At 60.2% G+C, this 68,799-nt stretch overlaps 2 protein-coding genes across 4 annotated transcripts; both read right to left on the reverse strand.

Annotated features, from left to right (window-relative positions):
• Positions 1–11,297: 11,297 nt before the first annotated feature.
• On the reverse strand, positions 11,298–13,161 carry RNF223 (ring finger protein 223). Its single transcript, XM_050786523.1, has one exon. It carries the CDS (start codon positions 13,143–13,145, stop codon positions 12,396–12,398), a length of 750 nt encoding a protein of 249 aa, XP_050642480.1. The 5' UTR covers positions 13,146–13,161; the 3' UTR covers positions 11,298–12,395.
• A 6,985-nt stretch (positions 13,162–20,146) lies between these two features.
• C1H1orf159 (chromosome 1 C1orf159 homolog) lies at positions 20,147–51,792 on the reverse strand. 3 transcript variants are annotated; one of them, XM_050786573.1, is made up of 10 exons: positions 51,745–51,792; positions 31,948–32,060; positions 31,420–31,513; positions 30,299–30,374; positions 25,925–26,020; positions 25,563–25,628; positions 23,268–23,402; positions 22,013–22,038; positions 21,885–21,915; positions 20,147–20,541 (listed from the first exon to the last, which is right to left on the reverse strand). In XM_050786573.1, the coding sequence occupies exons 3-10, from the start codon at positions 31,489–31,491 to the stop codon at positions 20,444–20,446; spliced, it is 600 nt and encodes a 199-aa protein (XP_050642530.1). In that variant the 5' UTR covers positions 31,492–31,513; positions 31,948–32,060; positions 51,745–51,792; the 3' UTR covers positions 20,147–20,443. The 3 variants fall into 3 exon arrangements, with proteins under 3 accessions (XP_050642530.1, XP_050642511.1, XP_050642520.1); XM_050786554.1 differs by lacking the exon at positions 20,147–20,541 and adding an exon at positions 20,549–21,653; XM_050786563.1 differs by lacking the exons at positions 20,147–20,541; positions 51,745–51,792 and adding exons at positions 20,549–21,653; positions 45,870–47,022.
• Between the last annotated feature and the right edge of the window lie 17,007 nt (positions 51,793–68,799).

Consider the following 68,799-nt stretch of genomic DNA (forward strand, 5'->3'; position numbering starts at 1 on the left):
TGGCCCACCGTGGAGCCAGGACCCCTTCGGCACAGAGGTGACCCTGGGCCCTCTAGAGAGGGTCCAGGCCTTCCAAACCTCTCCTGCCTGAGCAGCACCACCAGAGGGAGGGATGGGAGCTGGGAACCTGGGCCGCGCCCTCTTCCCCCACGCCTGCTGGGCACCCAGCTCCACCTCCAGGCCCAGGTGTGAGGCCCACGCTCAGCCTGGGATTGCACTGGGCTGGCCGGGAGCGGGGAGTGGGGATGCGGTGATGCTGGGGGCGGTGGTGTGATCTGCTGCAGCCTCGGGGCCCCGCCCCTGGAGATTTCCACGCGACAGACTTGGTGGCGGCTTTCGGGCAGGAGGAGGGGTTGGAAAGTGTGATGGAGGAGTCACATGAGGTCTCTCCGCCGCTCTGTGTCTCCACCCCTGTCCCTGCCTGCACACCCTGGGCGTCGCCCGTCTTGGGGTGGAGGCTGAGGCTGTGGGGCTGGGGAGGGGCAGCAGGTGTGGGATGTGGTTCAGCAGAGTGGGCAGCCCAGGCCGGGGCTGGAAGCTGCCTCCTGGGTTCCCGTCCGTTCCCCTGGCCCCGCAGCATTTCAGTGCTGGCCCGGGGATGCGCTTACCCTTTCCCGGTGGCCTCACCTGCTCTCCTGTGACTGGCCCTGGAGGTCACCACGTGGCACTCCTCCTCCAGGAAGCCTTCCCTGGTAGCCTCCCCCATGGCCACTCAGTGGGAACTGCCCCCAGGTCTGGCTCCCCCATGGAGCCAGTTTCATGGGAAGGAGCTTAGGGTGCCAGGCCCAGCAAGTGCCCAGGACGTGCCTGGCGGGCGATCCCCCCTTCCCCACAGGCCAGGTGTAGATGGAGGTGTTGCTCACTGCTGGGTGGCCCTGCACAGATCATCTGAGCTCCTGAGCCTCCCTGAACCAGTGTGCAGGCCCTGGGGCGCCACGAGGCTGGAAGGGGGCCGACCTCACGGGCTCTTGTCTAGAGGCGAAGACACAGGGAGAGAGTGAACGCAAATGTGGGTGCTGCCTGCCATTATCAGCGCTGAATGCAGAAGCAGGGACAGGGATGGGGCTGCAGGGCCAGCCCGGGAGGGCCCCTCTGGAGGTGTGTGCCGTACCTCATGGGGCAGGCCCAGCAGGCTGGCCAGGCCCGGGTGGACAGAATTTTGCGTTTCCCGAGAGCCGTGGCTTGGCTATGGGGTCAGAGTCAGGCAGAACGGAACCAATAGTCCCGGCAGGCCGAGGCGGTCAGGGGAGAAGTGGTCAGCTCTTGGCACCCTTTTTTTTTTTTTTTTTGAGATGGAGTCTCGCTGTGTTGCCCAGGCTCTAGTGCAGTGGCGTGATCTCGGCTCACTGCAACCTCCGCCCCCGCCCGGGTTCACGCGATTCTCCTGCCTCAGCCTCCAGAGTAGCTGGGATTACAGGTGTGTGCCACCATGCCTGGCTAATTTTTGTATTTTTAGTAGAGACGGAGTTTCACTATGTTGGCCAGACTGGTCTTGAACTCCTGACCTCGTGATCCACCCTGCTGGGATTACAGGCGTGAGCCACTGCGTGTGGCCTCTGGGCACCTTTTGAAGGTAGGACGAGAGGAACTGATGGATCGGAGCCGGTGGGGAGTGCCAAGGGGGGCCGGAGGCAGGGCCGCCACCCTTGCCCGCGTGGGGAAGATGAAGAACGGGGTGTGGGGGGCGGGGACAAGACCAGGAGCTTTGGGTTTTGAAGATGGTGGGAACGAGGTGCTGCTGGCTTTCCAAACGAAGCTGCTGAAACCAGGTGTCTGAGTTTGGAGCTCAGAGCAGAGGTGGCGCTGGACGGGCTGAGGCTCTGCGCAGACAGAAGAGCCAGGGCCTGTGGGCTCCCATCAAGGAGGAGGAGGACAAAGGGCCCTGGCCAGGGCAAGGTGGGAAGCCGGGAAACGCAGCCTCCGCACAGCCATGCGGAGAAGGCGCCGTTGGAAGGAGGTGGCACGGATGGCCTTGGAGGCTGCTGAGGACCGGCTGGGCCCCAAGGTCCATGGGGACCCTGAGAGCCACGTCCTCTGTGGGCTTGGAGGGCGGGACACAGCTCTGGAGACACGGGAGAGGACTGGCTGTGCTGACCAGCACCACAGCGTTCCTGAGTGGCGGCAAAGTTGCTGTTGCTGAATTTTATTATTATTATTTCATTTATTTTTATTTTATTTTTTTTTTTTTTGAGACGGAGTCTCGCTCTGTCGCCCAGACTGGAGTGCAGTGGCGCGATCTCGGCTCACTGCAAGCTCCGCCTCCCGGGTTCACGCCATTCTCCTGCCTCAGCCTCCGGAGTAGCTGGGACTACAGGCGCCCGCCACCACGCCCGGCTAATTTCTTTTTGTATTTTTAGTAGAGACGGGGTTTCACCGTGTTAGCCAGGATGGTCTCGATCTCCTGACCTCGTGATCCGCCCGCCTCGGCCTCCCAAAGTGCTGGGATTACAGGCGTGAGGCACCGCGCCCGGCCTATTTTTATTTTTTGAGACGGAGTTTTGCTGTTGTTGCCCAGGCTGGAGTGCGGTGGCGCGATCTCGGCTCACCGCAACCTCCGCCTCTCAGGTTCACGTGATTCTCCTGCCTCAGCCTCCCGAGTAGCTTGGACTACAGGCGCCATCACGCCCAGCTAATTTTGTGTTTTTCGTAGAGACGGGGTTTTACCATGTTGGCCAGGCTCGTCTCGAACTCCTGACCTCAGGTGATCTGCCCGCCTCGGCCTCCCAAAGTGCTGGGATTTCAGGCGTGAGCCACCGCACCGGCCATGAATTTTAATTCATTCACATTTACAAATCACACAGCCATACGTGCTTCTTCCGGGAGAAGCTATGCTCAGAGGGGAGCAGAGGAACAGGAGATGCAAGGAGTGGAGGCAGGGCCCGAAGGAGGAGGAGGATCTGGGGCCCCAGGAGAGGGACCTGGCCAGGGTGGCTGGAGCCGGGGATGGGGTCCCTCCTATCCCCTTCCCTCCCTCCCTCGCCCCCCTTCCCTCCTTCCCCCCTTCTGCCCCTCTTTCCCTCCCCTTCCCTCCCTCCCTCCCCGCTTCCCTCCATCCCCTCCTTCCCTCCACCCCTCCCTCCCTCCCTCCCTCCCTCAGTCACTCACTCTTTTTTGCTGACATTCTGGCCTCTGGGGCTGCCACCCGAGTACAATGTAGTCCTAGGCTCTGGAGTCCTGTGCCTCGAAAGTAAGGGGCAGTTGTGATCTCGGACATGGGCTCCAGGGCAGCCCTGACCTCGTGGGGGGCTGTGGACGAGGAGGGTCCTGGGAACAGGGTGGCTGTTCACCAGGAAGGGGCAGGGCTGCAGCCTCAGCCTCCCCTCCGGGTGCTGGCAGCACCAGCCTCTGCCTGCGTGGGGCCCCGAGGTTTGCAGAGCCAAAGTCCAGCTCCTCAGTGACACCCCCAAGCTTCCTGACCTGCCCCGCCTGAGACACAGAGCGAGGCTCCCTGGGGCTGCACAGGCATCTGCTGGCCTATCGCCCCCCTCCCTGTGCACCCACCCGTCCCTCTGTCGAGTGTCTCAGCCCCAGTGTTACGGCCCCGTCCCTCTGTCGAGTGTCTCAGCCCCAGTGTTACGGCCCCGTCCCTCTGTCGAGTGTCTCAGCCCCAGTGTTACGGCCCCGTCCCTCTGTCGAGTGTCTCAGTCCCAGTGTTACGGCCCCGTCCCTCTGTCGAGTGTCTCAGCCCCAGTGTTACGGCCCCGTCCCTCTGTCGAGTGTCTCAGCCCCAGTGTTACGGCCCCGTCCCTCTGTCGAGTGTCTCAGTCCCAGTGTTACGGCCCCGTCCCTCTGTCGAGTGTCTCAGTCCCAGTGTTACGGCCCCGTCCCTCTGTCGAGTGTCTCAGTCCCAGTGTTACGGACCTGGGACGCTGCAGTGCGGGGAACAGCTTCTGTCCTCCGGGAGATGAGAACCTGTCGTCAGGCAGCTGGGTTGCTGAAACAGTGACCATAAGCTGGGCAGGCAGGCAGCTCCTTCCCTCAGCTCTGGAGGCTGGAAGTCCGAGATCCTGGCCGTGGAGGTTGCAGGGTGGAGTGGATGGAGCTGCTGAGAGCCTCGGGGGCATGTGGAGAAGGAGGGAGCCCCACTGGCCCCAGGCCCTGCCACTTGGGGGAGAATTCCAGCCCGTCCGTGTCCCTGGGACCCCACAGCCCCTGGCCAGTGACCATTCCTGGCTTTGAGCACAGTGGCCTCAAGCCACCATCGTGGGTGTTACCATGGAAACAGTGAGGGAGGTTTGTGTGGGGCCAGACTCCTCCTCTGGGCACTGACCTGCTCTCCCCACTCCGGGTGGCTCCACCCCGAGGTCCGCGGGGTGGAGGCGGAGCAGCTGTTCCTCTCCAGGGGTCAGTGTGGGAACTTCCTTGCCAGGCCCAGCGAGAGCAGCCCCGGGGGCTTCATGGTGTCCGTCAGGGCATGGACAGGCTCTGGTTGAAGGCCTTGTGGGGTCTGGACGTCCTCAGCTGGGGGCCTGGGGCAATTCACGCCTGGGTCCTCCTGGAGGGCCGGTGGGCAGCTTCCTGGACACAAGGCCTTGGTGCAGGGGGCCGACGCGCTGGGAAGGTTGTGAGAGTTGGACGTGGTGCTGGGCGGCCTCTGGGCGGGAAGGAACTATTTAGAGAGGCCTTTGGGGAGGCCTCATTGAGTCAGGGGCTCCGCAGGACCCTTTCCTGCCCTGTGAGGGGTCTGGGGACAGGCAGGGCTTCCGGGGCTGTGACTGTGTTGCCAGAGCCTGGGGGTGCAGCTCCGGTGCCTGCTGGGCTGCCAGGACCCCACGTCAGAGTGGTGAGCCCTGGCCCAGCATCCATGTGTCTGTCAGCACGCATGTGTGTGTTCGTGTGTTCATGTGTTTGTGTGTGTTCATATGTGTGCGTATGTTCGGGTGCACACACGTGCGTGTGCATGTGTGCATGTTCGTGTGTCGTGTGTTCATGTGTGTGGTCGTGTGTTCATGTGTGTTTGGGTACGCATGTGTTTATGTGTGCTCATGTGTTCATGTGTGTGCGTGTGTCGTGTGTTCATGTGTTCGTGTGTGTTTATGCATGTGTTTGTGTGTGTTCGTGTGTGAGTGTGCATGTGTGTGAGTGCACGTGCCTGCATCCTGAGGGATGGCGTCTGCTAGGCACTGGTTCAGGGCATGGCTGCAGCAAACAGAGGGTGCAGGGTCCCGCACCTGCCTCCCCCAGGCCTCCTTCCTTCAGGTCTCAGGCACTGGAGTCCAGGGTGACTCAGGGGAGCCAGTGCCTGCCCTGGCCCCATCCCTGCCCTCCTGGCTGTTGCCCTGGGCTGAGCCAGTTCCTCCAGCCTCGGTTTCCCCACTGCAGGGTCCTGCATCTACAGGGAAGGAGGCTGGTCTGGGGAGGCCGCCCGGCCCCTCCTTGCTGAGGACCAGGCTGCCACCTGGTGGCCGCCCACCCCTGCAGCGCCCGCCTGCCTCCTGCAGGCTCCTGGGTGGGCAAGGGCCAGAAAGGTGGGCAGAGCAGCTCTGGGGCCTGGGTGGGGGCGCTGCCTGGACCCCAAGGTCTGCGTATGTCTCACTGAGCCTTCTGCCCCATCTGTGTGGGTCTCTCCCCCTCACCTGGCCAGGCCGTGGCCTCCAGCCTCACCTGAGCTCCCCTTTGCCTGGGCCAGGTAGTACCACGGGAGCTTGTCTGGCAAGGAGGCTGAGAAACTGCTGCTGCAGAAGGGGCGTCCGGGCAGCTTCCTGGTGCACGAGAGCCAGAGCAGTCCTGGGGACTTGCCGCTGTCAGTGCTGACGCAGGAGTGGGACAAGGCGCAGGGCGTGGGCTGCCAGCCACGGGTCACCCACATCTTGATTTGCTTCCAGGTGGGAGGCGGCGGTGGGCTGGGGCGGCCTCTGGGAAGGGCAGGCAGCCTTGGCCAGGCCCCTCACCGCCGCCCCCACAGCCAGATGAGAAGTACGACGTGGGAGACAGGGAGCACTTGGATACCCTCGGAGACCCAGTGGAGCCCGACGATGGAGAAGGCGGGGGCTGTGGTGCACCTCAAGCAGGTAGGCCCCTGCACAGGCACCAGAGCCGAGGGCACAGCCTCACCCAGGAAGGCAGCTGGGGGTCCACTGGGGTCAGGGACGACCCCCTACCAGGGGAGCCCCCAGGCGCCTGAATGGCCACGGGAAGGAGAACCTGCAAACCCCTCTGTGTGTTCTCCTGGCACGTGGCGACCTCCGTGACCCGATGAGGGTGCAGGAGCAGGCCAGGGTGGCCACGTGCAGGGGCACAGGGCCCAGGGCAGGGTGACCAGACGCAGGGGTGCGGGGCTGGGCCAGGGTGGCCAGGTGCAGGGGCCCGGGGCAGGGTGACCAGATGCAGGGGTGTGGGGCTGGGCCAGGGTGGCCAGATTCTTGGGGGGGGGGGCCTGGAGCAGCTGCCCTCGGTGGGGGGGGTGTGGTGGGGTCTGCAGGGCCCCGGGGGACTGTGGTGGGGGCCGCAGGGCCCTGGGGGGCTGTGGTGGAGTCTGTAGGACTCTCAGTGGTTGTGGTGGGGTCTGCAGGGCCCCGGGGGGCTGTGGTGGAGTCTGCGGGGCCCTGAAGTGTTGTGGGGTCTGCGGGGCCCTGGGTCCCCCTGAACTTAGACGCAGGCCTCTCCCTGCCAGCCCCTCAAGGCCACAAGGATCAGTGCTCAGAGCCTGGAGCGCTGTGTGCAGGAGCTTAGCAGGGCCACCGATGCCAGCGGGAAGGCCAGGCAGGGCTTCTGGGTGGAGTTTGAGGTGTGTCCTGACCTCTGCGACCCTCAGACTCTGTCCCCTGGGGCTGGGAGCACAGGGTCCGGGACTGTAGGGTCCAGCCCTGCGGGGCTTAGAGGGCGTTCTCCCCGTGTGCGGAGACGAGAGATTGTAATAAAGACACAAGACAGCGATAAAGAGAAAGCAGCTGGGCCCAGGGAACCACTGCCATCAAGACACGGAGACCGGTAGTGGCCCCGAACGGCTGGGGGCGCTGATATTTAATGGATACAAGACAAGGGGGCAGGGTAAGGAGGGTGAATCTTCTAAGTGATTGACAAGGTGAAGCAAGTCACGTGATCACGGGACAGTGGGCCCTTCCCTTTTAGGTATCAGAAGCAGAGCGAAGGCAGCATACCTCAGCGTTTTCTTCTCTGCACTTACAAGAAAGATCAAAGACTTTAAGACTTTCACTATTTCTTCTACCGCTATCTACTACGCACTTCAAAGAGGAACCAGGAGTACGGGAGGAGCATGAAAGTGGACGAGGAGTGTGACCACTGAAGCACAGCACCACAGGGAGGGGTTTTGGCCTCCGGATGACTGCGGGCAGCCCTGGATGATATCCAGCCTCCCACAAGAAGCTGGTGGAGCAGAGCGTTCCCTGACTCCTCCAAGCAAAGGAGACTCCCTTTCGCGGTCTGCTAAGTAACGGGTGCCTTCCCAGACACTGGCGTTATCGCTTGACCAAGGAGCCCTCAAGCGGCCCTTACGTGGGCGTGACAGAGGGCTCACCTCTTGTCTTCTTCGTCACTTCTCACAATGTCCCTTCAGCACCTGACCCTACACCCACCCGTTATTCCTGGGTTATATTAGTAATGCAACAAGGAGTAATATTAAAAGCTAATGATTAATAATGTTTATAATAATGATTGATAATTGCCCGTGATCATCTCTATATCTAATTTGTATCATGACTATTCTTACTCTATTTTCTTTATTATACTGAAACAGTTTGTGCCTTCAGTCTGTTGCCTCAGCACCTAGGTTCTCTTCTGCCCACACAGGACAAGGTGGGGTTGGCCATCTAGGGCTCTGGGAAGGAGCCTGGGCTGTGAACTGAAGGCTCCATCACCTCCAGATGCTGCAGCAGCAGGAATGCTGGTTCCTGTACCCTGGAAAGGAGGGGCAGAGGGTAGAGAACAAGCCCAAGAATCACTGTGAGGGCAGAGGCCAGGGCGTCACCCGTCGGGCCTGGGGAAGGTCGGGGGCAGGCCAAGCATCTGCCACCACGGACCTGAGGCTTCCCCTCCCACACCCTGGACCCTCCATCTCTGCTCACCACGGGGTCTGCAGGCAAAGAGGCAGGGTTGGGCCCACGAGCTCTGCCCTGGAGAACTGAGCGGCACCTCCCTTCCCAGTTGACACCACCTGAGTCATCTTGCTCGACAAGGATGACAGTGGGCCTGGAGCCGACTACCTCAGGGTGGGTGTGCGCAGGAGGTGGGGCCTGGGCCCATTGCTCCTGGGGGGCCCAGGAAGAACCAGGGTCCCCAAGGGGTCCTCAGAGAGGCTGGACGGGCATAGGTCCTCAGCCCCTTGCTGGCCTGGAGTGAGGAGTGTGTTTGAGCCACCAGAGCTCCTTTGCTTAGTATTTGCATAATATTTGCATAGCATTTGCATGGACTTGTTTGTCCTCTGGAAACAGCAGCAGTTGGCCTCATCCCCTTTCAGACTGACCCTGAGGAGGAGCCAGGCCATGGCGGGTGTACATCGCCACACAGGGCTGTCTGCAGGCCGTGGTGCACCAGGAGAACACGCGTGGCATTGTCACCACCAGCAGGGAGGTGGAGCGAGGCCGGGTAGGGGCGCGGTGCCAGCACTCCCAGTGCCCATCCCACCCTGTGCATCTTCAGCTGCCCAAGGCCCTTCCCGACCAGGCCAAGGAGCCTGTGGGACGCTGTGGGAGTGGGGAGGCTCCCACAGAGCCCCATGGCTGCGTGTACACGCCTGCATCTCTGCAGGGCGCAGGGGCAGGGTGTTGGGGGCCTGCCGGCAAGGCTGATGTGAACCACTCCCCCCAGAACAAGTGTTTCCGGGACTGGCCCAGAGTTTGGCTGGGTGCATGTGGGCATCCTGGGTGAGGGCCAGGCCCAGGGCTACTGCGTGCAGGAGCTGCAGGTGTGGCGGCCGGGCCAGGTGAGCCTGGCAGCAGGGGAGCGTGCCTACCATGGACCTGCACTGGGAGACCCCCACACCTGCCTGCATCCAACCCCACCGCCTTTGGGGACTTCCACACCCCTCAACCCAGGAGGTGCAGTTCAAGCCTGGGCAGGGGTCACTGAGGTGGCCACATTCTCAGCCCGAGGCTGGTGGCCACTCCCCCCACACACCTCTCAAAACTGCAGCTTTGGTCTCCGTTGCATACCAGCGGCGCCCATTTCTGTCCCAGGCAGATTCCCTCCTGCTCCCCCCAGCCCCCGCCAGTGTGTGTGAGGGGATCCCCCAGGCCGCCATGGAGCCCTCGCATTTGGTTTTTCCTTATAGAATCACTGTCTTCACAGCCTGCTTCCCCTGCCCCAGCTTCCTCTTGCCTTCCCCAGGCACCTGAGCCACCTGGGGCCATCTCGGCGCCCCTCCCCGTTTCCTCCCTCCTCCTGCTCGCCGTGGCCCCCGCAGTCCCTCCACCTGGGCACTCCCGGCAAACCCAGCTGTGCCTCAGCCTCGTCCTCCCCCCGCCCCTCCCCCCGGGGGGTCGCACTCAACGCCTGCTCCGCCCGGAGGAGCCACCGCACAGGGCGCGGCACTTCCAGTACTTCGGCTGGCCGGACTACGGCGTCCTCGGCTTCCGGGACGAGGTAAACCGGCCCAGAGCAGCGAGCGGGGGGCCGGGCCCGTGGGGGTGCCCTTCAGGTGCGGCGGGGCGGGGCCACGCGGGACGATGCGGGCGGAGCCATCGGGTGGCGCGGGGCGCCCCCGCCCCCCACTCCCATCGAAGGCCGCCTGGTTTGTCCTCAGCGCGGGCATCGGACGCACCGGCACCATCATCGTGATTGACATCCTGGCAGACGTCATCCGCAGGCAGGTGAGCTCCTCCTCCCTGGGTGCCTCCACCCTGCCCGGCAAGCCCCGCCCCTCATCCGTAGCCCCTCCCTAAGCGCGCGTGTTCCCGGGGCTGGACCGCGAGATCGACGTCCCTATCCAGCTGGTTCGGCGGCAGCGCTCGGGGATGGTGCAGAGGGAGGCTCAGGACAAGCTCGTGCACCTGGCGCTGCAGCGACACATCCAGGGCGGGCGACTGCGCCTGCGCGAGCAGGCGGGGGCGGGGCCTTGCGGGGCGGGGCCTCGCGGGCGTCGCCATGGTGACCGGCGGCCCCTCCCCACAGCTCGAGCCGCCCCAGGAGCGCGAGAACCAAAAAGTGGGCACCGCCCCCCGCGAATCGGGTTGCAGCCCCCGGCCCGCGTCTCCCCGGGCGCCCGCAGTGTGAGTGGAGAGCCGGGGCCGGGCCGGGGTCCTCCGGGAGGGACTGGGACGTGCGGGGCGCCGGGCTGAGCCGCTGCTCCGCGCGCAGGACCCCGCAGCCCTGGACGCGAACCTGCAGAGCCACGGGTGTTTGAGGAGCCCGCGTGGGGCCGGAGCCGCGGGCCGGCACTGTATCCGGGACGGAGCCACAAGCTGTCCCCAGCTCAGGGAGGCCCAGGGGCGGCAGAGGGAGCGGCAGGCAGCGAAGCCCACCCGTGACCACGTGTGAACCCGTGTGCGCCACCAGCTCAGCCACTCAGTGCGGGTCTGAGCGGCCAGGACACCAGGCTGCCCTCACCGCAGCTCCCGTCTGCCGGCCCTGCCTGCTCCCGTGGTCTGGGATGTGGCCCCATCAGTCACAAGGTGGATGTTTGTGGAGTGAGGTGGGTGTGACATATTCATGTGGCCACCCGTGCAGCGTCACGCGCCTGGCCCTGCCGATGACAAGGGTGTGGGCCTGCGTGGGCATGACCGTGTGTGTGACACAGAGTGATGTCGCTGTGACCCGTGGCTGCACTCCCCACATCTCCGGCTTTGCGGCCTTCCTGTGAAGTGCTGTGTTCTCCCTTCTGTGTCTTTGTTGGGACCTGGGGCAAGGGTGGGTGTGGTGCCCACAGCCGGAGTCAGCTTCTGTGGGGCCTTCCTGAGCCCTCCCCATCCTGGATCAGAAGCCCAGCTGGTTGGAGCAGGAAGTACCTGGGCTCTGGGGTCAGGGATGAGAAGGCCGAGGAGGCCTGCGTGAGCTGGAACTGGCCTGGGCCCTCCTGGCCGTGCCTGCCTGGTGGTGCAGGATTCCTGGGGCTGATGACAGACGGGGTAGGGCTGGGGTTGGCAGGCCTCCTGCCGAGGCCTCACAAAGCTGCACTCTGCCTCTTCCCCAGCCAGGCTGGCCCGGGAGTTGCCGGAGGGTCTGTGGATCTGCAGACTGCCGGCTGTTACCTTTGCTTCTCGGTTCCCACAGGGGTCATGGGTTCTGTGGCTCTCCAGTCAGGGACGCTGGCAGGGCCATGGGCATGAAATCCTGGAGGTGTGGCCTAGTATGGCCACAGTGGGGGATGGGGGAAGAGAAAGGCCCCCTTTGTCAGCCACTGGGCTCTGAGCCAAGCTGACGCCCTCCCCCTGGTCAGGCCCCAAGCGTCCCCGGGGAGCCTCACACCGGTGAGTCTCCAGTCAACTCCAGAAACTCCCAGCCTGTCCGTAGCCAGAGGGGCTGGGAGTTGGACCCCCTGAAACCTTGGGCCCACCTGTCCCAGTGTCTGCCGGGAGTCTAATCCTGTCAGGGTATCATCTGGGTTGAGGCTGCAGCAGGCGCACCCAAGGTGAGGCCCTCTTACCAAAGATGGATACAAATAATTTATTTTAAAATGTACAAGGGCAGCTGGAGGTTTCTGCGGTTACCTTGCACTGGGGGGCTGCCCTGCCTCCACTCTCTCCCCACAGTCAGAGGGCAAGACTGGCATCCCCACCCAACGGTGGGGCCAGCCCTGAGGGGGACATGTCGGCATGAGTCGAAGCATGGCAAGGCCCCTTCCTTCTTGGCAAGGGGCTTCCCTGGCAGGCAAGTCACACTGTGTGTGGGTGGCAGGAGCGCTGACCAGCTTCTCTCCTGGGCGCTTCCTGTAGGAGCCTGGTTTTTTATTTTTGTTTTTGTTTTTTTCAATTTGAGATAGGGTCCGCTGTTTCACCCAGGCTGGATGCAGTGGTGCAATCTTGGCTCACTACAACCTCCACCTCCTGGGTTCAAGCAATTTTCCTGCCTTAGCCTCCTGAGTAGCTAAGAGACGCCTGCCACAACGCCCAGCTAATTTTTGTATTTTTAGTAGAGACAGGGTTTCACCATGTTGGCCAGGCTGGTGTTGAACTCCCGACCTCAAGTGATCCTCCCGCCTCAGCCTCCCAAAGTGCTGAGATGACAGGCATGAGCCACCGCGCCCGGTGAACCTGTGGTTCCCGGAGGCTTTGGGGACCCTCTTGTCCACCCCGTCAGGACCCAGCCTGGAGAGTGAGGGGTGGACAAGCTAAATGGAGCCTGGTCTTGGTGGGGCCCAGAAGGAGTCTTCGGAGACGCCAGGCTCCTTTTGCATCCTCGGGGATCGACTTCCAGTGGCTGCTGCGCCCTTGAGCCCCCCAGTGGGGGACCCACCCGTGGAGCTGGGTGAGGGCGGCTGACCTGTGCAAAGGCTGGTGGCCCTAGTTGTCAGTCAGAGGCCCGCGGGGGGAGGCGGCTGTGGTGGTGGCTGGGGGCCGGGGGGGCAGCGGCAGGCAGCGCAGGTTCCCAGTCTTGATCGCGCACTGCACCGGCCAGAGTGCCACGCAGAAGAGCACCAGCAGCAGGGCAGAGACCAGTGCCATGCGCCTCCAGTCCCTGCAGCGCATCCAGCAGCGGGCCAGGCGGCCCCGGCGGGGGGCAGGGTCCTGGGCGGGTGCGGGCGGCTCGGCAGGCTTGCTCAAACCCACGTCCACACATACAAAGCTGGGCTTGTGGCCAGGTGTGGTGGGCAGTGGTTGGCAGCACAGCTTGGTGCCCTCCAGCCACACGGGCTCCTCGCGCCGCAAATGCGCTGGCATCCGGGCCTGCAACTGGCGGCTGGTGCGCAGTGCGGGAGCTCCGGCAGGCGGCACGGTCGTGGGCTGCCTGCAGAAGGGGCAAGGTACAGCCTCACCGCCGGGGCGGCCCACAGGCTGAGCAGCCGCCAGCCGGGCCAGGCACTCCAGGCAGAAGACGTGGGTGCAGGAGAGCTCCTTGGGCGTCTTGAAGATGTTGTCATAGCCTGAGAAGCAGATGGAGCACTCCAGGGGGGAGGCCACCTTCTCCGAGCCAGGGGTGCCAGGGGACCTGGGGCTGCCAGCCGAGCTGGGGGACCTGGGCATCGAGGCTGTGGAGCTGCTCCGGCGATGGGGGGGCATGGCCGTGTGCCACACCTGCTGGCCGGACGACATGTCTCGGAGCTGTGGGACAGGGACCGTGCTGAGCAACCACAGGCCGCCCCTTTCTGGTGGTCTTTTACCTCCCCCTCCCCTCTCTTGCCCGGAGATCCCAGGGAAGGGCTCTGTTCCCCATGCGCCACTCCAGAAAGTTCCTCCGGTGCCCCGGAGGTCATTCTGCCCCAAGTGCAATCCTGCCCTCTCCGCCCCATCACACGGCTGCACCGGGTGAGCCTCCCACAAGACCCCAGGCCGGCTCCAGGAATGCAGGCCGTGTGCACGGGGGTCTCGCCGACTGCTCGGCAGACACCTCCTGTCGGCCCTGCCTCACCTGGCTGGCCGACAATATTCTGCCTGGGCAGAAATAATGGTGAGGATGACGATAGCCACAGTGGTCACTGTTTATGTCAGGGCTCTGCAAGGCTGGGCCCACGTCAGGGGACTCACAGTGTGGAAAAGGCTGCCCAGAGCATGGGTGACTCAGCCAGGGCCACCCCAAGGGAGCCAGCAGGCCCTGGACCCTGGAGGATATGGCTCTCAGGCAGGCCAGGGGCTCCAAGTCAAGTGAAGTGAGTTTGAATTCGGATCCCAGGATGGGTGCCTGGCTTGGGCGGTGCAGGCCCGATTTGCAGGCAGCTATGTGAGGGTGGCATGTGGGGGTCTCTGGGTCTGGGGACCGGGCTGAGCCGCGGGGGGCTTCGGGACGACAGGGACGGGGATCAGTGCCCAAGGAAGGTGAGTGTCAGGCACAACCTGGGGCCTGCAGGGCCAGCTTGTCTGGCTGCTGAGGGTCTGATGTGCACGGCTGAGGACTGGGACTTGGATAAGCCCAGCCATTCCCTCTGGGCCCACTGCCTGATGGTCAGGTGATGGTCAAGGCACCCTCAGCCGCCCACTGAGTGGGTGTTTCTTTTCCCTGACCCACTCCCACTTCATGGCAGGGGCCCTGGGGGACGGACACTGGGGGACGCTGCTCTGCCCCTGGGCGTGGCTCAGGTGGGCATCTCAGCTGACCTGGGACCCTGCTCCACCTCCCGCCCCTCCCCTGCACCCAGGATCCCCTGCAGGGGTCCCAGCTGGAGGGAAGTGGGCAAGGGTGAGAGTGAGCCTCAAGGGCCTGGCTGTGCGTCTCCTTGGGGCCCAGGAGGATGCCCCAGAAGTGACTCCTGGCACTGCCCTGGCCCGCCCATGACTTGCCAGTGAGTCCCAGACAGGCTGGCAGGATGACACAGGCCACTGTGACCGCCTGAGTCACGCACCATCACGGTGAGGCCGTGAGTGCCCCAGGCACTGGGACCTGGGGACTGTGCTCTGTGGCCTGTGCACCCCACAGAACCGGTTCCTTGGCACCAGGCCCCACCCCTCCACGATGGTGCCCCACCCTGAGCCTGTGCAGGTGAGGGGTGAACACAGGCTGAGCTGGCCTTACCTGGTGGTCGGGGGTCAGCGGGTCCTGGGCATGGTCCTCCTCACTGGCCACGGCTGGGCTCCAAGGCCCTGGGCTGCCCTGCCCTGGCAGAGTTTGCTTCCTTGTCTCCGGGCCCAGCCCGGCCTGTGCTTCACCTGGCAGGTATCCCTCCCGGGGCCAATCACCAGTAGCTGTCCCGGTGGCACTGGTCTGGCAGGTGTGGCTTCTGCTCCGTCCAAGACAGGTGGGGACACGGAATGTGTGCGCCCTCGCCCGCGCAGAGCTCTGGTCTGAGGCAGGTGTGAGTTGCCGGGTGTGGGCTCCCAAGCAGGTCTATTTATACCCTGTGGGTCGTGCTGGCCCAGGGTGTGGCCGCAAGCCTCAGGGATTGGCTGGCTTCATCCTCTCCTTGGCAGGCCAGGCAGCTGGAGGGCAGGGAGTGGGGTGAGGGTCGGAGCCAGGTGGGGGTCAGCACATTCGCTGCTGTCTGGGCGGGTCTGGGTTGGGGTGTGTGCTTGGACCAAGCCCTGTCTCCCTATAGCCCCAGGAGGCTGGAGCAACCGCTGGAAGCTGCTCCGCCAGGTTCCAGGTCCCTGTGGCCCCCGAGCTCCTGGGTGGGCTCCCAGCAGAGCCCTCCCCTGAGCCCCCCACAACCTATGCCCAGCCTGCCCCTGCCCTTTGCTCCTGGCTGCCTCACCTCACAGCCCATTCCTGCCACTTCCCTGCCCATACCCACCCATGTGCTCACCTGCCTCATCCACACACAAACGTAGCTGTTCTCACACATGGGCTGTGTGTCCACACGCTGTCACACACATGCCCCTCGTGGCCACACAACTCATCCCGTGTCCACATGCTCACACATGTGCCGTGTCCACATGATCTCACGCTGTGTCCAATCACACATGCCATGTCCACACGCTCTCACACGTGCTGTGTCCACACACTCCCGCACGTGCCATGTCCACACGTTCTCACACACATGCCATGTCGACGCTCACATATGCCATGTCCACACGCTCCCACACGTGCCGTGTCCACATGCTCTCATGCGTTTACACGCTCTCACAGTTGCCGTGTCCACACTCTCTCACACACATGCCATGTACAGACACACATGCCATGTCCACATGCTCTCACACGTGCCATGTCCAGACCCTCACACATGCTGTGTCCACATGCTCTCACACACACGTCCACATGCTATCACACGTGCCATGTCCACACGCTCTCACATACGTGCCATGTCCACTCACCACGCCATATCCACATGCTGTCACACACGTGCCGTGTCCACACGCTCACACTTGTGCCATGTCCAGATGCTCACATGCTGTGTCCACACGTTCTCACACATGTGCTGTCCACATTCACACGCCATGTTCAGATGCTCACACATGCTGTGTCCACACATGCTGTGTCCACACATTCACACACATGCTGTGTCCACACGCTCTCGCACATGCCATGTTCACATGCTCTCACACGTGCCATGTCCACACGCTCTCACATGCCATGTCCAGATGCTCACACATGCCATGTCCACACATTCACACACATGCTGTGTTCACACGCTCTCACACACGTGCCGTGTCCACATGCCCCAGCAGACTACATAACTGGTCTGTGCAAAGACCAGGGCTGGAGCTGATGAGAGCCGGGGGGCTGGGATGGAGGGTGTGAGAGGCCCAGAGGAGCAGCCAGTGGCATGGGCTGCCCCCACCCCCCTGCACACTCTGCTGCTTGCCCGAGGGCCTGGTATAGAGCTGCACCCCCAGGCTGTCCAGCTGCTGGCTCCCCACCTCACTGAGGCGTCTCTCCCCCAGCCCAGTGGACCTCATGCAAGGGCAGGTCTGACCTGGGTGCCACAGCCCCATCCCCGCCGTGAGGCCTGGTCTGGACCTGAGCTGGGACCGCACACACCAGCCTGGGGGGTGTCACACTGGGTGGGGCTGGGAGTGAGGGGCCCACCCTAGTGGGAGAGCTGGCCAGGCCACCCCACAGGCTGCCCTCAGGCAACTCCCCCGCAGGTGCCCGCTGACCCCTCAGTGAGGACCCAGAGGCTCCCCTAGTGCTGCCGTAAGCATCCTGGAGCCCAAGGGATGCTGGGAAGTGGGAATCAAGTCTGCAGAGGCCGGGCAATGCCCCGTGGAGGAGGAGGATGATGGGGCTTGGGCTCAGGAAGGGCAGGACCCCTGCCAGTTCCATGAGGACTCTCAGTGGGGGGCTGGAGGGCTCAGCAGGGGGTCGGAGCTCAGACAGGGAGGGGTGAATGCTCGGAGAGTGGGGCGAGGGCTGGGGGTTCAGAGAGGGAGGGGTGGATGCTCAGAGTTGGGGAGGGATGGGAGCTCTGTGAGGGGTCCAGGGTGGCAGAGGCTATGGGGACTCCGTGTGGGGAGCCACTGCGAGGCCCAGCCCGGAAAGCGCTCACTGGAGGCTCCTGCTTCCTGAGGGCCGTGACTCGGGTCACATGCCGCCTCCAGGAAGCGCCCAGGCCCCTGCAGCTCTGGGAACGTCCTCCCGACAGCTCCTGGGAATATCTGGGCACTGAGGTCACTCTGGGCTCCCGGCTGACACTCGTGCTGGCGGCGAAGGTGAGGGAAGGCCGGAGGAATGTGTGGTCTCGGGGCCAGGCCAGGCCTCCCCGTGTAGGAGAGGAGCCAGCAGCTCCACCTCTCCCAGCTCAGACCAGGCCGGGGTCGGGGTGCTGGGCTCTCGGGGGGCTCGGGATGGCAGCGGAGCAGCTTGGCTGGCCGTGTCCAGGGCATGGGGTGGGCCCGCCTGGTCCCCTCCATCGCAGCCAGTGGGCAGGCAGCTGGGTGAGCCTGTGGGCGTGTGTGTGATCACACGTGCGCATGCTTGAGGCCTGCATGCTGGCGTGAGCGCCCGACCCCTCACCTCCTTCACTTTCGGTCTCCTCACGCCCTCTCAGGTACTCCTTCCCCTCCAGGCCCCTGGATTACAGGTCAGACCCGGCACTGCCAGGCCTTGGGACTCGGTGTGGCCGGCGGGAGGGGCCTTCCGGGCCTGGGCTGCTCTGGGGCCCCCCCAGCCTCGCCCCACCCCGCCCCATGCTGGGCCATTGGCTCAAATGCAGCAGCTCTGTTGGTTCTGGGGCTGGACTTCTTTCCTAGGGGCCCAGATGTGCAGAGGGGAGGCTGGTGTTGGGGAGTAGGGCTCTGGGACGTGCTGGGCCAACCCTAGGCCCAGCCAGTAAGTCCCTCCCATACCTAGTGAGGAGGGTGCGTCCCTCGCTGCCACAGGTCCTGGCTGACCGCGTGCTGCCCACCAGGGGCCAATCACAAGTGCGCAGGTGGGGGACGCGGGGAGCCAGCTGAGGGGGATATACGGAGGTGGCAGGAGGACCCTGGGGTTTTGGTTTGGGCCACTGGGTGGGAGAGAGGAAGGGGACCCAGAATTGAGAGATGGGACCTGGGGGGCTACTCAGAGGGTGGGCTGGGACGGTGCCTGTGTCTGGCCCGGCCTCCAGAGCCTACCTGGCTGAACCTGCTGTCCGTGCCCGTTTCTGATTTTATCCTCCAAACCAGACGCCCAGCCTGGTGCAAATGCAGGAGTGGAGTTTCCAGCGGGGCGTGGACTCCTTCCCTCCACCCCGCTCCTCTCAGTCTGGCTCCTTCCCTCTACCCCGCTCTCGGTCCTCGGTCCGGCTCCTTCCCTCCACCCCACTCCTCTCGGTCCCGCTCCTTCCCTCCACCCCGCTCTCGGTCCGGCTCCTTCCCCATCCACCTTCCACTCCCACCTCCATCGGTCCCGCTCCTTCCCTCCACCCCTCCCCTAGGTCCCGCTCTCCCTCACCTCGGTCCCGGCTCCTTCCCTCCATCTGGCTCCTTCCCTCCATCCCCACCTCCATCCCTGTCTCCTTCCCTCCACCCCACTCCCCTAGGTCCCGCTCCTTCCCTTCACCTCGCTCTCCATCCGGCTCCTTCCCTCCACCCCGCTCTCAGTCCGGCTCCTTCCCTCCATCCCCACCTCCGTCCCTGTCTCCTTCCCTCCACCCCACTCCTCTCAGTCTGGATCCTTCCCTTCACCCCGCTCTCCGTCAGGTGAGGCTGCCGGTGCTGGGCTCAGAGTAGCCTTGGGCTGTCCAGTCTCTCCCTTTCTCCCTAGGACCAGGTGACCCCCCCAGCCCCAGGACACTTCCTGGGCCAGGGCCCAGGGCAGAGCCGATGCTCCCCCAGGCGCTCCCTGGCTGCAAACCTCAGGCTGGGGGTTTCAGGGACAGGGAGGCAGGTGTCTAAAGACACAGCCCTCCAGGCAGGGGACGTTTCTGCCTGGGTGGGGGGCACAGTTACGAGCAGGGGCAGCGCTCTGGCGTCCTGATGCCCAGGCCCTCTGCCCCTCAAGGCCTGTCCTGCCCCAGCTCAGCCCTCTCTGGCCAGGCCCACCACCGTCAGCAAACACGCCCCCACTGTTGCCCCTAATGGCCCCCGGCAGCCCTCCCGGGCCCGTGTCCACAGCCCCATGCAGCCCGGCCGGCCCATGGAAACGCACGTCCGCACTCTGTCCCACCTCAGGTCCGAGCTGGGGGGTCGGGGGCCGCAGGTCCCACCTGCACAGGTTGTATTCAGGGAATAGGCCTGTGGCAGAAAATGTGCGGTTGCGGGGGGTGGGGGCACCCTGTGCTCGTAGCTCTCAGGGCCCCAACCAGGCAGCAGGTGGGGGCTCAACTCTCCTCCACCCCCGTCCCGCCTCCTGGCCCCCAGCACACGGTGGTGAGTGCGTGGGCCAGCCTGGCGGGGGCTTTGCTCCCCGACCTGCACTTAGAGAACAGAGGATGCTACGGGAGAGGGCAGCTCGGAACGCTGACTTTATATCAGCACCAGCGCCCCCACGTTCCCGCTGGCCCAGGTCCCGGGGACCATGGGGACACCCACAGGGGACTTCACAGAGGAGCGTGGGGCCCCGAAGGCCAGGCCGCCCCTCAGATGAGGGCCCGATGCTAAAGCAGACAGTGCATCTGAGACCACAGTGGAGCCCGAGCCTGGCGTGCAGGGGGCGGCCACAAACGCGCCTTTCTCCCAGGAACCCTGGAGGGACCCCGGGACTCAGACAGCGCCAGGGCCGCCTGGCAGGTCCAGCGAGGCGGTGACTTGTGGGGGTTAGATGTGGGCTGCCCCGCGTGGGCAGGGATCAGCCGGGCCCGGGGCCCAGGCAGGGGGTCCAGGCACGGGGTCCAGGCCTGGGGGCCCAGGGGGTCCGAGCGGGGCTGCAGAGCTCTGGAGGACTTTCCCGCACATGAATTTCTGCTTCGATACAGAAAGCATCCTGCATCCCCGGAAATGGGTGGCCGTGTGCTTGGGGTCTCTGCCACACGGGAGGACGGCCCAGAGGCGCCCCAGTCTCAGGCAGCTGGTTCCCAGGCTGCGTCCTCCCCACTGGCCCGGCATCGGCTGCAATGGCACGAGGACAGGCCTCACTGTTCTCAGGGGTCTTGGTGCGGTGGTGCTGGAGGAGTCCTGCCCATCGTGGGCTCCGGAGGGCATCGCAGCAGAGCCCCTGGCTTTTCTAGGCAGAGCGGTGCCTGCCCCGTAGATCACACCAGCTTTGGCTGCCTGAGCCAGGCCTGCATCTCGGCTGCAGGTGCTGGGGCCTCATCATGTTTCCTGGGGGGCCCAGACCCCCCAGGGCCTCGATCTGATGCTCTGAGGTCTCACGGATGCCTGCTCCTGGTCCCATAAAGCCGACGGCTGTGGTGGGAAGGAGCCTCAGGCGGCCCGGGACCCCTCGGTGTCTGTCGCTGGGAGACAGAGGGACTCAGAGCCAGGGCTGTGCCCAGGCCTGTCCCAGGCGCTGGGCGATGCCAACCCTTTGTGCCGGGCTCCCGCCAAGGGGTCAGCCTCCAGGTCCCTGCTGCCAAGCACATGGTGTGGTCTCGGCCTCCAGGTCAGACGTTGCTGATACGGGCCTCCGCCGAGGAGAAGGCAGCGGGGTCCATGGCCCTGTCCAGGGGCCGCTCCCGCCTGACGTAGCGCGGCTTCCGTACTGAAATGGGTCAGAGACAGGCAGGGTCAGAGTGGGACCTGGACAGCAGGGACAGTGCAGGCCTCAGCCCCTACCGGAGGCTCTCGGGAGCGGGCATGGCACAGGCGCCCGGGGCTGTTTACGCTGACCAGATGGGAACCCAGATGCCCCCTGCCCCGAAGGTGCCCTCAGAGCTCCGGCTCGGGAAAGGGCTGGCTTCCTCCTGCGCCGCTGCATCCTCTCGTTCACACCCTGGGCCCTGGGGCCGGGACGAGGGCCAGGCTGTCCCTGAAGACAAAGATGTGGGTCACAGAGCACCATGTACCTTGGGGCGACAAGCAGGCCCCAGCCCCGAGACCTCAAATGTGACCCTATTTAGAAGGGGCTTTGCAAGGGGTTAACGTCAGGGTCTCAGGCGTGATCGCCCAGGGTTCCTGGGGCAGGCCCTGAATCAATGGCCAGTGCCCACCTGAGAGGGAGGCGGAGAGAGAAGATGCAGAGGCGGGGGAGACACCGTGGGACCAGGGGGCAGACGGGCAACGCAGCCAGATGCCTGAGCCGGCAGGGGCTGGGGAGGCAGGCAGGGTCCTCCCCGGAGCCTCGGGAAGCATGTGGCCTCGCCTGCCCCTTGGTTTTGGACTCTGAACTCTAGGACAGTCAGATTAAAGGTCTGCTGTTGAAGCTGGCAGGCCCGGGGCACTTGGGCACCCTGTGGTCTGCTGGGCCCTTGCGGACACAGCTGCTTTAGGGACGGGGCAGGTCCAGCCTTGATGGAGAACTGTCTGTCCCCTAAGGCACTGTCACCTGCCCCCATGAGAGACCCCTGCACAGGGGACGGAGGCTGGGGGAGCCCTGCTCATGGCCTTAGAGCTTGTGGCTGGGGGCCAGTCACTCAGCCTCTGTGTCTGTGGCCCCGCCTATAAAACGGGTCCTAACCAGGCTGACCCTTGGGTCCACCTGACCCAGCGCCACTGAAGCGACGGCTGCTCAGGAGGGCCTGGCGGAGGCCGGCTGCGTCCGTCCTTGGGCGGAGCTGGACTTGAAGGAGGGGCAGGCATTGGGGGTCTGCCCTGTGGTGGGTCCTCCTTTCCTGCAGACCCCACGTCTCAGGAACAGGAAAGGGCATGGAAGTCCTGGGGATCAAAGGGGGCGGACAGGGTGTGTTGGCCAGATCTGGCTGAGATCCGGAGCAGGGGGTGCCAGCCAAATCCGGCCCTGGCCCAGCCTCGTGGGTCTCTCTGGGGACCTGGGCAGGGGCGGCCGAGATCCAGAGCCAGGCAAACCCGTTTGTTTGGGGACACACCCATGAGCACCCTGGGTCTGGCCTAGAGATGGGAAACCCCATGGGAAGATGCTGCTGTTACCTGAGGACTGTGGCGGGGGGATCATTGCAGCCTTGAAAAGGAGAGAAAGGCAGAGTGAGGACTTGGGATGGCCCGGCACAGACACACGCGGCCGGGGACGCTCAGCCCAGATGACACGGGTTACTTACGGCTTCGCCAGGCTGCAGGGCTGGGGCTGTGGGGAAGAAAGCGGACAGTCATCCTGGAGCCGAGGAGCTGTCTCAGCATCAGCCCAGTGCGGAGTCCGCGGAGCAGCAGAGGCCCCCGGGGCTGTGGGGTCAGGCTGGTCTCACCCCACCTCTCCCTGCGGTGCCACATTCCTCCAGGGAACTGAGGGGTGCGGGGGCCTCCCTAGCACCCCAGGCGAGTCCCCTCTCCCCAGACCCACCTTCCCGCCTCAGCAGAGGGGACGAGTCACCCTCATGAGAAGCGCTTCCCTAGGCTCCAGGGTCCCAGGGGAAGGGCTGCCCTCCCACCCTCCCAGGAGGAGCCCCAGGGCCATGGGCTTCTGCCTCCATGGTGCCCCCACGGTGGTGGTGCCGTGGCATCGTGGTCAACCTGGCTTCTCCTTGTCCCGTGGCCACCAGGGCTGACCAAGCCCTGAGCCCTGCCCTGCTCCGAGGATGCCCACAGGCAGAGATGCTGAGCAGGCCGGGGCCTCTCGGTGCCTGGCTATGCAGCAGCCCCTGGCAGCGGGCTCCTGACTGGAGGCTGAGCCCTGGGACCCCAAGAGAGGTTGAGAGGGGTGGACGGGGTCTCACAGCAGCCAGGTGGGGCTGCCCAGAGACCTGGGAGGAGGCCCCAGCTCGGCTATGACAGTCTGGCCAAGTGCTCACCTCGGGGTCCGATCTGCCGGCTGGACCATCTGCCTGACAGGGACCCCGCGAGGGCCGGCCTGGACAATGAGGGCACCATGGACCCTGCTCAGAACTCGCCCCCACCTGAAGCCACCACAGGCACCACAAGGTCTCTCGGTGGGAGGGGTCAGTGCCCAGGCCTGGGGTGACCATGGGTACAGCATGGTGTAGGCTGCGGTGTGGGCCCTGCACCAGCCTGGCCGGCCCTGACCCCAGGAGAGGGGAGGGAGGGGCCGTGGCTGCCAGAGGAGTCCCGGCAAGTCCAAGCTGCCGAGAGCCACCTGGCCCTGCTCCACTCACCCCTCGTCATGCCCTGAGGGCCCCGGGAGCTGCCTCGGCCGGAAGAGGGTTCCAGCGGAGGCTCTGGGCCCGAGGAAGGCCCCTTGGTGCTTCGACCATCAAATCCACACACACCCGTTTCCAGGAAGTGACGGCTCTTCTCACGGGACCCAAAAGCCACGTGGCAGACCCTGGGGCACCCCATCCCCACAGCTGGGTCCCGCCTGCCTGTGGCCTCCTGTGGGGCACGCGCTGGTCCAGGAGATACCTTTGCTTCTTCTGTAGAAGACCCTGGGGAGTTTACTGGAGCGCTTGAGGTAGAAGAACCCAGCTACAGAGAGGATGAGTCCAGAGCTGATGAAGAAGGTGCCCAGGAAGAGGGAGGCAGCCACGCGCGGAGCCCCTGCAGACAGACACCGCTGAGCGGGCAGGAAGGACGGCGGCCCTGGCTTCTGTTTTTATTTTTTTTTTGAGACGGAGTCTTGCTCTGTCGCCCAAGCTGGAGTGCAGTGGCGCGATCCTGGCTCACTGCAAGCTCCGCCTCCTGGGTTCACGCCATTCTCCTGCCCCAGCCTCCCGAGTAGCTGGGACTACAGGTGCCCGCCACTGCGCCCGGCTCATTTTTTTTGTATTTTTAGTAGAGACGGGGTTTCACCGTGGTCTCGATCTCCTGACCTTGTGATCCGCCCACCTCGGCCTCCCAAAGTGCTGGGATTACAGGCGTGAGCCACCGCGCCCGGCCATGGCTTCTTGCCTCCTCACCTGGCCCCCAGAGCCACCAGCACACGGCAGACTCGCTGCTCCCTGAACACGCCTGAGTCTCACGGACCGGCTGTGGGTGCCAAGGGCTCTGCACTTGGCCTTGGGTCATCCCTGCAGGCTCAGCCATGCCTGGACATCTGGCTGCAGGGTCTGGGAAAGTGACCACCTGCCCCGGCCTCAGCTTCTCGCAGGAGCTCGGATGTTGGGAGCGTTACAGGATCTGGCCCTGGCCAGGCTCTGCAGAAACGCCTCTCCGATTCCAGTTGCCCCCGAAAGCCGGGGGACCAGGGGATTCTCAGCCTTGTTCCTTCCTCGGGAGTCAGCACAGGCCCTGGGGCCCCCACACAGGGCAGAGGCTCAAGCTGGCAGCAGGTGCTCCTGCTCCCCACTCACCTCCACCTGCCTGGGCCAGGACCTCCCCACTCACCTCCACCTGCCTGGGCCAGGACAGGCCGGGGCTGCTGGCCCGGGGCTCAGGAAAGTTGGCGATGGCTGCTGGGTGTGCTCTGAGATGCCAGGGGGGGACTTCCCAACCCGGAGACACAGGCGCGTTTGCCATGCTTGGGGGCCTTGCTCCTTCCGACCCCAGCACAGAGCCACAGGAGGCCAGGAGCCCATCTAGGCCAACCCTACTCTAAAGCACGCCGCTCAGGCCAGCGATGGGCCCAGGCCAGCTCAGGGCCCGGGTCCATGCTCTAAAGACATGAGGGTTTTGCCGTCTCAGAACACAGCCCTCAGCCCCGGCCCCAGGTCCAGCACGTCCTTCTCTGCTGAAGGATGAGGGTCTGCAAGCCACACCCACATCTCAGGTGGGTTCAGAGACCTGGGAGACGGCCCCTGTGTCCTCCTGAGGATCAGGTGTTGGTGGCCCCAGGCCCAGGCAGTGTGGCAGCTATTCCTGTCCAGCCTGCGTGTCTGCGTCTCCTGGGGCCACAAACCCTGGAAGAGTTGCTAGGCATGGTTAGCAGAGACCTCAGAGCACCTGCTCCTCCTGGTTCCTGGGACTGTGACCGCAGGCTGGGGTGGGTTTGGGGCGAGGCAGAGGCAGGACCAAGCTGTGAGCGTGCCCCTGAGACTGTGTGTGGTGTGGCCGTGTGAGCCTGAGAGCATGTGGTGTGTCCATGAGCCGTGAGCGTGAACCTGAGCGTGTGTGGTGTGGCCGTGAGTCATGAGTGTGAGCCTGAGAGCATGTGGTGTGGCCGTGAGTGTGAACCTGAGAGCATGTGGTGTGTCCATGAGCTGTGAGTGTGAACCTGAGAGCGTGTGGTGTGGCCGTGAGCCGTGAGTGTGAGCCTGAGAGCGTGTGGTGTGGCCGTGAGTGTGAACCTGAGTGTGCGGTGTGGCTGAGTCATGAGTGTGAACCTGAGAGGGTGCGGTGTGGCCGTGAGCTGTGAGTGTGAACCTGAGAGGGTGCGGTGTGGCCGTGAGCTGTGAGTGTGAACCTGAGAGCATGTGGCTGTGAGCCGCATGACCCCGAGAGGGTGCAGTGTGGGCCGTGAGTGTGAACCTGAGAGCGTGTGGTGTGGCTGTGAGCCGCATGACCCCGAGAGGGTGCGGTGTGGCCGTGAGAGCCTCCCCTAACTACGGCCCTTTGGAGATGTGGTGGAGCCCTGGTGACGTTCCCACATCCCCACCCACTTCAGCTGACCCCAAGTTGCAGGGGCTGCCGCACTCTCCTCTGGTCCTGTTTTGCAGACCCTGAGCCTGCTGTGGCCGCGTCAGTGGTCAGGGTCTGCACTGGCTCTGACAGCCCCAGTCCCCAGGACACCGGCAGAGGTGGCCACGGCCTGCTGAGACTTACCGGGATGTGGTCGCCCGGGGGTCCCTGAGCTTCTGTTCATGGGGAATGGCGCACCCCGGCCAGCGACTGTAGGAGAGCAGAGCCGTGGGAAGCCTGTGAGCATGCAGCCCACAGGGACACCCACGAGCACCCTGAGGGGATCTCAGGCCGGAAATACGAAGGCAAGGGGCTGAGGGGGTGGAGCAGCCCTCACCACAGAGCTGTCCCGAATGGGCCAGAGGACTTGAGAAGAGGGGGTCCCGGGGCTGTTCCCCCAGTGGACAGTGGCTCTGGGGCAAGGTGGGGACACAGACAGCAACTCCCACAGTTTCTCCCACAGCTGGAGCTGTGAGAAGGAAGCCGGGGCAGCCGGGAAGACCTACAGCTTCTACACTCGGAGCCATTGTAGGCTGGGAGGGTTCCGTTCCCGCAGCGGACACAGCTGGCGCTCCCGTCCGCGTTCCAGTGCCTGTAGCAGCCTGTGTGGGGCAGAGAACAGGCATGTCAGCCAACGCGAAATCCACACCAGCTCGGTCTCTCGGGAATGATTCTCTGGTAACTTCCACTCCGGACACTAACACGAACATGTTCTGGAGGGTGGGCGGGCGGTAGACAAGGACACCCCCAGGGAGCGTGGCAGGGCCCTGAGCACTCCACACTGCGCGCTCCACACAGAGCACCCTGGCCCTGAGCACTCCACACTGCGCGCTCCAGAAAGTGGTAGGCGGCAGCATCCAGAATTAACAGGCCTGTGGCGGGGGCTTGTGCTCTGCAGGACTGGAGGCTGGGCCCAGCTTCCACCACCCAGCCCTCGCCCCACAGACTCTTCAAGAACCCCCACTGCAACGCCTGCCCCACGGCCTCCCCAGGACCCCCCACGGCCTCCCCCAGGACCCCCCACGGCCTCCCCAGGACCCCCCCACCGCCTCCCCCAGGACCCCCCCACGGCCTCCCCCCCCCCCCCCACGGCCTCCCCCAGGACCCCCCACGGCCTCCCCCCCAGGACTCCCCCCACAGCCTCCCCAGGACTCCACACGGCCTCCACCAGGACCCCCACACAACCTCCCCAGGACCCCCCCACGGCCTCCCCAGGACTCCACATGGCCTCCACCAGGACCCCCCCCCACAACCTCCCCAGGACCCCCCCACGGCCTCCCCAGGACCCCCCCATGGCCTCCCCAGGACTCCACATGGCCTCCACCAGGACCCCCCCACAACCTCCCCAGGACCCCCCCACAGCCTCCCCAGGACCCCCCCACGGCCTCCCCCAGGACCCCCCCCACAACCTCCCCAGGACCCCCCCACAGCCTCCCCCAGGACTCCCCCCACGGCCTCCCCCAGGACTCCCCCCACGGCCTCCCCCCAGGACCCCCCCACAACCTCCCCAGGACCCCCCACAGCCTCCCCCAGGACCCCCCCATGGCCTCCCCCAGGACCCCCCGACGGCCTCCCCAGGACCCCCCCATGGCCTCCCCAGGACCCCCCCACGGCCTCCCCCAGGACTCCCCCCACGGCCTCCCCAGGACTCCACATGGCCTCCACCAGGACCCCCACACAACCTCCCCAGGACCCCCCCCCCACGGCCTCCCCAGGACTCCACATGGCCTCCACCAGGACCCCCCCACAACCTCCCCAGGACCCCCCCACGGCCTCCCCAGGACCCCCCCACAGCCTCCCCAGGACTCCACATGGCCTCCACCAGGACCCCCCCACGGCCTCCACCAGGACCCCCCCACAACCTCCCCAGGACCCCCCCACGGCCTCCCCAGGACCCCCCCACGGCCTCCCCAGGACTCCACATGGCCCACCAGGACCCCCCCACGGCCTCCCCAGGACCCCCCCACGGCCCCCCCCAGGACCCCCCCCCAACCTCCCCAGGACCCCCCACAACCTCCCCCAGGACCCCCCCACGGCCTCCCCCAGGACCCCCCCCCCACAACCTCCCCAGGACCCCCCCCACAACCTCCCCAGGACCCCCCAACCTCGGACCTCCCCCCCAGGACTCCCCCACGGCCTCCCCAGGACCCCCCCACAGCCCCCCCCACAACCTCCCCCCCCCCCCTCCCCCCCACAACCTCCCCAGGACCCCCCCACGGCCTCCCCAGGACCCCCCACAACCTCCCCAGGACCCCCCACGGCCTCCCCAGGACTCCACATGGCCTCCACCAGGACCCCCCCACGGCCTCCCCAGGACCCCCCCACGGCCTCCCCCAGGACCCACCCAACCTCCCCAGGACCCCCCACAACCTCCCCAGGACCCCCCCACGGCCTCCCCAGGACTCCACATGGCCTCCACCAGGACCCCCCACGGCCTCCCCAGGACCCCCCCACGGCCTCCCCCAGGACCCCCCCAACCTCCCCAGGACCCCCCCACAACCTTCCCAGGACCCCCCCACGGCCTCCCCAGGACCCCCCCACAGCCTCCCCAGGACTCCACATGGCCTCCACCAGGACCCCCCCACAACCTCCCCAGGACCCCCCCACAACCTTCCCAGGACCCCCCACGGCCTCCCCAGGACCCCCCCACAACCTTCCCAGGACCCCCCCACGGCCTCCCCCAGGACTCCCCCCACGACCTCCCCAGGACCCCCCCACAGCCTCCCCAGGACCCCCCCATGGCCTCCCCCCAGGACCCCCCCACAACCTCCCCAGGACCCCCCCACGGCCTCCCCAGGACCCCCCACAACCTCCCCAGGACCCCCCACAGCCTCCCCAGGACCCCCCCACGGCCTCCCCAGGACCCCCACCTGCAATGCCTGGAGCCGCTGCCTCGAATGCCGTGTTCCCTCTAGCGGCCCAGGCAGGACGGGCCCACCCCCAGCAGCACAGCCTCCTGCCCCAAGCTGATCCTGACCCGCGGTCTGTCTGTCACCTCCACACCCTGGCGCCCTCCCCGGGGTCTCTCCTGGGGGATCCTGCAAAACCAAGCCTCATTCCCACCCCAGGCCGATGCTGCCCTGAAGCCTCATTTCTGCCCACCGGCCAGGGTGCCTTTAAGGACAGGACTTGACTCTTACCCCTCGACTTTCTAAGTATCTCCAACACTTAGCCCAGAGCTGAGCAGACACACGCTGGATGCTGACTACAGTGCTGATGCTGGTGTGGGCCACGCGTGGACCACACGCCTCGACCCTTCCTCACGGACTGACCTGAATACGGACGGGCCGTGGCGACACGGTGGCCCCGCGCGGTTGTGACAGGGGCCGCTCCGCGGATGCACCTCTTGGGAGAACGGAAGCCCACCCACTCAGTCCTCCCGGGGCGGAGCCGCGTTCTCCCAGCGCTGGGGCAGCCTCTGTCTCCCGGCATCTCCTGGCACAGGGCTCGGGCGGACCTCAGTGAGGCTCACTCTGACCTGAGAGTCTCTTGCCCCGGAGCCTGAGGAATGGAGTCCACGGCAGGGAGCCCAACACCAGCTCTGCGCTGTCCCCAGAAGTACCCACTGCCTCCCCGAGCAGACACGTGACCGGACTTCTCTATGAGCTGCCAATGGCGGGGCCGTACGCAGGGAGAAGTGCATCCAACACCGAGGCCTGGCCCCTCTCCACACGCGCCTGACGGTTCCCACCCTGCGCCCGTACATGGGGCCACCTCGGCCCTTGGACCTCACGACCCGCTGGCCCGGCCCCTCCATGGGCACCGTGACTGCTGCATAGTTGCCTGCACCCACGCAGTGCCTGGGGTGCACGATCCCTCACAGGAGACGCCAGCCCCCCGCACTCCTGCTGCCATGGGGGTGAGTGGGGTGGTTTCCACCTGGCCACCAGGGCTTCAGCCTCAGAGCATGAGGGGCCCCAAGGTGCTCAGTTTCCTCCCAGTCTCTCTGTTCTCCCTCAGAGCGGTGCCCCCCTCCTCCTCCTACCCCGCTTGCACCTCAGATGTCACTGCCTTCCTGCAGCCTCCCCAACTCCCACACCCAGCCTCAGACCCCCACGCCCAGCCTCGGACCCCCACGCCCAGCCTCACTGGCTGCCTCAGCCTCCATCTTGGCCATGCCCTCCTCACAAGGCCTCTGGGTCCCCAGGAGCAGCCCCTCTGGTTCTTCCATCATGGGAGGGCTGGACCCCCAGGATGAGAGTGCCAAGGCCCTTGGAGGGACAGCCTGGACATCTCAGCCCCAAGTCCACCACGGCCCCACTGGAGACCACCCCAAGGGCTGCCAAGGAGAGGCCCGTGCACCTTCTCACTCTGTCCTCCCCTCCCCTGGCTGCTCCCAGTGGCTGCCCCCACCAGCCTCGACCTCCCGACGTCCAGCTGCCCCCAGGTAGTCCCTTCTGCAGCCTCCAAGAACCTCCCATGAACAGGGCCTGCCCGTGGCGCACTGACACAGGCATCCTCTGGCAGCATCCCACTCCACGTACAGGGGCCAGCAGCACCTCTGCCCGAGCACGGACAGGCAAAAATGTCTCGGGCTTTGCCAAAGGCCTCTAGAGCCAGCACTGCCCCCATGAGAATGGCTGAGCTCATGGGCCGCTCCCCCAGACCCTTCCCCCAGCACTTTTCTGTTCTCAGCTCCTGCTTCTGCTCCCAGCCCTCTGCCGGGCCAGTCTCCTCACTGGGCCAATGCTCAAGGCTGCCCGCCAGGAAGGAGGCTCAGCTGTCCTTCCCCAAGCTCCGCAGTCCTCACCGTCCCATCCACTCCCCCTGGCCCCGCAGAGCAGATGAGCACTGTCCTTGTCACCGAGGGAAGGGACCTCGGCACACACGCCAGTGGCTCAGTGGCTGGTCTGGAATCTGTTTGGGACAAAGTCGCTTACCTGGGCCACACAGGCTTGCGCCTGGGCAGCTGGCGTTGACGCCCACCACATCCACACAGCACTCGGGCAGCTGGGCCTGGAGGGGACACAGAAGTGAAACTCCAGGACGCACCTGCCAGGCAGGCTCGTACCCAGAGCAGCAGTGGCTGAGGGGTGCCGTGTGAGCACATCTCGACATCCACAGCTCCAGCCTCTTCTGGAGTCAGCATCGGGTGGCCCTCTGTCCCCTGTGGGCCTGGGAGCAAGGAGGGGACTCATGGCCACAGTGCACATCCCTGTGGGACCCTGGGTGGGCGGTCTCCAAGGAAAAGCTGGGCCTGGAACAGAGTAAACCACCCCCACGAGGTGGCACCCGCAGGCCGTGGCAGTGCCACCGACATTCTCTGCAATTCTCTGGACACCCCTCCATCACAGGTTTCCAGCCTGACCCCACAGAGGAAGTGCCTGGGCCTGGCTGGCATTTCAGGGGACGAATTCACGCCTGGGTGCCCAGGTGCTGCACAGGTGCACTGGGTGCTGGCATTTGCGGTGTGTGTGAGGGCCCGTTCCTTAACCACGGGCAGGCTGGACAGGCCTGGGGGGCTCAGGGTGCCCTCAGCTTGTGTGTTGATCACAGCTGTGCTGTTGCTCGTGACCTGAATGCAGTGAACGGTGAGGGCGTCCAGGGGTGACGGTGGAGTACGGGAGAGAATCCACACCGCCAGGGAGAGGTCCAGGTCCAGTCCCTCAAACGCCCCAGCCAGGTTGGCAAGGGGTCCCCACCCCCCACCACTCCGACTGGGAGTCGGGAACCGCTGCAGCTACACTCCCGGATAGCAATGTGCGGCGGGCTGTGCCGTCACCGCTGGCAGAGCTGCTCCCAGTGCGGGTCACGATGCCTCACCATGGGGGCCCCGCCAGACCCAGCCATTCCTGAGCAGGTGCTCACCAAGCAGGCAGTGCAGGGCTCCCCTCTGCGAGGCACAGGCCCCTCTGACCCCAGCAGTGGCCCCGGTCAGCACCTCTGGGACTCGGACATCAGTGTCCTAAAGGTTGAAGGGTTAGACCCCTAGGGGAAGGGCCCACCGCCCTCCTCAGAGGCCCTGGCTTAGGCCGCGTGGACACGTGACGGGGGCACCTACCATGTTCTCCATGGACTTGCTCGCAACTCCCACCAGAAGGCCAGCCAGGAAGGCGAGGTGCCGCAGCGCCATGCCAGGAGCGGATGCGCAAGGCCTGCAACAGTGAGGGCGCAGAGCCAAAGACATGGGGTGGGGCCGGGGCAGCGGGGGTGGGGCCAAATAGAGATGTTGGCGGGGCGGGCCGAGGCAAGGAGGGCGGAGCCAAATGGAGATGAGCGGGGCTGTGGTGGGGAGGGCGGGGCCAAATGGAAGTGGGTGGGGCTGTGGCACGGAGGGTGGGGCTAAGTGGAGATGGGCTGGGGCTGAGGCAGGGAGGGTGGGGCCAAATGGAGATGGGCGGGGCTGTGGTGAGGAGGGCGGGGCCAAATGGAAGTGGGTGGGGCTGTGGCAGAGGCAGATGGCTGAGTCAAATGGAGATGGGGCAGGGCCATGGCAGGGGTCCAGGGCCATGATGGAGAGGGCGGGGCCAAATGGAGGTGGGACGAAAGAGTGAGGCACGGGTGGGGCGAGGTGTAGGCGGGGCCTTACCTGCCCCTCCAGGATGGGGGATACCGACATCAGCCCTTTGCCTGCCCTGGTGGTCAGGGGTTAGCTCTGGGAGCTCATGGGTTCAGCTGAGCCGTGCAGACCCCGGCCCAGTCCTGCAGATGAAGGCAGCAGGTGAGACCGTGGTCACTCGAGGGCAACCCATGTGGGCTGTGGCCTACAGTGCGGGGTCTGGGTCCAGTCTGGGCCTCTGTCTACACCCTTGCTGGTCCCTGGCTGTCGAGCAGAGCGTCCTGGAGGGGCCGTCCCTGGGCTGTGGGGGCCTTGGCAGGGCTGTCTCCACGAGCATTTCCCCCGAGCTGGCCTGCTGGCCTCCTGCGGGTGAGAGTGCCTGGGATACAGGCCCTTGGCCTGGCCTTTGCTCAGGGAGCAAGCACGGAACTCAGTGGCCCAGGCTGCACGCAGTGGGCACCGGTCCTCCCGCACAAACCCCTCTCTCCTGCACTTGCCAGCCACAGGACCTGGCGCCATGGCCCTGCCTTCCTAAGTAAAGGGAGGAGACGCCTGCCAGGCGCACAAACCCTCAAGTGGTATCACTGCACTGGCTCAGGGGCCTCCCTGGCAAGTTACCCTGAGAGGGGCTGAGGCCAAGCCAGGCCTGTGGAGCTCCTCTTGATGGCCTAGGCCAGGGGTCCTTGGACAAGGGCTGTGAGCAGCAGGGAGACTGAGGCCCTGGAGGACACAGACCCAATCCCTGCCACAGGGATGTTCCACTCTGTCCCCCACTCCATGCTGGATTCAGGTCATGGCCTCACAAACTGACCAGGCTTCCTAGGTGTGAGCCTGCTGGAGGACTCTGGGAGGTGGGGGTGGTCGGAATTTTTGAACTCAGGAGTTGGAGACCAGCCTGGGCAACACGGCCAGACCCCGTTAAAGTTTACAAAAGTTTACAAAAAGTTTAAAATTAGTTGGGCCTGGTAGCGGGAGCCTGAGGTCCCAGCTACTCAGGAGGCTGAGGTGGAAGGATCACCTGAGCCCAGGGGTGGAGGCTGCAGTGAACCGAGACTGCACCACTGCACTCCAGCCTGTGCAAGGCAAACTCCATCTCAAAAAAAAAAAAAAAAAAAGCATGCTCTTCTCTAATTCAGCTCCTCCTCTCTCTGACGTGAAATCCTTCAGATGGAACGTGTTAAAGTCACAGGCATGCTGCTCGCCCCACCCACAGAGTGTGATCAAGTCTGTTTTTCCTTTTGTCCCTTTAACATTTGCCCGGCAGAGTCCGTCTTCCTCTGCTTGGTGGAAAACTCCAGACATCACAGACCCTTCTGCTCCCTCTCTGGTTAAAGGGTGTCCTGAGTACCACATTAAGTCACAAAACATCATTTTGATTCAGCAACCAGAAGACCAAGATTTCAACCAACACTTTCATCTGCTATTGAGTCAACTCTACAGAGGTGTACTTTACATACAATAAACCACATCCATGTCAGTACACAAGCGGGTGAGTCTGACCACCCCCTTGAAGCTGCCACCACAACTGGGACGGCGCCTGGTCCCACGCAGCTACCAGCGCTCGCTGCGGCCCCCAAAAGCCTGGGCTCCCAGCGCCCAGGAGTTGACGGGACTGCAGCCGTATCTTCTAGAGTCTTATACAAAGGGGCTGCACACACTGACCTTCAGATCCTTCCATGTTGTTTTATCTGCACTTTCTTCCTTTCCACAGCCGAAGGATTTTTCCACCGTGTGGCCAAGCATCGCCACCATTACCCATCGCCTGCCGGTGGGTGCCTGGGCTGCTCCCAGTTCCTGGTGACTGGATGAAGCTGAGGCAGAGGCCCTGGCACATGTCCTCATGTGGACGTCTGTCTTCATTTCTCTTGGGAGCAGAGTGGCTGGCCCACAGGAAGGTGCACGTTTAACTTTCTGAGAAACTGTAGCCATCTTCCACAGGGGCTGTGCTGTTTGCCCTCCCACTGGCAGTGCGGGTGCACGCAGGGTGCCATGCACGTGCGGGATCTTTGCCCTCCCACTGGCAGTGCGGGTGCACGCAGGGTGTCGTGCACGTGCGGGATCTTTGCCCTCCCACTGGCAGTGCGGGTGCACGCAGGGTGTCATGCACGTGCGGGAGTCTGTGTTGTTTGCATTTCCCCGAAGACTAACGATGGCATCTTTCCATGTGCTTATTAGCCACTTATACATCTTCTTTTCTGAAATGTCTGCTCATATCTTCTGCCCATTTTGTTTAATCGGGTGGAGTTGTAACATACACTTTTTGGCGGGGTGGGGTGGGGTGGCGGATAGGGCCTCACTCTGTCGCCCAGGCTGGAGTGCAGTGGCGCCATCGTGGCTCACTGCAGCCTTGACCTCCAGGGCTCAGGTGATGCTCCTACCTCAGCCTCCCGAGCAGCTGAGACCATAGGTGTGCGTCACCACCGCGCTCGGCTAAAACACGTTCTTCATCAGTTATGTATTGCAAATATTTTCTTCCATCCTGTGGTTTGTCTTACCATTTTTTTTTTCTTTTTTGAGACGGAGTCTCGCTCTGTCGCCCGGGCTGGAGTGCAGTGGCGCAATCTCGGCTCACTGCAAGCTCCGCCTCCCGGGTTTACGTCATTCTGCCTCAGCCTCCCAAGAAGCTGGGACTACAGGCGCCCGCCACCGTGCCCAGCTAGTTTTTTGTATTTTTAGTAGAGACGGGGTTTCCCCATGTTAGCCAGGATGGTCCCCATCTGCTGACCTCGTGATCCACCCTCCTCGGCCTCCCAAAGTGCTGGGATTACAGGTGTGAGCCACCGTGCCTGGCCCCTGTCTTATCATTTTCTTTTTTTTTTTGAGATGGAGTCTCACTCCGTCGCCCAGGCTGGAGTACAGTGGCCGGATCTCAGCTCACTGCAAGCTCCGCCTCCCGGGTTCACGCCATTCTCCTGCCTCAGCCTCCCGAGTAGCTGGGACTACAGGCACCCGCCACCTCGCCCGGTTAGTTTTTTGTATTTTTTAGTAGAGACGGGGTTTCACCGTGTTCGCCAGGATGGTCTCGATCTCCTGACCTCGTGATCCACCCGTCTCGGCCTCCCAAAGTGCTGGGATTACAGGCTTGAGCCACTGCGCCCGGCCCCCGTCTTATCATTTTCTTATGGACATCTTCTGAAGTGCAAACATTTTTAATTTTAATGAAAGTTTTAATAAAATTGAATGCATCCATTTTTCCTTTTGTGGTTCTTGTTTTTTGTGTCCTAAGAAATCTCTGCCTTGACCTCACGGTCACTAAGATTTACTGCTTTCTTCCAGAAGTGTTACGGTTTTAGTTTTTGCATTTTGAGTCACCTTTGTGTATGGTGAAATGCAGGTCAAACGTCATTTCTTTCCTTATATATAAACAGTTGCTAAAAAGACTTCTTTCCATGTGGAATTATGTTGATATCTTTATTGAAAATCAATGGACTATAGATGTGAGGTCTATTTCTGGGCTTTCTATTCGGTTCCACTCACCTGTGTGTCTCCTCTTCAGAGATACCGTGGCTGACTGGATTACTGACGCAGTAATTCGAACAGAAACTTTGAAATCGGCTCTGCTTTCCTTAATTGCTCTGGCAATTCTAGGTCACATGTGTTTCCTATTTTAGACTCATTGTTTCAATTCCTACAAAAAAGCCTACTGCGATTTTGACAGGAGAGCTGAGGTGTGAACAGGATTGAGTCTTTTCATCAGGGACATGCTGTCTCTTCATCCCTCCACGTCTTCTTCAGTGTGTCTCAGCAGTGTTTATAGTTTTCAGTGAACAGGTCTTATGTATCTTTTATCAAGGTAATTACTAAGTATTTTACTTTTTGTTATTACAAATGGAATGGAATTTCTGATTTCATTTTCCAATAGTTTGCTGCTACTATATAATGATAAAATTTTGCACATTAACCTTGATTTCTGGAATCTTGCCAAATTCACTTAATAGTTCTAGCAATTCTCTGTAGCTTTCTTAGGGTCCTCTACATAAATAATCATGTCATCTACAAATAAATACAGTTTTACTTCTTCCTTTCTAATCCTTGTGACTTCAATTTGCCTTTTTTCTTACCTTATCGCAGTGGCTGGGACTTTGAGTATAATGTTGGACAGAAGAGTGAGAATGGGTGTCATCCTTGTTCTTGATTTTAGGGATAAACTGCTCAATATTTCGGCATTAAAAGTACAATGTCTAGTGTCGGTTTGTCATAGATGTCTGTGTATCAGACTCAGGGAGTTTCCTTCTAGTCTTAGTTTGCTGAGGTTTATTTTAAAAAATCATAAAACAGGTATAAATGTTTCCAAATGTCTTTTCTGCACCTATTTCACTGTTCGTCCTTCCCTTCTTTATTCCAGTGCCATGGTGGTGACAAAGATTGATTTATGAATCAAAACAACCTTGTATCACTGGGATAAACCATGCTTGGCCGAGGTGTGCTGCCCTCTTAGGCTATTGTTGGATTTCACCTGCCAATACCTTCTTAAGGATTTTTGCCTGTGTTCATGAAGGATAGTGGTCTATAATTTTTTTTTTTAGATGTCTTTGTCAGGTTTTGGTATTGGGTTATATTGCCTCATAAAACCAGCTGGGAAATATGCCCTCCTTTTTTAAAGAGAGACAGGGTCTCACTCTGTTGCCAGGCTGGAGTGTAGTGGTGCTGTCATAGCTCACTGCAGCCTTGAACTCCTGCAATCAAGGGATCCTCCCACCTCAGCCTCCCAAAGTGCTGGGGTTACAGGGAGGAGTCACAGCACCCATTCCCTCTCCTCTTTTATTTCCTGAAAGATTGTGTAAGAATATTGTGATTTCTTCTTTGAATGTTGGCTAGAATTCACCAGGAAACCATGTATGTATGCCAGGAGTTTTCTTGGTAGGTAGGTTCTCTGGTAATGAATTCAATTTCCTGAACAGAAAGAGGGCCATGCAGATTTCCATCACTTTTGACCAGTTACATTCTTCCAAGAGTTTATCCATTGCATTGAAATTGCTACATTTACTGGCCTAAAATCGGTCATAATAGTCACCTAGTATTTTGAAACATGGTCTCGCTCTGTCACCCAGGCTGGAGCACAGTGGTGTGACCTCAGCTCACCACGGCCTCAGTCTCCCAGGCCCAGGTCATCCTCCCACCTCGGCCTCCCAAGTAGCTGGGAACACAGGCAAGTGCTGCCACACCTGGCTAATTTTTTGATTTTTTTTCGTAGGGACAGGGTCTCACTATGAAATAAAACTGAAGTACGATGTTGCCAGGGCTGGTCTTGAACTCCTGGGCTCAAACAATCCTCCTGCCTCGGTCTCCCAAAGTGCTGGGATTACAGGCATGAGCCACTGCGCCCGGCCTATCTTTCTATTTGTTTGCTTTTCAGACAGGTCTCTCTCTGTCGCCCAGGCTGGAGTGCAGTGGTGCGATCACAGCTCACTGCAGCCTCAACCTCCTGGGCTCAAGCGATCCTCCCACCTCAGCCTTCTGAGTAGCTGGGACTACAGGCTCGAGCCACCACGCCCAGCTCATTAAATTCTTTTTTTCTTTTTTCTTTTTTGTAGAGATGGGGTCTCCTTATGATTCCCAGCCTGGTCTCAAACTCCTGGGTTCAAGCAGTCCTCCCGCCTATGCCTCCCAAAGCGCTGGGATTACAGGTGTGACCCACCTCACCTGGCTCTCATTTCTTAAAATTGACCATTCTTGGTAGAGGTTTGTCAATCTTTCCAATCTTTTAGGGAAAAAATCAGCTTTTCATATTGTTAAGTTTTTCCATTTTTTCTTTCATGCTTCTGATGCCATTGATTTCTGTATTTTTCTTTATTTCCCTTTTTTTTAAAAATTTTTTTATTTTTTTTTGAGACGGAGTCTCGCTTTGTCGCCCAGGCTGGAGTGCGGTGGCGCGATCTTGGCTCACTGCAAGCTCCGCCTCCTGGGTTCTCGCCATTCACCTGCCTCAGCCTCCGAGTAGCTGGGACTACAGGCGCCCGCCACCATGCCCGGCTAATTTCTTGTATTTTTAGTAGAAACGGGGTTTCACCGTGTCAGCCAGGAGGATGGTCTCGATCTCCTGACCTCGTGATCCACCCGCCTCGGCCTCCCAAAGTGCTGGGATTACAGGCGTGAGCCACCGCGCCCGGCCGCCTGGCCCCCTTTTTTGGCTTTGGGTTTCTTTCTTTTCCTAGCTTCCGGAAGTGAATCTCAGGTGTCTGCTTTCATGCCTTTACATGCACTTACAGCTGTAGAGTTCTAAGTACTGCTTCAGCTACACCAGCAATTCTGATGTTATGTTTTCATTATCATTCAGTTGGAAATATATTTTCTTCTGTTTTTTCCCCACCCCAGTTGGAAAATTTTTTTTTTTTTAAACAGAGTCTCGCTCTGTCGCCCAGGCTGGAGTGCAGTGGTACAATCTCGGCTCACTGCAAGCTCCGCCTCTCGGGTTTTTAAGCAGTTCTCTGCCCCAGCCTCCCGAGTAGCTGGGATTACAAGTGTGTGCCACCACGCCCAGCTAATTTTTTGTATTTTTAGTAGAGATGGGGTTTCACCATGCTGGCCAGGCTGGTCTTGAACTCCTGACCTTGTGATCCACCCGCCTCAACCTCCCAAAGTGCTGGGATTACGGGTGTGAGACACCGCGCCTGGCCCCAGCCTGGAAATATTTTCTAATTTCCCATTTGAGTTCTTCTTTGACCCAGGGTTTATTCAAAAGTGGGTTCATTTCCAAACATTTGAGTTTTTCCTGTTTTATTTGTTGTTGATTTCTAATTTAATTCCTTTGTGCTCAGAAAGTGTACTTTGTATGATTCTTTTAAAATTGGTTGGAACTTGTTTTAGGACACAGCAGTTGGTCTGTGCTGGAAAACGTACCATGTGCACTTTGGTTATTTACTATGTGTAACTTTTGGTTTTTGTTTTTTTTGAGAAGAGTTTTGTTCTTCTTGCCCAGGCTGGAGTGCAATGGTGTGATCTCGGCTCACTGCAAGCTCCACCTCCTGGGTTCACGCCATTCTCCTGCCTCAGCCTCCCAAGTAGCTGGGATTACAGGTGCCCGTCACCACACCCAGCTAATTTTTGTGTTTTTAGTAGAGATGGGGTTTCACCACATTGGCCAGGTCGGTCTTGAACTCCTGACCTCAGGTGATCCACCTGCCTCGGTCTCCCAAAGTGCCTGAATTACAAGTGTGAGCCACCACGTGCAGCCTGATATGTTACTATAAATACCACTTAAGTCAAGATGATGATAGCGTTATTCAGATCCTCCATGTCTTCAGATGTTTCTGGTCTACTGTTCTAAGAATTGGAGAGAGAGAGAGATTAAAATCTCCTCCTATGATTGTGGGATTGTCTATTTCTCCCTTTAATTCTGTTAGATTTGCTTCATGTATTTTGAGGCTCTGTTATTAGGCACATTCATAACTGATGTCTTCCCTCCCCTGCTTTCCCTCTGGTAACACTCTGTATCTTGAAACTGATTTCGTGTTACATAAATATAGCCACTCCAGGCTGGGTGCGGTGGCTCATGCCTGTAATCCCAGCAATATGGGAGGCCAAGGCAGGCGGGTAATTTGAGGTCAGGAGTTCGAGACCAGCCTGGCCAATGTGGTGAAACCCCATCTCTACTAAAAATACAATAATTAGCTGGGTAAAGTGGTGCGTGCCTGTTGTCCCAGCTCCTTGGCAGGCTGAGGTGGGAGAATCGCTTGAACTCAGGAAATGGAGGTAGCAGTGAGCCGAGATCAAGCCATTGTACTCCAGCCTTGGAGACAGAGCGAGACTCCATCTCAAACAACAACAACAAAAGCCACTCCAGCCTGATTATATATATACACATACACGTGTATATATGTGTGTATATGTATATATGTATATGTGTGTGTGTGTGTTTGTGGTTTTTGCAGTCACTTTCAGCCTACCTGTGTTTTTTATATTTAAAGTGTATCTTTTAGCTGGGTGTGATGGCACACGCCGCTAATCCCAGAGAATCTGTATCAAAAAAAAATTTTTTTTTTAAATCTCACAGACTCAGTCTATCAGTTCACGGTCTATCGGCCCAGGGTCTGTCGGCCCAGGCTCTGTCGGCCCAGGCTCTGTCCGCCCAGGCTGTGTCGGCTCAGGCTGTGTCGGCTCAGGTTCTGTCGGCCCAGGCTCTGTCCGCCCAGGCTCTGTAGGATCAGGCTCTGTCAGCCCAGGGTCTGTCAGCTCACAGTTTATCAATCAGCTCACAGTCTTGACAGTGCTGTGCTGTGTGTGATCTGTTATTTTTCTCTGGCTGCTTTCAAGATTTTAAAAGTTAATCTTTAGTTTTTAATCGTTTTGGGGCTGGGCATGGTGGCTCACACCTGTAATCAATCCCAGCACGTTAGGAGGCCAAAGCAGGTGGATCACCTGAGGTCAGGAGTTCGAGACTAGCCTGGCCAACCAGGAGAAACCCCGTTATCTACTAAAAATACAAAAATTAATTGGGTGTGGTGGTGTGGGCCTGTAGTCCCAGCTACATGGGAGGCTGAGGCAGGAGAATCACTTGAACCGGGAGGTGGAGGTTGCAGTGAGCCGAGATCGCACCACTGCACTCCAGCCTGGGTGACGAGAGCAAAACTCCATCTCAAAAAAAAAAAAAAAAAAAATTTTGAAGTGATGGGTCCAGGTATGGTTTTATTCACATTTATACTGTTTGAGATTCTTAAAACTATAAACTTATGTCTTTCACCAAATTTGAAAGTTTCTGGTTACTGTTTCTTCAAGTATTTCTTCTGTCAGCTGTGCCTCTCCTCTCCTGGACTTCTGTAATTACCTGCATGTTAAGACATGTCCATATCTCCCTACAGGTCCCTGAAGTGTTAGACATTTCATCGATATTGCCCTACAGGTCCCTGAGGCTCTGTTCATGGTTTTGTTTTGTTTTTTTCCTCCAATCACTTCCACCCTCTCTCTCTCTTTTTTTTTTTTTTTCACAGATTGGACAATTTCTATTCCTCTGTCTTTGAGGACTCTGCCTATTTTCTCTGTTATTTCTCTTCTGTTATATTCATTTGGTGAATTTTAAAATTTCAGATCTTGGCTGGGTGCAGTGGCTCACACCTGTAATCCCAGCACTTTGGGAGGCTGAGGCAGGTGGATCACCTGATGTCAGGAGTTTGAGACAAGCCTGGCCAACATAGTGAACCCCCTCTCTACTTAAAAAAAAAAAAAAATCGCCGGCCGTGGTGGCAAGTGCCTGTAGTCCCAGCTACTCAGGAAGCTGAGGCAGGAGAATCACTTGAACCCGGGAGGCGGAAGTTGCAGTGAGCCGAGATCACACCACTGCACTCCAGCCTGGGTGACAGAGTAAGACCCTGTCTCAAAAAAAAAAATAAAATAAAATAAAATAAATAAATAAATAAATAAAATAAAATAAAATAAAATTTCAGATCTTGGTTTTTTTGTTTGTTGTTGTTTTTGTTTTTGAGACAGTTTCGCTTTTGTCCCCAGGCTGGAGTGCAGTGGCACAGTCTCGGCTCACTGCAACCTCCGCCTCCTGGGCTCAAGCGATTCTTTGCCTCGGCCTCCCAAAGTGCTGGGATTACAGGTGTGAGCTACCACGCCCAGCCAGATCTTGTATTTGTTTAACCTAAAATTCCCATTTGGCTCATTTAAACATGTTTCCTCTGCTGAGATTTCCGGCACTTTGTTCATTCTGCATGCATTTCCCCTTTCTTCACTGAGCACAGTCCCTAAGCCTGCTCCAAAGTGCTTTTCTGATGACCCCAGCAGCTAGGTCAGAGCACGATTCATGTCTGTCGTCTTTCCCTTCGAGAAGGGCGCACATTTTCCCGGCTCTTCATATGTTAGTTTGAACTGCATCCCACACATTGCAAACGTCACATTGTGCAGACACCGGATTCTGAGATATTCCTCTGAAGAGAATCCATGTTTCTACTTAGCAATTAATTTCATTAGATTCAAACTGCAAACGCTGTCACACCTGCGGTGAGCGGTGGCTCAGGTCACTGCATGGCACGGGGTGCATGCAGGGGTCAGGGGTTTGCCAGAAACGAGTGGCATCTACACACAGGACTCCTCCTCTCTGATTCCTTCTGGGGCTTCTACTCTCATTTTCGAGTGGCTATGGGTGCCTCGCTCCTTCCCCTGCCTGCTCCTGGAACGAGGAAGGTAGCGTACTTTCTTTTTTGTTTGTTTTTCGGAGACACATTCTGCCTTGTTGCCCGGGCAGGAATGCAGTGGCGGCGATCCTCTCACCCCGGCCTCCTGAATAGTTGGGAATCAGGTAATGTTCTAGTCTTTTGTAGACACTGTGTTGCCCAGGCTGGTCCTGAACACCTGGCCTCAAGTAATTCTCCCGTCTCAGCCTCCCAAAATCCTGGGATTACAGGAGTGAGCTGCCCGGCCAGATAGTAGACTTTTTACTTTTTTTTTTTTTTGAGACAGAGTCTCGCTCTGTCACCCAGGCTGGAGTGCGGTGGCAAGATCTCAGCTCACTGAAGCCTCTGCCTCCCAGGCTCACGCAATTCTCCGGCCTCGGCCTCATGAGTAGCTGGGATTACAGGAGCCCGCCACCACGCCTGGCTAATGTTTTGTATTTTTAGTAGAGACGGGGTTTCACCATGTTGGCCAGACTGGTCTCCAACTCCTGACCTCACGATCCGCCTGCCTCAGTCTCCTGAAGTGTTGGGATTACAGGCATGAGCCACTGCGCCAGGCAGAGATAGCAGACTTTCTGTCAGTGCATTAGTCACCTCACACTATCATGTGGGGACTGTGGCTGCCCTCAGGGCAAAGATGCAAAAACAGGAAACTGTGCTGGCTGCTTCCTTCAAGTCTAAACTTGCCTCCAAAATTTGCCCCTCTCCACAGCCCTCAGGGAGCCATTTCTCATACTCTGTCCAGGGTTATAGTTGCGCCATGGCAGGGTCACTCTGTTAGAAGTTTATTCTTTCGCACTGGAAGAAGAACCCCATCGTATGGCTTTCTGTATCCAGAAACCAAAAGTTTCCAGACGGTGGGCACTGGTGTTGCTTCCCAGGGGCTCAGCTCTGGGCAGTAACAAGCCTGCGGTCTGGACATGGTGGCTCACACCTGGAATATCAGCTGCCTGGGAGGCTGATGCGAGGGGACTGCTTCAGGCCAGGAGTTCGAAGCCACAGTGCAGGTGCATTCAAGCTGGTCGAGCGAGGAATGCAGCTGCACTCCATCCTGGGCAACAGAGCGAGGCCCTGTCTCAAAGGAGACAAAAAAGCTTTGGCAGCACAGAACGTGGAGAGCACGGGCTGAAAGGACGAGTCTCTTTGTGCTACAGATCCTGGGTCTCCAAGGGATGTAAACCTGTTCACTGTCCAACAACAGCAGCAATCAACACTTACAGAGCACCTGCCACGTGCCAGACCCCACGCAAAGGGATCTGTCTTCACTAATGTCAACGATGCCTCTTATCGCCCCACTTTAAAGATAAGGAAAAGACTTGAACAAGACCACACGGTGAGTAGGCGGCACGGATAGGCCCATGCCAGGCCCTCTGACTCCAGAATAAACTGGTGTCTGACAGTTTTCAACTGCAACGTTCAGCAAATATGTTCAGCATGTCTGGCCAACTACCGTAAAATTGTATAGAAATTCTCAATTTAAGAAGTAAAGGCCAAGAGCAGTGGCTCACACTTGGAATTCCAGCACTTTGGAAGGCTGAGGCTGGAGGATCGAAGGCAGGAGTTTTGGGACCAGCCTGGGCAATACGGCGAAACCTTTACAGAGATCAGCCAGACGCTGGCACTCGCCTGTGGTCCCAGCTACGCGGGAGGGAGGTGGGAGGACAGCTTGAGTCCAGGAGGTTGAGGCTGTAGTGAGCCATGATCGCGCCACCACACCCCAGCCTGGATGACAGAGCAAGACATCTCAAAAAAAAAAAAAAAAAGGAAACGCATTGGATTTAAAAAATAAATAAACCCTTAATATTAGACTATTAACTAAAGTAAAAATAATAAGTGTGGGCCGGGCACGGTGGCTCATGCCTGTAATCCCAGCATTTTGGAAGGCTGAGGTGGGCGGATCACGAGGTAGGGAGATCAAGACCATCCTGGCTAACACGGTGAAACCCCGTCTCTACTAAAAATACAAAAAAAAAAAAAAAAAAAAAAAAAAAAAAATTAGCCGGGCGTGGTGGCGGGCGCCTGTACTCCCAGTTACTTGGGAGGCTGAGGCAGGAGAATGGCATGAACCCAGGAAGGTGGAGGTTGCAGTGAGCCGAGATCATACCACTGCACTCCAGCCTGGGCGACACAGCAAGACTCCATCTCAAAATACATAAATAAAATAAAATAAATAATAATAGTAAGTGTGTTACAGAATTTTCCAGCATACCTAGAAGTGAAATGTATGCCGACGAGAGCACGGAGTGTAACTGGAGTCTGTTCGCTAAGGTTCTGTGAAGCACAGGAATATTTTTAAAGATGGATTACAATAAGCTAAACGTGCATATTTAATCTCCAGAGGAACCACTTAAAAAACAACACAAAGAGGCAGAACTAAAAAGTTAGCAGAAGAGATAAAATTGGATTAAAAAACACAACTCAATTCACCTACAAAAAAGGAAGAAAAAGGAGGAGCAGGGAAAAGTAGGTGGAAAAATAAAATCGAACATAAAGATGGGGGACTCCAACCCAAACACTCTAATATCGGCATTAAATACAAATGGCTAAATCTTCAATTAAAAAGTATCGATTAACGTCACTAACTATTAGGGAAATGCAAACCAAAACCAAAATGAAATACTACTCCATACCCATGAGAATGGCTATTACCAAAAATACAGAAATAAATGTTGGCGAAAGCATGCGGAGAGAATGGAACCCTTGTGCACGCTGCTGAGAATATAAAATGGTGTGAAAAACGGTATGTCAGTTTCTCAAAAACTAAACACACACACAGAATTAAACACAGAATTACTCTATGACCCAGGTACTTTACTTGTGGGTCTACACCCCAAAGAACTGAAAACCAGGACTCCAAGAGATGTCTGTACAACCATGTCTTAGCAGCACTGTTCACCACAGCCACCACGCCTGCAGCATGGCCCACCACGGCCACCACGTCTGCAGCATGGTCCACCATGGCCACGCCTGCAGCATGGTCCACCACGGCCACCACGTCTGCAGCATGGTCCACCATGGCCACGCCTGCAGCATGGTCCACCACGGCCACCACGTCTGCAGCAGCATTGTTCACCACAGCCAAAAGGTGGGGCAAGTGTCCACCCACAGATGAATGGATAAACCAAACGTGGTCTATACACACAGTAGAATATAGTCCTGAAAAGAAACTTTGGATGCATGCTACAACAAGGATGAACCTTGAAAACACTATGCTAAGTGAAAGCAGCTCATCACAATAGGAGAAATACCGTATGATTCTACTCATGAGGTTCCCAGGGTCGTCTGTCAAATTCATGGAGACAGAAAAGACAACGGTGGTTACCAGGGGCTGGGGGCAGGGAGGAACGGGGAGTTGGTGTTTAATGGGAACAGTTTCCTTTCCTTTCTTCCTTTTTAAAATGTCTTTCTTTCTTTCTTTTAGAGACAGGGGTTTGCTGTTGCCCAGGCTGGAGTGCAGTGGTGCGATCACAGCTCACTGCCATCTTGAACTCCTGGGCTCAAGCAACTCTCCCGCCTCAGCCTCCCAAGTAGCTAGGACTACATGCCTGCCACCACATCTGGCTAATTTTATTTTTATTTTTCGGTAAAAAGGGTGCCTTGCTGTTTCCCAGGCTGGTCTTGAACTCCTGGGCCCAAGCGCTCCTCTCTCCTGCGTGTCTTAATGCATGTGCACTGGATAAACACACGTGTAACGTAGGACCCATGTTCACTGAGAGGTGAGACATTTACGTGTAAGACAATGAGGCCCTGTATGGCCAAAGGTGAGGCGGGGCCTGGAAGTCACGCCAGTCACATCCTCTATGGACCTTCAGAACCAGTCCGTGGTCGGCGGTGTCTTACCAGGAGGAAGTTACCGACAGTGATGCTGTAGTTATGGCCGGGAAACAGGGAGTCAGTTAGCGCCTGGCAGCGAGCCATCACTGTTTCCATTCCGCTCATCTCAGGCCAGTGCCTGCTTAACTGCTAGAGAAAAGGAATCCCCTGGGCACGTTCCCAAGAAAAACACCACCTGCCCACCAAACATGTGCACAAAAATAGGCCCAAGGTCTTCGGACGCTGGAAACCCACCCGAGCGCCCTCAGAGACCACGAGCCCGCAACAGCGCGTCCCACAGCAGCTCCTCGTGCAGCGCCTCAGAGGAAACTCCAAAACGGTTCTCTGTGTGAACCGTGGCAGACGCAAAACCGCCCACACATGTGACTCCTAACACTCAGAGTCAGCGCTCTGGTCCTGCGCGGCAGGCAGGCACTGGAACAGCCTGCGAGGCGGCCTCCGCGGGTCTCAGGCAGATTCTCCATCACGACAGGAGTCTGGGTTACGCAGGTGACTCCTTTGTCAAAACAAGTTAACTGGACACAAGCTCTGTGTGTTTCACTGCATATAAATTATGCCTCAGTAACTAAATAAACGCATTTTCTATTTTGAAAATCTCATTGGAGCCACAAAGCTACATAATGGGGTGAAAATTTCTACAAGTCAATGTAAAAGTTAGTGAGAATTTAAATTGTGCTATACACTGTTTCACCACCCTTATTTTCCCTTAGAAGAACTGGTTTCAGGGCAGGTGTGGTGACTCCGGCCTGTAATCCCAGCATTCTGGGAGGCCGAGGTGGGAGGATCGCTTGAGCCCAGGAGTTCAAGACCAACCTGGAAGTGAGATCTCATCTCTACCAAAAAAAAAAAAAAAAAAAAAAAATAGCTGGGCTTGGTGGCACATACCCGTGGTCCCAGCTATTTGGGAGGCTGAGGTGAAAGCCTCTCTTGAGCCCCGGAGGTCAAGGCTACAGTGAGCCACGATGGCACCACTGCACTCTACCTGGGCGACAGAGCCAGACCCCGTCTCAACAACAAAAAAGAATTCGTTTCAATGAAAAAATGATGGCTCAGGTCACTGTGATTTTAAGTAAGTATCATCTTGCAAAACCACCCTGTAAAAGCAACCACCGGCTGGGGCAGTGGGTAGACCACACCCACGCTCACCGTAATGCCAGCCTCCCGGCAGCAGTCACTGCACAGGGAGGCGGGAGGGCCCGCTGGCGGGCTTCTCACGCTGCCGAACCCCGGTAAACACAGCACCAAGGGCCGGCTGGAGCTTCCGCTGCACCCGTGTAGCTAATGCTGGTCATCTTCATAGCAAGCAAAGGAAGCCAACGTGAAACGTAGCTTTAAGGGCCCAGTGAGAACTGTCTGGGAGCCTTAAACGCAGGCCTCTCTATCTAAAGATCCCCTCTCCTGCTTTGATAGAAACAAATACCGCGAACCCCTTGATGGGCTGTGAAGGAGACATCCCCCTTTGTTGAGGTGCACGGTAGACGCTGCCCACCTACCCGTGGGCTCAGCACACCCAGTCGGGCTGTTGCCGTAGGTGGAGCAGGGCAGGATCGGGCCCACCCCCCACCAGGAAAGTCAGGTCAGCATCAGGTGATGGTCAGGTGGCTGTTAACTGTCTCTCCAAAAGAACTGGTTGCAGCCAGCGCCAGGGAAAGGCAGCTCCCAATAGCTAGAAAACACGCGAAACTGGTAGCGTGTGCACTGAGAGGCAAAATGGCGGCGTGTAACTGGTCTATGACCTTCCAGGGACGTTTGACAGGCAAGGGAAGAACGCCTCAGGTGAGCATGAGCACTACTCCAGTGAACACACGGCGCATGCTCCCTCCCTCCAGGGACCACACGGCGCACGCTCCCTCCCGCAGGGCGCACACGGCGCATTCTCCCTCCAGCAGAGCGCACACGGCATATGCTCCCTCCCTCCAGTGAACACACCGCGCATGCTCCCTCCCACCAGTGACCACACAGCGCATACTCCCTCCCTCCAGGGACCACACCGCGCATGCTCCCTCCCTCCAGGGACCACACGGCGCATGCTCCCTCCCGCAGGGCGCACACGAGGCATTCTCCCTCCAGCAGGGCACACACGGCGCACGCTCCCTCCCGCCAGTGAACACACCGCGCACGCTCCCTCCCGCCAGTGAACACACGGCGCACGCTCCCTCCCTCCAGGGCCCACACCGCGCACGCTCCCTCCCTCCAGGGCCCACGCCGGGCACGCTCCCTCCCTCCAGGGCCCACGCCGGGCACGCTCCCTCCCTCCAGGGCCCACGCCGCGCACGCTCCCTCCCTCCAGGGCCCACGCCGCGCACGCTCCCTCCCTCCAGGGCCCACGCCGCGCACGCTCCCTCCCGCAGGGCGCACACGGCGCATGCTCCCTCCCACCAGTGAACACACTGCGCATGCTCCCTCCCACCAGTGAACACACGGCGCATGCTCCTTCCCTCCAGGGACCACACCGCGCATGCTCCCTCCCTCCAGGGACCACACGGCGCATGCTCCCTCCCACAGGGCGCACACGAGGCACTCTCCCTCCAGCAGGGCACACACGGCGCACGCTCCCTCCCGCCAGTGAACACACCGCGCACGCTCCCTCCCGCCAGTGAACACACGGCGCACGCTCCCTCCCTCCACGGCCCACACCGCGCACGCTCCCTCCCTCCAGGGCCCACGCCGGGCACGCTCCCTCCCTCCAGGGCCCACGCCGCGCACGCTCCCTCCCTCCAGGGCCCACGCCGCGCACGCTCCCTCCCTCCAGGGCCCACGCCGCGCACGCTCCCTCCCTCCAGGGCCCACGCCGCGCACGCTCCCTCCCGCAGGGCGCACACGACGCATTCTCCCTCCCGCAGGGCGCACACGGCGCATGCTCCCTCCCTCCAGTGAACACACTGCGCATGCTCCCTCCCACCAGTGAACACACGGCGCATGCTCCCTCCCTCCAGGGACCACACCGCGCATGCTCCCTCCCTCCAGGGACCACACCGCGCATGCTCCCTCCCACGTGCAGCAGGCTGCTGCGTGGGTGGACAGCCCACCCTGAGGAAGGATCAGGGAAGAAGGGGTGCAAGACCCTAGACGCCTGCCAGCGTATAAAACCCCAAGTCAAAAGGTGAAACCACGCACCTGATCTCTCACAGTGCCAGCCTGGCCCTCTTCCAAGGGTACTTCCTTTCATTCCTGCTCTAAAGCTTCAACTTTCACTCCTGCTCTAAAACTTGCCTCAGTCTCTCCTTCTGCCTCATGTCCTTCCACCGAATTTTTTCTTCTGAAGCGGCGAGATTTGAGGCCACCGCTGACATACTTTGGGGCCGCGACTCAGATACATTCTGCAGGTAACAGAGCTCTGCGGGCTCACCTGACCTCCATGGTCCATCTTAGCACACACAATCCTCAGCCGGAGTGGTGAGAAGCGGTGGCTCTTTCTTTTCTTTGTGAAACAGGCTGGAGTGCATCGTTGTGATCTCGGCTCACTGCAGTCTCCACCTCCGGGGCTCAAGTGATCCTCCTGCCTCAGTCCCTCGAGTAGCTGGGACTGTTAGTGGCAGAACATATCCCACTTCTGACACCAAAGCACGCTAGCAGCAGTGAATCTCAATTCTTCCCTCCTCGGAAGAAAGAATTTGAGCGGCAGGAGGCAGAAGAGAGCCAGGTAGTTTTACAACAGGAGCAACAGTTGATGAAGAAGCTTTGGAGCAGGAATGACAGGAAGTAAAGCACCCTTGGAAGAGGGCCAGGCGGGGGACCTGAGAGATCAAGTGCGTGGTTTGACCTTTGACTTCGGGTCTTCTACCGGCAGGCTTCCGGGGTGTGTTACTTCTCCCAGTTCTTCCCTCGGGGTAGGCCATCCTCACGCACGGCTGCCAGCACTTGGGAGGAAGTATGCGCAGAGTTTACTGGAGTTGTGCCCACGCTCCCTCTAGGCCTTCTTTTTTGAGACAGAGTCTCGCTCTGTCACCCAGACTGCAGTGCAATGGCACGATCTCGGCTCACTGCAACCTACCCCTCCCGGGTTCAAGCAATTCCCTCCTGCCTTAGTCTCCCGAGTAGCTGGGACTACAGGCGAAGGCCACCACGCCCAGCTAATTTTTGTATTTTTATTAGAGACGGGGTTTCACCATATTGGCCAGACTGGTCTCGAACTCCTCGCCTTGTGACCCGCCCACCACCACCACCCCGGCCTCCCAAACTGCTGGGATTACAGGTGTGAGCCACCACGCCCGGCCAAGGCCGCCTTCACTGACCAGCCAAATGTCCCTGGTAGAGGGGCCCTCTTCTGCCCTGCTCATGTCTGACTAGCAACCTACTTTAATGGGCCACAGGCGCTTGCCACCATGCCTGGATAATATTTTGTATTTTTTATAGAGACGGGGTCTCCCTATGTTGCCCAGGCTGGTCTCAAGCGATCTCACACCCCAGCACCTACAGCTGTTCTTTAAATGAGCTACCCAATAAGTCAAAGCTAAGGTGGAGAGCAGCGGCAAGGCAGGGAGGGGCTGGGAAGTATCTCGGGGGTTCCCGGGATGCTGCCCGTGGACCCCAGCGCTGAGGTGACTGCGCGTGGAGACACCTGCCTGACCGGCTTTTAGGAGGAGTACTGGGGGCAGGATGTGTGTGTGTCAGGAAAAGAACGTTTCTGTATAATTCATAAACATGTATGTTAAAAACAACGTGGCCATGACGCATCCTGGCTGAACGCAAACGGGGAACGGAAACCTGAGTAATTGGGCTCATCACTGAACATCCCGGGCGGCTGCCCCTACTCCGGGGCTCGGTACCGGCACCCTCTGCGAGGACGACGGTTTCCCAGGTTAAGCCATCGGTTTCCCAGGTTAAGCCATCAGGAAACGGGAAGACGCCTAAGAATGATACAATGGACTCTGGAGGAAAGGGTGGGAGGGGGCGAAGAATAAAAAACTACAAATAGGTTGCAGTTTGTACTGCTCGGGTGATGGGTTCACCAAAATCTCTCAAAAATCACCACTAAAAAGCTTACCCATGTAACCAAACCACCTGAGCAGTAACCTACGGAAAAATAAAAGAGGAAGACGCAGCTCTGCCTTCTCTGCACACTGTGGTAATACTAAGAAAAACGAAAACCAGAAACAGGGTGCCAAGTTTGACATCCTGAAATTTAACAGGACGAGGCGGGTAAGAATTCAGTCACAAAGTAGTTTCCCAGGGAAGAAGCCGCGTTTGCTTTGAAACGTGGTAACAAATGCACCCGAACACCTGGGCTTAAATTACACTCAAACTCAAACATCGACTCGCTGCCACCGCAACGACGCGCTCCTGAAAGACAGCCCACCCACTAGCCCTCGGCTACTGCAGGTGACAAACGGACAAAAACAAATCCCAAAGCCTCGCGGGAAAAAGACCCGAATCGTGGCCGACTTCTAGGACACCGGGGACCGCCGGGGCCCCCACTCCCGGCTGCGGGGAAGGAGAGGCGAGCGCGCCTCCTTTCTTCTCCCGGGGGCCCGTCCTGTCCCCTCCCCAGGGACCCCCTCCCCTGTCCCGGGAGCCCCTCCCCTCCCCAGGGACCCCCTCCCCTGTCCCGGGACCCCCTCCCCGCCCCTCCCTGGGCTCCCCCTTCCCTCCTCAGACGCCCCTTCCCCTCCCCAGGCGTCCCGCTCGGCCTGGGCGCCTCTCCCCAACAGGACGCGGCCAGGCTTGCTGGGAGGCGGCGACGAGGACGCGGGCCCAGGCGCGGACGGCTTCTCCGCGCGCTGAACGATGGGGGACGTGCAGGGGGCGTCCCTCGGGCCGGGCCGGGCCGGGCCGCCGACCTTTGTCTGCCTCTCGCGCTCCCTGCGCCGACCCAGCCGCCCAGACGGACCCTGGCGCCCCCACCCGCTGCCTTCACGCCAGCCCCCAGCCCCTCACTCACCCGGGCGGCCTCCGAGTTTCTCTTTCGTACACCCCGCCCTCAGGCGGCGGCGCCGCGCCCCCTGGGACTTGTAGTCTTTCTTCCGCCCCGGCCCCGGCGCCAGGCCCCGCAGCTTCCACAGAAAACTACAACTCCCGGAGGCCCGCGCGAGAGCCGCCCTCGCCCGGTGGTACCGTCGTGCGAGGCCGTGGGTGGGGTGCCGGGGCGGGGCGCGGAGCGCCCTGGGAAATGTAGTCCTGGAAGACCCGGCGTACGATTCGGCCCCCCCCCCCGATAGGGAGGGACTACATTCCCCAGGATTCCTCGCGCGCCGGCTGCTTGGCGTTGCCGGGAGACGGGGCGGGGCGTCGTCGCGGTCTCCCGGGCGACGGCCCAACAGTCGGCTTCCTTAGTGTTCCGCAGGTTTAGGCGGAGGCGGAGCGTTTGGGGGCGGCCGGGGCGGTGGCTTCGGCTTCGGCTTCGGCTTCGGCTTCGTCTGCACCAGGTTTGGCCGCGGGCGCGCGGAGCCCCCGCCCTCCAGACCCACGGAGCGCCCCGAGCGCCTCGCGAGCCGCCGCCAAATGCGCCCGAGGTCCGCGGCCGGCGCCTGTGCTGGGACCTCGGCTGCCGGGGTCGGAGCGCGGCGGGAGAGACCCCGGCTCGGGTGCGGGGCTAGGACGGCTGGGACCCGGAGGGCTCGCGGGGCTCCGCATCTCGGACGGGCCAGGGCCCTGCGGCCTCAGGACGCTCCCCCGTGAGTCTCGGCTGTCCCGGGGTCCGGGTGGCGTCGTTGCCGCACAGGCCGGGCGCGTGGGTTTCTCCGGGACTCTGCCTCTGAGCCACCCTCGGAGGAAAAGGACCGCTCTGCGCGTCCCGCGGCTCTCGCAGCTTTCGGCGAACACCTTTAAAGGAGCTCCCCGAAGGAACTGGGGGCGTCCGTCCGCTCATCAAAGGCTTGGGTCCTGTCGGTGTCCCCGGGCCCTCTCCTGGCTGGGCCAGCGCACAGAGTTGGGGGGCGCTGCAGGTGTCCCGGGGCCCCCAACCTCCCCAGACCCCCCAACCCCCTAGGACCCCCCCAGATCCCCCAACCCCTCAGACCCCCCAAACCCCCAGACCCTCCAGCTCCCTTGGCTCCCGGGAGCTCCTAGGCCCACCCTGCGTGCTCTCTGGGGTTGTTCCCCGTTGGTGGACGCCGCTTCCGGATTCCCTCCCAAGTTTAAATGCCAGAGATTTCAATGGAAATAAAGCTCCCATCTTAACAGCGTGAGGATGATTTCTAAACAGGAGTATTGGGGACAGGTGGGGAAGCCACGCTTATATCTTCTCTTTAGAAGGACAATGTTCGTCTGAGGGTCCATCCCAGGGTTCCCTCGGGGCCTCTGTGGAGGAGTTGATGCCACCAGTGCCTCTGGCCGTGTGACGCCTGGGCGTGGGCGCCCAGCACTAGGGCTTCGCTGACAGCTGCAGGGTTTCCGGCCATGCGCCCGCGGATGTGCAGCTTCTGTGTGTCGGCCCCATTAAGAGGAACCTGTCCTGGGCGACGTTTGAGGACCACGGGGAGGACACAGTCGCGGTCTCCTTCTCGGAGTCGAGTCTGTGCCACGGGCTCTTGTCGTCTGCGGCACCTCATCGTGGAGCTGAGCCAGTGTTTCCACTTCCTTTTTGTGTGTGTGTGTTTGAGACAGGGTGTCACGCTGTCACCCAGGCTGGATGCAGTGGTGTGATCGAGGCTCACTGCAGCCCGGACCTCCTGGGCTCAAGTGATCCTCCACCTCAGCCTCCAGAGTAGTTGGGACCACGGGTGTTTGCCACCATGCCTGGCACATATTTATTTTTTGTAGAGACGAGTCTGTTTTGCCCAGGCTGGTCACAAACTCCTGGGCTCAAGCAGTCCTCCCGCCTGGCCCTCCCAAAGTGCTGAGATTACAGGCGTGAGCCACCATGCCTGGTGTCCACTTTCTTGACTATTTCCTGAAGACCAGCGTTTCCCAGCTCATTTCACAGGTGCAGAAGCTGCTGTGTCAGTTTCAAGTCCCTACCCCTTGGCTTGGCCTGGGACTGTGACCCTGGGTGACCACGTCCTTATGCTGGAGCTTGGTGCACGAGTGTCCCCGCCCCTTGTTCCATCACTCACAGTGGTCTGCACCTCTCCACACATTGGCCCCTGTCAGGGGGAAGAGGGCAAAGCCCTGGGGCTGCAGGAAGCTGTGCAGTGCATGGGCGTGTGTGCCTTGGGCCTGGGCTGCAGGCCCCAACAGGGCCCGCCCTGCACCTGCCAAACTGTGCTCTGAGACTGGCACCCACCCGACCTCTGGGAGCAGAGCCCCTACAGGCCTGGGCCAACCTGACAGCAGCTGCCTGGGCACTGGGCATTCCCTCGTCTGCCAGGCGGGCAGTGGATAGCTAGTCCTCTCCCTGGGGATGAGGGAGATGAGGCCACACGAGATGTCCCTGGAGTCTCCTGAGGAACCCCACGGGGTGCACGTTCCCGAGAACATGAAAGGGTGCAGGATTCCAGTAGGCCAGGTGGAAACGTAAGGACATCGTAGGGTCGCATCAAGTTGAACGACAATCTCTAGACTAAAACAGAAAGGACGTTTACTACCCTAAGGGCCGCTTGGGCTGAATCCCATACTCAGGTTATAGCGGGGATGCTAGGTCTGAAGGCCACAGGGAAGCATCGTAAGTCGCAGGTGCCCGCAGATCACACCAGAGACCCCACAGACGTCTTGGGGCTGAGGGCACCCACCTCTGCCGACTGGGCTGTTTGTGTCCCTGAACAGGAGTTTCCTCCCTGGAGATTTCAAATTCGGTATGGGAAGGTTGGGGAACTAAGTTGTGCACTAGTATTGTTTGTATTAAAATATAACCTATTTTATGTTTGTAATGTGTGGGGTTTTGTAGGGGCGGGTGTGTTTTTGAGATGAGGACTTGCTCTGTCGTCCAGGCAGGAGTGTGGCGGTGCCATCATAGCTCGCTGCAGCCTTGACCTCCCGGGCTCAAGGATCCTCCTCCTGCCTTGGGACCACAGGTGTGAGCTGCCGTGCCCAGCCCAGCATTCATAGTGCTGAAGAGAACTTGTCCTGAGAGAGAGGCGGCTTTGCTGCTGAATCATCGTTCAAATGAGGAAATTATTTAGGCTCTGTAGTTGAAGTGGAATCTTACTACATTTATGTAGGGTCTTGAAAAACTTAAGAGATTTTAGGAATAAACTATACTTTTAATGAGTCTGGAGGTATACCAGTGATTTAGTGGGGAAGATTTTGTTAATTCAAAGTGTTTGCAAAGGAGTTAGAACATACGCATTTGTAAATACAGTGTGCAATGTTGGCTAGTGGGCTGTGAATTCAGAGCACCAGGAGATGCCACTGTCTGTCCAGATGACCAGGATTTGACAGCCACAGCTGGTCCCTCATGCACTGCTGGGGGTGTGGAGTGGTGCGGCCCCTAGAGAGCCCTTGGCAGTTCCTTAAAAATTGGAACATGCAGGTGCTATGGAAGGCAGCAGTCGCATTCTGGGGCGTCCATCGCAGAGAAATAAATACTTCACACACTCGCTGGCAGCTTCATTTTAGTAGTTCCACACCTGAAACAACGCTCTCCCCCCAGGTGGGTGGTGAGCCCACCCCGTGCAGACAGCCTGAGGAGCAAGCACCGTGAAGAGGCCAGGATCCGGCTGGGCGCAGTGGCTCACACCTGGAATCCCAGCACCGTGAGGGCCGAAGCGGGCGGATCACTTGAAGTCAGGAGTTTGAGACAGGCCTGGCGACCATGGTGAAAACACGTCTCCATTCAAAATACAAAAATTAGCCGGGTGTGGTGACACACACCTGTAATTCCAGTTACTCAGGAGGCTGAGGCATGAGAATCACTTGAACCCAGGAGACAGAGATTGCAGTGAACCGAGATCATGCCACTGCACTCCAGCTTGGGCCACAGAATGAGACTCCATCTTCAAAAAAAAAAAGAAAAAAAAAGGAGGTAGCATCCGTGTGTAGGCAACCCGCACAACTTCAAGGGCCTTGGCTGGTGAGAAAACCCTGACTCCAAAGGGTGCATGCTCTGTGATTCCACGGTCTACCATTCCCTCTTAAACAGTTTTTTAAGCAGAGACAGCCTTGCTGTGTTGACCGGGCTGGTCTGGAACTCCCTGGCTCGACCTGCCTGCCTCTCGCTGTGCCTGGTTCGACAGCTCTTAAAGGGTAAAACGGTGGAGCTGGATCACAGATCACGGCGGTGAGCAGGGGTGGGGCAGGCGCCCCAGGGGTCCAGAAGGTTGGACCACTCACGTGGGCCCCGATGCCTCCTGGTCGTGACATTGCCTTCTTCTTCTGCCGTTCTGCTAGGGGAAGCAGGGTTGGGGTCGGGGGTCCCTGAGCTCCTCGGCCCTGACTGGGCTTGACGGTCGTTTGGCCTTGACTTTGTCCTTTATTCTAGAACATGGCTGTTTGGACAAAGAGTTCAAAACCCCTAGATGATGCTGGGCGCGGTGGCTCACGCCTGTAATCCCAGTACTTTGGGAGGCTGAGCAGGCGGATCACCTGAGGTCAGGAGTTCGAGACCAGCCTGGTGAAACCCTGTCTCTACTAAAAAATACAAAAATTAGCCAGGCGTGGTGGCGGGCATCTGTAATCCCAGCTACTTGGGAGGCTGAGGCAGAAGAATCTCTTGATCCCAGAAGGTGGAGGTTGCAGTGAGCCGAGATCACACCACTGCACTCCAGCCTGGGTGACAGAGCAAGACTCTGTCTCAAAAACAAAACAACCCCTAAGAGATGACTTCAGAAAGAGGGGAAACTGAGGTGGAGCTCCCAGCCATGCCAAACAGCAGCTCCTCCTGAGGGCTCCCGGGGACCTCAGTGAGGCTCGGTTTTGGGGGCCTCAGTGGGGCTCGGTTTTGGAGGCCTCGGTGGGGTGCAGTTTCTGTTGCGTCACATCTCTGTGGTCCCTGGGGTTGGCGTGCCAAAGCTTGCTGGCTTCCCGTTGCACTGGGACCCCAATTATCCACAGGCCATTCCCAGAAGGGCTGCTCTTCCCAGCAGGCTGGGCCATGCCTCCCTGATGGAGGGTGTTCTTCAGCTCACGGGGAAGGGGCTTGGCCCCCACACAGCTACACCAGGACGTGTGTGGACGAGGGAGGCTCAGAACTGCAGCTGGGTGCCCCATACCCCTGGCAGTGCAGAGTCTTGGCACCTTGTCCACCCCTCCCCCCACACTGACATGGAGGGCCCAGAGGCCTCCCTGCCCAAGGGAGGAGCAGGTGGAGGTGTGAGCGGGCAGAGGTGTGAGCAGGCGGAGGTATGAGCAGGTGGAGGTGTGAGTGGGCAGAGGTGTGAGCAGGTGGAGGTGTGAGCGGGTGGAGGTGTGAGCGGGTGGAGGTGTGAGCAGGTGCGAGTGGACGGAGGTGTGAGCGGGCAGAGGTGTTAGCAGGTGGAGGTGTGAGCGGGTGGAGGTGTGAGCAGGTGTGAGTGGGTGGAGGTGTGAGCGGGGGGAGGTGTGAGCGGGTGGAGATGTGAGCGGGCAGAGGTGTGAGCAGGTGGAGGTGTGAGCAGGTGGAGGTGTTAGCGCTTCCAAACAGGCAGGTGGAGGTGTGAGCAGGCAGAAGTGTGAGCAGGCAGAGGTGTGAGCAGGTGGAGGTGTGAGCGGGTGGAGGTGTGAGCGGGCGGAGGTGTGAGCAAGCGGAGGTGTGAGCAGGTGGAGGTGTGAGCGGGTGGAGGTGTGAGCAGGTGTGAGTGCGTGGAGGTGTGAGCAGGCTGAGGTGTGAGTGGGCGGAGGTGTTAGCAGGTGGAGGTGTGAGCAGGTGGAGATGTGAGCGGGTGGAGGTGTGAGCAGGTGTGAGCGGGCAGAGGTGTGAGCGGGCAGAGGTGTGAGCAGGTGGAGGTGTGAGCAGGTGGAGGTGTTAGCGCTTCCAAACAGGCAGGTGGAGGTGTGAGCAGGCAGAAGTGTGAGCGGGCAGAGGTGTAAGCAGGTGGAGGTGTGAGCAGGTGGAGGTGTGAGCGGGTGGAGGTGTGAGCGGGCAGAGGTGTGAGCGGGCAGAGGTGTAAGCAGGTGGAGGTGTGAGCAGGTGGAGGTGTGAGCGGGTGGAGGTGTGAGCAGGTGTGAGCGGGCGGAGGTGTGAGCGGGTGGAGGTGTGAGTGGGCAGAGGTGTTAGCAGGTGGAGGTGTTAGCAGGTGGAGATGTGAGCGGGCGGAGGTGTGAGCGGGCAGAGGTGTTAGCAGGTGGAGGTGTGAGCGGGCGGAGGTGTGAGCGGGCGGAGGTGTGAGCGGGCGGAGGTGTGAGCGGGCGGAGGTGTGAGCAGAGGTGTGAGCGCTTCCAAACAGGCAGGTGCTGGGGGCGGCTCAATTATCAGCACACAGTTAATCCCCTAATCAGAGGAGGCAAGTGCTGTTCCCGGCCCTACCTCCTCCCCAGGCAGACTGCTGCCCTGCAACGAGGCCAAAGCCTCCTGGTCTGTGGCGGTAGACCCTGTGTTCTCCTGCGCAGGACAGGGCTGTGGCCACCCCAGCCCCTCTTGGTGCCCACGCTACCTCTCCCCCTGTTGCCCCCTGGAATTCCCCCCCGCTTCGTCTGGGACTCCTGCCCCTACAGCAGCCACAGCAGGCCCAGGGGTGAGGCCAGCCCCACGTGGTGCCTGCTCTGTGGGTGGGGAGGGGCCTTCCTTGCTCTGGGCAGAGGGGTGCCGGCCCTGAGGTCCTGGAGCCTCCCAGGCTGAGCTGCTGGCCCTGATGCTCACTGGGCTCTCGGCTGATGGATGACCAGGAGACGTGGAGACCAGTGGGCTGGGCTGTGGCTGCTCCCTCCTCAGAGCTTCAGGAACGCTCCGTGTGGGTGGGCATCTCCTCCCCAGAAACTGTCCTGCACTCGCTAAAGGGCCTCCAGCAGCTGTGAGACAGCCTTGCCCTCGCCAGGGCTGAGATGACCATGGTTACAGCTGCCTTTGGAGCTCGGCTGCCCGGCTGAGCAGGTGGCTGGGGGCCTCTGTCCGGCCATGGCCTCCGTGGGACCCCGCCTTCCACCCTCCGCTGTGGCCTCAGTGGGCCTGGCACCCGGGCAGAGACTCTTGGGTTGGGTCATGGGGCCCTGGGAGCACAGGCTGGGGCGTCCGCGGACCCTGGTCTCCCCAGTGCCAGGTCCCTGAGCCCGCCTGCAGGTGGCATCCCTCCCCCGCGGGCACCGGGCCCAACCTGGGCACTGCACCAGCGTTGCCATCCCAGCTGCTCCGACTCCTGTCCGGGAAGTCCGGCAGTGTGGCTGGGACCTTCCTCAGGAGACCCCGAGCAGGGGTTCTCGGGATCTGGGGGATCCCCGGAGCTGATGGGAGGCAGCCCCGCCGGGCTGGGTGGGTGGCAGAGGGTCCCCGCCTCGGCCTGTGAGGCCAGCTCCCTTGGAAGTGAAGCTAAGGCCCCTCGAAGCTCAGACTCCAGCCGTGCTCCTCACACCCCCGACGGCCCCCCGTGCCTCATGCCCCCGCCTTCCTATTGCCGGCCACTGAGCAAGGTGGGGACGTCTTCCCGTGCCCATGGCGCCTCCCTCTGGTGCCAAATTCTACCTCCTGAATCAAAGGGGGCCCCTCGCCCGCGGGGAGGTGAGGCCTGTGACCAACACCCTTGGGGCCATCGTGGGGCAGTCACCCCGGCCTCGAACCCCAGACACCCACCTGGGGCCCCATCCACCAGCCCCTCTGCCCCATGGGGTTCTCTATGCACCAAAGTCCTGCATCCACACAGGAAACCCTGGTTCACCGTAGGGACGCCAGTCACTCAGACTCGGGCCAGAGCTTTGGTTGTGCAAGGATGCAGTTTAAATATGATATAAACGGTGAAATAACTGCCAGACACGGAGCTGTGTCTGTGAAGATGAAGAGGAATGCTTTGAGGAGTGGCGTGAGGACAAGCCCCACACTTCTGGGTTTGCTGTTGGCCTCAGCTCTGCAGCCTCGGCACAGCCTTCTCTGCAATTGCTCTCCTGGCCCCCGCAGGGCCGTGTGCGCCCGCGTGTGCCTGCATGAAGCTAAAACAAAATGCAGATCTTCTCAAGACTGCTCTACTTAATTCCATGAACCCACCACCGGTGCCAGCAAACCCGCGGATGGGACGCAGCAGCTTCCAGGAAAACAGCAACACCAAACCCACCCGGCGAGGGGCCTGGCCACGGCCGCTCTACATCCGGGGCCTCCGGCAGGCAGCGCTTGCTGGGACCCCGCGCAAGCCCCTCTCCTGTGGACAAAGGCAGAAGTGGGGATGGTGCTCTCCAGATGAGGCTGAAAAGGCTGCGTCCTGTGTGCTCCGCCTGGAATGGCTCGCCCTGGATGCCAGCCTTAGCCAGTGAGCAGCACAGGAGCAAGTACGGAAGCTCATGCCACACACACCTGAGCACACACCTGCACACACCTGCACACACTCCTGCACACACACCTGAGCATACACCTGCACACACACCTGCACACACCTGCGCACACACATGCACACACTGCTGTGCACACACCTGAGCATACACCTGCACACACCTGTGCACACACCTGCACACACCTGAGCACACACCTGCGCACACTCCTGCACACACACCTGAGCATACACCTGCACACACCTGCGCACACACCTGTGCACACTCCTGCACACACACCTGAGCATACACCTGCACACACCTGCGCACACACCTGCGCACACTCCTGCACACACACCTGAGCACACACTTGCACACACCTGAGCACACACCTGAGCACACACCTGCGCACACACCTGAGCACACACCTGAGCACACACCTGAGCACACACCTGCGTGCACACCTGAGCGCACACCTGAGCACACACCTGCGCACACTCCTGCACACCCACCTGAGCATACACTTGCACACACCTGAGCACACACCTGCGCACACTCCTGCACACACACCTGAGCATACACTTGCACACACCTGTGCACACACCTGCACACACCTGTGCACACACCTGCACACACACCTGAGCATACACCTGCACACACCTGTGCACACACCTGCACACACCTGTACACACACCTGGGCACACACCTGCACACAGTCCTGCACACACACCTGAGCATACACCTGCACACACCTGAGCACACACCTGCGCACTCCTGCACACACACCTGAGCATACACTTGCACATACCTGAGCACACACCTGCACACACCTGCACACACTCCTGCACACACACCTGAGCATACACTTGCACACACCTGTGCACACACCTGCACACACCTGAGCACACACCTGAGCACACTCCTGCACACACACCTGAGCATACACCTGCACACACCTGTGCACACACCTCAGCACACTCCTGCAAACACACCTGTGCACACACCTGCACGCACCTGTGCACACACCTGAGCACACTCCTGCACACGCACCTGAGCACACACCTGAGCACACACCTGCATGCACACCTGCACTCACACCTGAGCACACACCTAAGCACACACCTGCATGCACTCCTGAGCACACACCTGTGCACACACCTACACACACACCTGTGCACACACCTGTGCACACACCTGAGCACACTCCTGCACACACCTGTGCACACTCCTGCATGCACACTTGAGCACACACCTGCGTGCACACCTGAGCACACACCTGCACATACAGCTGAGCACACTCCTGCACACACCTGCGCACACACCTGAGCACACACCTGAGCATATGCCTGCACACACCTGAGCACACTCCTGAGCACACTCCTGAGCACACACCTGAGCACACACCTGCACACACACCTGAGCACACTCCTGCACACACCTGAGCACACTCCTGCACACACCTGAGGACACATCTGAGCACACACCTGAGCACACGCCTGCACACACACCTGAGCACACACCTGAGCACATGCCTGAGCACACGCCTGCACACATGCCTGAGCACACACCTGAGCACATGCCTGAGCACACGGCTGCACACACACCTGAGCACACACCTGAGCACACACCTGTGCACACTCCTGCACACATACCTGAACATGCACCTATGCATACACACACCCTGCAGTTGAGCTCTGACAAACCACAGCCCTGTCCACATCACAATTGTGCCTCCTGCTATGTCCACAGGTCTGAGTTCCTGAGCCTCGGAAGCAAACGTGATAAACGTCTATGTTCCAGCCACTGCGTGTGGGGTCACTCGTTACAAGGCAGCACCTAACTCATGCAGGAAACCATGTGAATTCCTGGCGTTGTTGGGGCCTCCTCCTGCACGGAGTCTGCTCGCTGCTTGGGGCTGCCACAGGCGTGGGGTTGCTGCCTCTGAGACCTCACATTCTCAGGTTCCCTCGGCCTCTGTACTGTTGGAAACTGCAGCCCCGTGGGCACTGGCAGGGCAGGCACCGCAGGTTCTCTTTGGAAGGAGCCTCACAGGCTGAGGGTGCGGCCCTTCACCACCCACTGCCCCACCCAGGGGGTGACTGCCTCGCATCAGCTCCCGGGTCTCCATGTTCTCCAAACCCCGAGAACCCCTTGGCCTTGTAGAGTTTATGTGAGTCAGGAGCTCGGTGCTGGAAGACGCGTCCAGGTCAGGCAGAGCCCCCTGGTCCAGCTTCCCCCTCGCTTGCTGTTGGCCTGGGCCACCGTGCTGCTGCAGGCTCTTCGGACTTTAGGCTCATTTAATGCCTGACCCTGAGCAGCAAGCACCACCCTGCGCAAATATTTATTTGACAAATAAGGGCTCACCAGGACGAAGGCCATGGAAGGCTTTCCCCAGGGCGGCCCCTGAGCGGCCATGGAGGCCGAGGAGTCTGTCCGCTTGGCAGAGGCAGGATGGATGTGGGGAAAGGGAGGCCTCCGACTGTGGGTCCCCAGCTCAGTTTGGGGACGGTGGGAGCCCCGGCTGCTGGAGCCTGGCTTGTGTGGCACAGGACAGTCCCTGTGCCTGCTCTCTCTGTGCTGATGAGACGATAGGGAAGGCCATGGTGCTGGAGGAGCTCCCGGCTCCCGGGGCTGTGGCACAGAAAGACACCCCAGGGTGGCACTCAGACAGCGAGGTGGCCTTTTGACCTCGCAGGGAAGTGCTTGGTCTCAGGGCCCAGCACAGCTGCCCGCCCCCATCACAGGAGTGGGCCCCGGAGCTCAGAGGACCGGGACGGGGACAGGGGAGGGTGTGTGTCTGCCTCGAGGCCTGGGACCCAGAGGAGCTCAGAGGACCGTGGCGGAGACAGGAGCTCAGAGGAGTGGGGTGGGGACAAGGGAGGGTGTGTGTCTGCCTTGAGGCGTCTCCTCCAGGCCTTCCTCTCCTTCAAAGGGACTGCAGCAACCAAGGTGTGGCCTGCAGGGGTGGACTCTGAGGCCAGCAGGGGCCCGTCCCACACCTCGCCTAAGCTTCACTCTTCCCCGACCACAGTGGCTGGTGGGACCAGCTGAGCTGTGCAGGGATGGACACCCTTGGGGTCAGCCTCAGGGGTTAACCCTCAGCATCCTCTCAGGCCAGGACTCCAGTAAAGATGTTTCCTCCCCAGGCCCTCAAGTTGCCCCAGGGCAAGGAGCTGGTGGCCCAGGCTCCGTGCAGGAAGACTCCTGGGTCCTCCGTCCTCCTCCAACACACCCTGGGAGTCCCAGGCAAGCACGGTTTCCTAGGCTGGGGCACCCCATCCAGACCTCTGCCCTCTGTGCCCTTCATGCTGGGCTTGGGGTGGAGTGCACCTGGAGGGGACCCATCCCCAGTCCACCTTGTTCCAGAGACCTGAGCCCTCAGGAAGCCCAGGAGAGCAGCTCGGGAGAGTGGCCCGGGAGAGCAGCTCAGGAGAGCAGACCCTGCTCCCAGCCCTGGGCCATTCACCTGCCAGAAAAAAAATCCCGAAAATTTGCTGATAAATATGAGAGAGTCACAACAGCCTTCAAATAAGTAGAAGCCCTAGACAGACTCCAGAACTGCTCCCCAGGCACAGGCAGCACCAAATACACTGCTGTCCGTCACAGTCAGGCACCCTGGGAAGGACGGGAGATGGGGGAGGGCAGGGACCGTGGGGTGGGGACCGGGGCGCCTCCCATCGGCTGGCAGCAGCCCCTCAGCAGCCTGGAGTGCTGGCCTGCCAGCCGGTCTGACTCTCCCGCACCACGGCCTCCCTGTGTGTCTGCGAAGTCAGCGTGAGCTGCTCCCTGGGCGGCACCAGCGTGGTGGCCTCTTCCCTGGAATTCTTTTATTTTTCTTTTTTGAGATGGAGTTTTATTCTTGTCATCCAGGCTGGAGTGCAGTGGCGCCATCTTGGCTCACTGCAACCTCCGCCTCTCGGGTTCAAGAGATTCTCCTGTCTCAGCCTCCCAAGCAGCTGGGATTACAGGCGCCTGCCACCATGCCCAGCTAATTTTTGTAGTTTTAGTAGAAACAGGGTTTCACCATGTTGGCCAGGCTGGTCTTGAACTCCTGACCTCAGGTGATCCACCCGCCTTGAGGGAGGTGGGTCTTTCTCTGTCACGGGGGAGGCGGGTCTTTCTCTGTCACGGGGGAGGCGGGTCTTTCTCTCTCATGGGGGAGGCGGGTCTTTCTCATGGGGGAGGCGGGTCTTTCTCATGGGGGAGGCGGGTCTTTCTCTCTCATGGGGGAGGCGGGCCTTTCTCTGTCATGGGGGAGGCGGGTCTTTCTCTGCCATGGAGGAGGCAGGTCTTTCTCTGCCATGGGGGAGGCGGGTCTTTCTCTGTCATGGAGGAGGTGGGTTTTTCTCTGCCACGGGGGAGGCGGGTCTTTCTCTGTCATGGAGGAGGCGGGTCTTTCTCTGCTTTGAGAGAGGCGGACCTTTCTCTGTCATGGGGGAGGCGGGTCTTTCTCTGCCATGGAGGAGGCGGGTCTTTCTCTGCCTTGAGGGAGGCGGGTCTTTCTCTGTCATGGGGGAGGCGGGTCTTTCTCTGTCATGGGGGAGGCGGGTCTTTCCCTGCCATGGAGGAGGCGGGTCTTTCTCTGCCTTGAGGGAGGCGGGTCTTTCTCTGTCATGGGGGAGGCAGGTCTTTCTCTGCCATGGAGGAGGCGGGTCTTTCTCTGCTTTGAGAGAGGCGGGTCTTTCTTTGTCATGGGGGAGGCGGGTCTTTCTCTGCCATGGGGGAGGTGGGTCTTTCTCTGCCTTGAGGGAGGCGGGTCTTTCTCTGCCATAGAGGAGGCGGGTCCTTCTCTGTCATGGAGGAGGCGGATCTTTCTCTGTCATGGAGGAGGCGGATCTTTCTCTGTCATGGAGGAGGCGGGTCTTTCTCTGCCATGGGGGAGGCGGGTCTTTCTCTGTCACGGGGGAGGCGGGTCCTTCTCTGCCACGGGGATGGCGAGTCCTTCTCTGCCACGGGGGAGGCGGGTCTTTCTCTGTCACGGGGGAGGCGGGTCTTTCTCTGTCACGGGGGAGGCGGGTCTTTCTCTGTCATGTGGGAGGCGGGTCATTCTCTGCCATAGGGGAGGCGGGTCTTTTTCTGTCACGGAGGAGGCGGGTCTTTCTCTGTCATGGGGGAGGCGTGTCTTTCCCTGCCATGGAGGAGGCGGGTCTTTCTCTGCCTTGAGGGAGGCGGGTCTTTCTCTGTCATGGAGGAGGCGGGTCTTTCTCTGCCATGGGGGAGGCGGGTCTTTCTCTGCCTTGAGGGAGGCGGGTCTTTCTCTGCCATGGGGGAGGCGGGTCTTTCTCTGCCTTGAGAGAAGCGGGTCTTTCTCTGTCATGGGGGAGGCGGGTCTTTCTCTGCCATGGGGGAGGCGGGTCTTTCTCTGCCTTGAGGGAGGCGGGTCTTTCTCTGCCATGGAGGAGGCGGGTCCTTCTCTGCCATGGGGGAGTCGGGTCTTTCTCTGTCATGGAGGAGGCGGGTCTTTCTCTGCCATGGGGGAGGCGGGTCTTTCCCTGCCTGGAGGGAGGCGGGGTCTTTGCCATGAGGGATTCGGGTCTTTCTCTGCCATGGAGGAGGCGGGTCTTTCTCTGCCATGGGGGAGGCAGGTCTTTCTCTGCCTTGAGGGAGTCGGGTCTTTCTCTGTCATGGAGGAGGCGGGTCTTTCTCTGTCATGGAGGAGGCGGGTCTTTCTCTGTCATGGAGGAGGCGGATCTTTCTCTGTCATGGAGGAGGCGGGTCTTTCTCTGCCACGGGGGAGGCGGGTCCTTCTCTGCCACGGGGGAGGCAGGTCCTTCTCTGCCACGGGGGAGGCGGGCCTTTCTCTGTCACGGGGGAGGCGGGTCCTTCTCTGCCACGGGGGAGGCGGGTCTTTCTCTGTCACGGGGGAGGCGGGTCTTTCTCTGCCATGGGGGAGGCGGGTCTTTCTCTGTCATGGGGGAGGCGGGTCATTCTCTGCCATAGGGGAGGCGGGTCTTTCTCTGTCACGGGGGAGGCGGGTCTTTCTCTGCCATGGGGGAAGCGGGTCTTTCTCTGTCATGTGGGAGGCGGGTCATTCTCTGCCATGGGGGAGGCGGGTCTTTCTCTGCCTTGAGAGAGGCGGGTCTTTCTCTGCCTTGAGGGAGGCGGGTCTTTCTCTGCCATGGAGGAGGCGGGTCCTTCTCTGCCATGTAGGATTCGGGTCTTTCTCTGTCATGGAGGAGGCGGGTCTTTCTCTGCCATGGAGGAGGCGGGTCTTTCTCTGCCTTGAGGGAGGCGGGTCTTTCTCTGTCATGGAGGAGGCGGGTCTTTCTCTGTCATGGAGGAGGCGGGTCTTTCTCTGTCACGGAGGAGGCGGATCTTTCTCTGTCACGGAGGAGGCGGGTCTTTCTCTGTCACGGAGGAGGCGGGTCCTTCTCTGCCACGGGGGAGGCGGGTCTTTCTCTGTCACGGGGGAGGCGGGTCTTTCTCTGCCATGTGGGAGGCGGGTCATTCTCTGCCTTGAGGGAGGCGGGTCTTTCTCTGTCACGGGGGAGGCGGGTCTTTTTCTGTCACGGAGGAGGCGGGTCTTTCTCTGTCATGGGGGAGGCGGGTCTTTCCCTGCCATGGAGGAGGCGGGTCTTTCTCTGTCACGGGGGAGGCGGGTCTTTCTCTGCCATGTGGGAGGCGGGTCATTCTCTGCCATAGGGGAGGCGGGTCTTTTTCTGTCACGGAGGAGGCGGGTCTTTCTCTGCCATGGGGGGGGCGGGTCTTTCTCTGCCATGGGGGAGGCGGGTCTTTCTCTGCCATGGGGGAGGCGGGTCTTTCTCTGCCTTGAGGGAGGCGGGTCTTTCTCTGTCACGGGGGGAGGCAGGGTCCTTTCTCTGCCATGGGGGGAGGCGGGTCTTTCTCTGCCATGGGGGAGGCGGGTCTTTCTCTGCCTTGAGGGAGGCGGGTCTTTCTCTGCCATGGAGGAGGTGGGTCTTTCTCTGCCTTGAGGGAGGCGGGTCTTTCTCTGTCATGGAGGAGGCGGGTCTTTCTCTGTCATGGAGGAGGCGGGTCTTTTTCTGTCACGGGGGAGGCAGGTCTTTCTCTGCCATGGGGGAGGCGGGTCTTTCTCTGCCTTGAGGGAGGCGGGTCTTTCTCTGCCATGGGTGAGGCGGGTCTTTCTCTGCCATTGGGGAGGCGGGTCCTTCTCTGCCATGGGGGAGGCGGGTCTTTTTCTGTCACAGAGGAGGCGGGTCTTTCTCTGCCATAGAGGAGGCGGATCTTTCCCTGTCACGGAGGAGGCGGGTCTTTCTCTGCCTTGAGGGAGGCGGGTCTTTCTCTGTCATGGAGGAGGCGGGTCTTTCTCTGTCACAGGGGAGGCGGGTCCTTCTCTGTCACGGAGGAGGCGGGTCTTTCCCTGCCTGGAGGGAGGCAGGGTCTTTGCCATGTAGGATTCGGGTCTTTCTCTGTCATGGAGGAGGCGGGTCTTTCTCTGCCATGGAAGAGGCAGGTCTTTCTCTGCCATGGGGGAGGCGGGTCTTTCTCTGCCTTGAGGGAGGCGGGTCTTTCTCTGCCATGGAGGAGGCAGGTCTTTCTCTGCCTTGAGGGATTCGGGTCTTTCTCTGCCATGGGGGAGGCGGGTCTTTCTCTGTCACGGGGGAGAGCAGGTCTTTCTCTGCCATGGAGGAGGCGGGTCTTCCTCTGCCATGGGGGAGGCGGGTCTTTCTCTGCCACGGGAGAGGCGGGTCTTTCTCTGTCATGGAGGAGGCGGGTCTTTCTCTGCCATGTGGGAGGCGAGTCATTCTCTGCCATAGGGGAGGCGGGTCTTTTTCTGTCACGGAGGAGGCGGGTCTTTCCCTGCCTGGAGGGAGTCAGAGTCTTTGCCATGTAGGATTCGGGTCTTTCTCTGCCATGGAGGAGGCGGGTCTTTCTCTGTCACGGGGGAGGCGTGTCTTTCTCTGTCACGGGGGAGGCGGGTCTTTCTCTCTCATGGAGGAGGCGGGTCTTTCTCTGCCATGGGGGAGGCGGGTCTTTCTCTGCCTTGAGGGAGGCGGGTCTTTCTCTGTCACGGGGGAGGCGGGTCTTTCTCTGTCACGGAGGAGGCGGGTCTTTCTCTCTCATGGAGGAGGCGGGTCTTTCTCTGCCATGGGGGAGGCGGGTCCTTCTCTGCCATGGGGGAGGCGGGTCCTTCTCTGCCATGAGGGAGGCGGGTCTTTCTCTGCCTTGGGGGGGTCTCGCTCAGGTCACTGTGGCTTCAGCGGCCCTCCCCGAGCAGCGGGTGTGAGGTTTGCTGGTTTGGGTGTGGGGAAGCCGGCACACCCGAGGTCCGGCCGGTGCAACCACGGGGTTTGCACTTTGACTTGTGGATGAGCGGTGCATGCACCAGGCCCTTGCTGCAGTTTTTTGTTGCTGTTGTTGTTATTTTTATTTTATGTATTTATTTGTTTTTTGAGACGGACTCGTCACCCAGGTTGGAGTGCAGTGGTGCAGTCTCTGCTCACTGCAACCTCCACCTCCCGGGTTCAAGCAATTCGCCTGCCTCAGCCTCCTGAGTAGCTGGGATTCCAGGCACGTGCCACCACACCTGGCTAATTTGTTGTATTTAAGTAGAGACTGGGTTTCACCATGTTGGACCTCGTGATCCATCTGTGTCGGCCTCCCAAAGTCCTGGGGTTACAGGCGTGAGCCACCGCACCTGGCCCGCTGCAGCTTTATTGATCTGAATACATTTTCCCCGTGGATGCTTTTTGGCTGTGTTTCTTTAGTGCTTGGTGGAATATTTTCCCAAATGCAGCTCCCTGGAGGCACTTCCCTTGTGAGGAGCAGGAGTGTG

Source organism: Macaca thibetana, chromosome 1 (genome assembly GCF_024542745.1).
Source record: "Macaca thibetana thibetana isolate TM-01 chromosome 1, ASM2454274v1, whole genome shotgun sequence".
In the NCBI taxonomy this organism is placed as follows: Eukaryota; Metazoa; Chordata; class Mammalia; order Primates; family Cercopithecidae; genus Macaca; species Macaca thibetana.

Coding starts and splice junctions, on each gene's coding strand:
- RNF223 (XM_050786523.1), bottom strand. CDS start 13,145: ATGTCGTCCGGCCAGCAGGTGTGGCACACGGCCATGCCCCCCCATCGC.
- C1H1orf159 (XM_050786554.1), bottom strand. CDS start 31,491: ATGGCGCTGCGGCACCTCGCCTTCCTGGCTGGCCTTCTGGTGGGAGTT. Junction 25,629..25,924: donor TGGCTCCGAGTGTAGAAGCT/GTAGGTCTTCCC, acceptor GCTCTCCTACAG/TCGCTGGCCGGGGTGCGCCA. Junction 22,039..23,267: donor CTTCTACAGAAGAAGCAAAG/GTATCTCCTGGA, acceptor TCTTCCCCACAG/CCCCAGCCCTGCAGCCTGGC.